This window comes from Cibotium barometz, chromosome 14 (genome assembly GCF_041138505.1).
Source record: "Cibotium barometz isolate CiBa-2024 chromosome 14, ASM4113850v1, whole genome shotgun sequence".
Taxonomy (NCBI): domain Eukaryota; kingdom Viridiplantae; phylum Streptophyta; class Polypodiopsida; order Cyatheales; family Cibotiaceae; genus Cibotium; species Cibotium barometz.
In genome coordinates, this window is record NC_141059.1 from 2,835,818 (window position 1) to 2,907,906 (window position 72,089).

The following is a 72,089-nucleotide window of genomic DNA, read 5'->3' on the forward strand; positions in this document are numbered from 1 at the left end:
CAATAACCTTTTTCCATCAGGAAATTTGTCAATCTGAATCTCCAAGCATGAAAGTTGTTCTTGTCAAGCTTCTCTACAACAATCTGGTTTATCCCATCATTCGACATCTTGTCTGCAACACAAATTTACCAAAAACAGCACTCTTGTTTGACCTGCACAAATTGTTGTATTCTCTACAATGATACTATACTGCACCCAAACTGTCACAACCAATGACCTCAATTTGCATACTATATTGTTAGGAATATAGGTTACATTGAGATTTAAAACAATTTCTCAGTGGAGTTAGAGACTGATACAAAGTTAGCTTCTTCTAACTCTTTGTTAGGACATTTGGAAGTGAGATGTCCTGTTTGTTTACACTTGTTACATTTCATTTTGTTGTTGGGATATTTGATCCAACAATTATTTGCCAAATGACCCACCTTTTTGCAATGGACGCATCTTACTTTGATCACTTGATGTGACAAAGCTTGTTTGATATTCGATGAAGTTGTTGCATTTGAAGATTCAGCTCCTTCCTTTGGCCTCTTTTCTTCATCACTCAAGACAAGATTGAATGACTCCTTCAAGGGTGGGATTAGGTATGTTGTTCACGGTGGTGACTAAGGTCGGGTACACCTTCTTGACTGCTTTTAGCAAAACAGCCCCACTGCATCATCTTCATCCATTCTCGCATTCACTGATGCAAGTTGAGCCATAAGGCCCTTCAAGTGAGAGATGAAGGCTCCAATGTCGTCTCCCTCTTTGAGTTCCAAGCTAAAAAATTCAATTTTAAGTGAGATCTTGGAATTCTTACCACCACGAGCTCCATAAAGCTTGTCAAGCTCATCCCATTTCTCCTTTGCAGTCGGAAGCTGGTCCACATGGTGAATGAGAGCCTCATCAAGATGAAGCATGATGATGGCTTGTGCCCTCTCATCATCTTCAATATCTTCAGCCTTAGTTCGATCAATAACCTTAGTGCCGGAGATGAATGGCCAAAAACCTTTGGACATCATCTTGTACTTGACAAGGACTTGCCAAGTGTGGAAGCCCTCTCTTGAGAACTTCTTAATTTGGGTGTTGTCCTTTGACATTGGGTATTGAAGGAGATTACTAGAGAGTAATGGGCTGATTTATGAAGAGGAAAAAACTAAAAAATTTTGATGTTTTGGCTTAAGTAGAAAGAGAAAGGCTTATGAGAGTGCAACAACCCTTAATCAAGCCAAGGATGTTGCATAAAAAAAGGAGATTAAGATGGTGAAGCTTATGGTTTAGCATTTAGGGTTTGCCCAACCACTAATTTTGATGGAGATTAGCTTCATTAATGTCAAAGAACACTTTGTTTGGTGATTAAGATCACAATTAGTGTTTAGCAACACTATTAGTGCTTAAGAGCACATTTCTAGCATCTAATGACACTTGCATTAGTGATTAGATTCACCATTAGTATTTAAGAATACTCTTAGTGTTTAGAAACACTTTGGAATGGCTCCCCTTTGCTGGATTAGTAGCCTCATTAGTGTTAATCAACACTATTAGTGCTTATATAAGCACACTTTGAGAAGCTTTGTCTCGGGGGGTGCACCTCAAAAAATATAAGTCTACCACGTGCGATCATTAGGTGGGGTTTTTTTAATCCAAAATATTGGGTAAATTTACAGAAATACAATTACAAGAGGGGTATTTTAATTGTACTTTGGAAAAAAACCCGTAAGTCTATAAAGAAAAAGGGATAGTTTTATTAGCTCAAAATTCACAGCTAAGGGGTTTTTTAAATACCCCTTGAACGCACGTCGTAGGAGGGGCTTCCATATAGTGCACCCCCCGAGAGCTTTGTGCACTTGAAGATGTTGATGAAGCTTGATGACAATGAAGCTTATGAACACCTCATGGTGTATGCCCACAACATTAGAGGATCTAGAGCAAAGCCCTTTCAAGAGGCACTTAAGAGATTTAGAGCTAAGAAGAGGAGATTAGTGAAAAAAAACATTATTGTGAAGCTTTTATTGAAGCTTCCATCGCTTCCTCACAGGGGGACCCTGGTCTTTTGCTAATTACGAGCGCATCTGACAGGCATTGAACCTCATCGCTCGGCTACAGAGCCTTGAGACTATGGGCTTCAAAAGCCCTAAGCCCAGTAAGCCTGCAATCGCCTACACACGGCGAATGGTCGTACGAAAAACAGCTGTTCAAAAAACAGCGGTTCAAAAAATGGACGCCAGCCTGCTCAGAGTGCAATGGCGCGGCTGAGGGAGGAGTAATCGACTAATAAGCTGTACAATCCTGAGCGCCCAGACCTCTACATTTTCCCAGATAGAAGCACGTCGAGTTCTTACCTCCACAAGTTGCTAGAGCTCCTCCATTGGCAGGAGGTTCAGCTCCACAAAAGAAAAGGGAATAAAATTGACCTATTCTACACCACAAAAATGACCTAATCTTTCCAAGCTCTAGATACCATGTTAGAATTTCGTGGTGCTCATGCTAGATCAAATATGTGGAGGAGAGAGACTCACAAAATACAAGAAAAGATCTTACTTATTAAGTTGCTCAAAATACAACTAAGCTTCTTACTCATAAATTGCCTTCTAGCTCCACCTTTAAATAGGTGAGCTAGTGGACCATAAGTCCATTCACACACACACCCTTCTTCTTCCCTTTTACATAACCTTAGTCTCTTAATAGGTACCTCATGAGTGTCAGCTCATGATGAGCTTGACATCTCAACACCCCCCCCCCTTTTGATGGTCCTAGAGAAATTAAAGACTCCCAAGCTTCATGTAAAGGAAAAGCACACACTATGCATAGTAAAAGGGATGACTAAGAAAGGTTAAGTATAAATACTTAAAGCCACAATTTAGTACTACATACGAGATCATTGTAACTTATCACAAATGTGAAGCTAGTGGATAGATACAATAGCTACAATAATGCAATACAAGGTGCACACAAATGTCCAATCTTTGTAACCAAGCTTATTACTTCGACATAGAGATCCAATTTGACAACAAAAACAAAAGTGTTGGGTCCATAACTAGCACCAATCCTTAGGTTGTTTTACGATGCCTCCTATCGGAGAGGATTATAAGTCAAAGAGACCATAGTTCATTAGAAGGCCTCGGCTTGGTATGAGTAATAAGTAAGTTCTCTTAACACGACATGCTCATTCTTGTTTTGCCAGATGGTGTGGGTAGGAGAGGACCGTTGACCTAACCATGGGCAAAAAACAAATGTAATAAACATGTATGTTTATGTGCCTTAAGGGCACATGTATGCTCTCTAGCTCACCATAATGTGTGAAGAGTATGTATAGCTTTGCCTTCCTGTGCCCATTTTCTTTCGCTTGAAGTGTAAAGATGCCTCATTATAAGTTTAGATGATTCAATATGGAGGCAACTCATCTAGACTACTCAAACCAAAGAGTTTGAAGTACAGGAGCGGACATGTGTGAAGTGCTAGGGAACTCCATCATTAAGGGGGAATGTGATAATGGACATTGTGTGTTTGAGGAGGAGAATGGTCCTCCTAATTGGTTGTACATGTGTAAGGTCTAAAAGGCATTACATCAAAGGTCATTTGTTGAGATTTGGTAAATGTAAGAGGACGAGGAAAACTTCAGCTACTTCAACTTATTCTAACTTATCGTCCATCTTGTTCTCGACACCACCTAATTAATTAATCAATCATCTAAGTTCCACTAACAATTGTTTACAAACTAAGTGTAAGTTCCACTTACCCTCGATTACAAACCTTTACTTTCTAGTCAATGCTTATTATAAGATCCAATAACTTAAAAGTTAGTCTTTGAGTGCACAAAACTAAAACAATGTGCTAGTAGAATTTTTAAGCATTCTTGGTGTATGACATACAATCCATATGCACTATGTTTGTTTTAAACTTGACATATTCACACACTAGACATATTCATTAATTAGTGCCCCTAAAGGGACACTAGTTAATGAAGATTGCAAAGGTTTGAACCTATTAAGATTTCAACCTTAATTGATATCAAATAAATTGAAATACAAGACTTGATATTTTTTAATTTACAAGACCAAAAATTGAGGTTATTTGATACTTAGTACTCGCTCTCACGCTCTGTGTCGCACTATTTGTGCACCATATTTTTTTAACCAAAATACACAGCGTATCCGAATCGTCTCTCTTTCGTCATCTCCCTAGTCTACTAGCAACGAGGCAAACAACGTATCTGAATCGTCTCTCTCTTGTTATACACCCACCTCTCTAGTCTACCACAACAGCGAGGCGACATTATCCTTTTTTGTAGACCTTTAAGGTAATGAGATTGAGGCAGTGAGAAGAATCCTTTTTGAGCCTAATGTTTTTTTATTCTACCCTAAAATTCAATTGCATAAAGTTCAGGCCCTTCATTAATCAAGCGCGCGCCAAACTGATTAATGTTAAAAAACGTTTGGCACCCATATTATGATGGGTCAATGAGAAAGGATTAAAATGTAGGGATCATTTGTGAATTTTATAGATTTTTGGAGAAACTATGCTACTTCCACCTTGATGTAGCCAAATAAGTGTGGTCAATGCCTATCACGTTTCTCTATATGCACTATTTCAAAGATAAATGATTTATTATGGTCAATCTTTGAAGTAAAGTGTTCTAACTCATGACAAACAACAATATGGTTGACACAAAACACAAGCATGGTTTTCTATAAACTTTAAAGTCATAACTTTTGATCACTTATGTGTACGCTCAACTTGAAGGCATTAAAAGTAGTATCTTTCTTGGCATGATTTTCAAAAAGGAGAGTATCATTGAGACTTATGAAAGAAGAATACTTCATTAGAGCTTAAGAGATCTATTACCAGTATGTTTGCCCCAGGCTATGGGTCATGTGAATGTGGCTTAGTCTCTATGTGAATTTGGCTTAGTTAGACCTAACCCTCCTCCGTATTTTTGAATTGATAAACTAATATGCATAAGAAATACACATCAATGTAAAATGACTTTATTTAGCATATAAACAACATGATAAGTTTTTATTAATAAAATCTTTATTTTCCAATCAAGTGCTTGTTCAACTCTCCCAAGAACACTCTAGTTGAGAACTCTTGTGAATAAGATAGTTCTTGTACACTTCATCTATAAACATAAACAGGCAATAAGTTTGCTAGTGGTGGTAACTAGAACCTCATCAAGTCCTTTAAAAAAATAGTGGACAACCCGTGTTTCGCACGTCTTTTGAGACTCCAAATTCAAATTCTACCCAAACCTCCTCCTCCCCTTCCTGAACCTCCAAATCCTTGCCAAGTGGCAACTTTGTGAAACTCTTCCTTAAGATAATATAGAGAAGATGACATGGTGATATCTGTTGGATAAATGTAATCCCAACTCCTTAGTCCAATTTAATGTGTGGTGGCTAGGCTAGTTTGGTCAGTGGTTGGTGTAAAGCCTACAAATGGTTGGTGCATATGGTTCATGCAACTCATGCAACTAAAAATAGGGTAGAGGGGTCTCTAAATAAGGTACAAGTCATGATCAAGTGATTATGTAAGTTTGGTTCATGCCTAATCATAATTAGTATTTTTTTGTGTTAATCTCAAAGCAATTTCTGCATATACTAGTTTTTGTCCCTCATGTTCATGATGTTTTGTACAAGCTTTGATCCACCTTGAGTATCATATCCAACATTTGGTATCAGAGCATGATCTAATTAGGTTTAGTTTATTAGCAAAAATCCTAATCTCTCTCTTAATCACCATAACCTGTTTTTTCCTGTTTGAACATGCTGTAGATTGCCTCCATGCTTGCATCTGAGGAGATTATACCTCAATATTTTGATATAGGCCTCTTGCTTTGCTCCCACGCAAGCCCTAAAACGCAGCTCAAAGGTGGATTTGGTCGCTTCTTCACGAATTCGTCGCGTCGCCATCAAAACGGGCAGCTTTCTACTAATCGCGTTCATTTGGTGCCGTCTCTATGAATCAGTCTAATTCCTCTTAGGTGCTTCAAGTCTTATTCATTATATTGATAATGTTGAGTCAACTATGGAAGCTTGGGAATTACTAGAGCATATTTTTGGTGCAAAGGCAAAGCATTCCAAGATCAGTTTAAAGATGCAACTCTTTGATCTAACCATGGAGAGTAATGAAAATTTAACAGCTTTGATTAACAGGTTGAAGAGCTTAATGACACAATTGGTTTATGTTAAGTCTCATGTTCCTAAAGAGGATGCTATTGCTATCTTGCTTAAAAGCTTACCTTCAAGCTTTAGGCAAATTGTGACGGTACTTAAAGAGAAGGAGCCAGTCCCTTCCTTGGAAAGTATCATAAATTCTTTGCAGGAAGAAGACGAGAAGATTACAAAGGATGTGATAGATCCTTATGCATATACTACTACTTTGACATCGGCAAAGAAGAAGTGTACTATTTGTGATCGTACAAATCATCTTACTAAGGATTGTTTCTCCAAACATCCTTGTGAGTATTGTGGAAAGACGAATCATCCATGCGCAAAGTGCTACCAAAGAGATCAAAAGCTAGCAAAGGCACATGTGGTTGAAGAAGTCAACCAAGAGGAAGAAACAAATCTTTGTTCTAGTCTTAGTATAAAAGATGTAGATGATGATTATGCTTTTTAAATTATGTCATGTATGTGATTGAGTCAAGACTTATGTTGTTCCAACTTGACGAGTTGTAGAGGAGAGTACACCACCCTATGTTGTTAAGGGGAGACTCTTACTCATTGTGTCAAGGAGGTATGTTAGACTTGTTCATGTTCTTGTAAGAAGTTGGTCTGAAGGGGGGATTGTTGGATAAATGTAATCCCAACTCCTTAATCCAATTTAATGTGTGGTGGCTAGGCTAGTGGTCAGTGGTTGGTGTAAAGCCTACAAATGTTTGGTGCATATGGTTCATGCAACTCATGCAACTAAAAATAGGGTAGAGGGGTCTCTAAATAAGGTACAAGTCGTGATCAAGTGATTATGTAAGTTTGGTTCATGCCTAATCATAATTAGTGTCTTTTTGTGTTAATCTCAAAGCAATTTCTGCATATACTAGTTTTTGTCCCTCATGTTCATGATGTTTTGTACAAGCTTTGATCCACCTTGAGTATCTCTTGATCAATATTCATAGTTAAATTATCATATCCAACAATATCTAAACAATTCAAGAGAAATAAGGAGGGCATTATGAACATACACCCAAATGTGTGGGGACTATAGTGGTTAAATGGGAGGGGTTGGGTGGTCAGCTTTCAAGTATTTTGGAGTCTTGGACAGTGTGGCTGGATGTGATGCAAATATATTACCACTTGGTGGTGGGGGGGTGTGTGTGTGTGTTTTGTTGAAAATACGTGATGTAAGCCACTTGTCAAAGCGCATCCGATATCCTGCTGATCGGGCTGGGATTTACGACGACTAATGAGGATTAAGGGAGCTAATTCCTCCAGATCCCCCCCTCGCCCCTCCCCCCCCGCCCCTCCAATTCTCTCTTATCTGGTTGGTGGTCGGCACCATCTTGGAAGGGCATTTTTGGGTGCGCGATTGCGCAGCTGCGTGGATCTGGATGCCTACGTTCCTATCACCACAGCTGCGTCGTGCCCTTGTTGCTAAATCGAGGAGATTTTGGGATTATGCATCAGAAAGCTGCACATAGGAGGAGAAGAGGGTCATCATCATGCTGCAGGGAAGACAAGGTGGGGAGTTTTGCCCTTCAGTCACAGGAAGCTTGAGCTTAGGTTTATGGCCAGAGCAGACCGCCATGGCCTCGCCGCAGGCAATGGCCATGGCCACTACCTCAGAGATGGAGCATCCCCAGGATATGGCAAGACAGGCATTGGCTGCTACAGGGGGCAAGTCCAATCTCATGGCCACGAAATGGTTGCTGGAGAGACGAGCAGAGGTCGTGGAACAGCACCACCTGGAAGCAGACATGGCGAGCGAGCTAGGGCAAGGGCAGCAGAGAAAAGCCAGCATTGGCGATGGTGCTGGAGGTGGCCACATGATAGGCCATGGTGAAGTCGAAGAGCTCGCTTCTCTGCACCCAAGCTCTGCCCCCCTCTGGAGCAACAACAACATGAGTCTTCACGCGGGAGATGCTGGGATTCCTCCGGTCTCTGCTTTTGGCGGAGTTATTGGCGCCACGGCTATGGTGGTGAAGCGAGTCAACTCCTTTCCAAGCTCCACGGACTGGCTCGCATATTCTAGCCCATTGGAAAGGCATCCCTCAGTCGAGTCTTCCTCTCCTTTCTGCAGAGAGGATCTGGCCGAAGCTCAACTTCAGCTGAAGCTTCAGCCTGCCCTTGAACAGCAAGAGCCTGCTAAAACGTTGAAGGTCTCACGCTCTCCTGAGCCAGAGGAGATTGGAAAAATGAGTATCTCCAGGTCTGCTGCTGCACGCCCCGTGGCAGTTGTAGCAGCCTCTCTGCAAGATGCTGGCAACCTTAAGAGAAAATGGCAGGATGAGGCTGAGCCAGCAATGCCAAAACCCTCGCCTGTCACACCAGCCACTGCATCCTCCATGGCAGTGGGGCTCAAACAGCAAGCACAGCCTTCGGGAAGAACCCTTGCATCTTTGGCGGAAAGAATGCGGCCAAACTCCATTGCTGAGATACTTGGCCAGGACCACTTGCTCGGGCCAAATTGTGTTCTTCGCTCCTTGCTGGATGGGGAGAGCTTGCCCTGCATAATCTTTGGAGGGCCACCTGGAACAGGAAAGACCTCTCTTGCTAGATTGATTGCCCGGAGTGCATCCTGCAGATTTGTGGCACTGTCCTCTGCAAAGGGTGGGAATTTTGAAGTCCAGGAGATTTTAGATGAGGCCAAGCAGGCAAGAAAGTTTGGGCAATGCACTGTCTTGTTTGTGGAAACACTGAGCAGATTTGGCAAATCCCAGCAAGAATGTCTTCTTCCAGCAATTGAAGCAGGCCACGTTGTGTTCATTGGGGCCACAACTGAAAATCCTTCTGCTGAATTAATTTCTAGTTTGTTTCTGCGATGCCGAACTTTCACTCTGAGGAAGCTACAGCACGGACATCTCTGCGCTGCACTGAAGCGGGCAATATCTGATCATGAGAGGGGTGTCCAGGTGTCACTGGGGGATGTTACTGGAATAGAGGCTTTGGCAATTGAGGATGAGGTTATTCAGTTCCTTGCAACTGCTGCAGATGGGGATGCCCGGGTAGCCTTGAATGCATTGGAAGCTACGGTGTACATAGCTCTTGGCAAAATGAAGCACAGACAAAAAGTGGAGCTTGATGGGAAAGTCACACCTGCTGCAGAAGTTGATGATTTCTCTCACAAAGAGAGGGAGAGACCTATTGGAAACAGTAGCATTGCAAAGAGGGACACCCCACACAACGTACTGGAACACCTAAAGGGATATTTTCAGTTTAGTCAAGAAGAGTATTCCAAGCCTTTCAAGAAAATTGTGGGTGGAAAGGAGCTGACTTATGGCATTAGCAGGGACAAGGAACCTCAGATGTTGAGCGCTAATGTGGACAAGGAAGGAGGATGTGCTGGAAGCGCAGCTGTAAGGGAAAGTGTAGACAGGGATTTTGTGGGCAGAAAAGTTGGAACTGTTGAGTTTGCTGCAAAAAACACTCCTCAGGAAGACATTGAGACTGCACTAATAGTGACTGTGCTGGATGCCAGGGAAGCCTGCCAGTGGCCTCAACTGTTTATTGAAAAAACTCAGGAAGAAAGTGATGGAAATCTTATGTCGGTTATGTTGAAGGCCATAAGAGGGGGAGATGGCAATGCTGCTGTCTACTGGCTTGCAAGGGTGTTAGAAAAGAGCGAGGAGCCACTGTTAATTGCTAGAGCTCTTACTAAATTTGCCAGTGAAGAAATAGGTATGGCGGATCCTCAAGCGGTCGTGCAGGCAGTTGCCTGCCACCAAGCTTGCCAGTTACTGGGTGGGAAAGAATGCAGCTCCCACTTGACTCAGTGTGTAGTATATCTGTCGATGGCCCCCAAATCAGATGCATTGCCCCAGGCTTTCCAATCAGCACTGAAAGTGATTCAAGTGGGGCAAAATGAACCTGATCTTACATCTGCATCTGGAGGGTCCGCGAAACAAGTGTGCTACCTTCCAGCATCCCTAAGGAATTTCACCTTTCTTAGATGGCCAGAGTCTTAATATAATCTACCTCAGAAGCATGATCATGCAAATGTATAAACAGGATTGTGTGTGATTGACGAATCGAGCTTGGTTTGTGCCCTAAACGGATCTGGATTGGTTCTTAAAGTAGCAATTCCATTTCAACAAATCAGTGGGAGCAACCAAACATTGTCACCATACGCTCATGGCTAATTTCAAGCTCCAAGTTTGGCTGCTTCAGCTCGCAGACACATGGGCATTTTGTCTGTGTCTTTGATGGCATATGGAAATGGTTTGCTGGCCCAGGGGAGCTCAAACCCTTTCCTGAGCCTCGTAATCTTCTGCTGTTTTTATTGTGTTGATGTGTGAGCATTTTCAGAGTCTCGTGGTTTCATGTCATGCTTTCATGTCCTGTTGGGATTATGCCTGCTGCCAGAAGATAATGCAGCTGCACCTAATGCAAGAATTCGAACTTCTGTGATGATTGTGGGCGATCTTGATGTGTGAGCTGTTCAAATTACTCGGTAATTTGAGAGATATATGCCCTGCTTTGCCTCTTTTTACCCTTTCCCAAACCCCCTCTCTTCTTCCATGAGATTCACAGGCCCCTTATTACTTGTTTTATCACACACTCGCAAGCAGTTGTGTACTCAGCGTTAGCCCTCTTTTCTCATCATGAACTCAGACGTTTACAGGTAACATATTGGTTTGGAACATTATCTTCAATCTTCCTTTTTCTCTATATCACGACTTGGTCTCTCTACATATATGGTCTCTCTATGTATATGTATTTATGTATCCATGCGTGCATGTAATCTGTATATATGTGCATGGGTGTGTGTACATAAATAAATGCATATGCATACATAGATTCAGCACAGATATTTATATATTAATGCGCTTGCATACACACACACACACATATATTAACCTGTATATATGTGCATGGGTGTGTGTACATAAATAAATGCATATGCATACATAGATTCAGCACATATATTTATATATTAATGCGCGTGCATGTGTGTGTGTGTGTGTGTGTGTGTGTGTGTGTGCGCGCGCGCGCGCGCATGTGCACGTGCATTAATATATAAATATACATATATATATGTATGTATGTATGGCATACATACATACATACATACATACATACATACATGCATGCATGCATACATACACACACACACACACACACACACTCCCACACACACACATATATATATATATATATGCATATATATATATATATATATATATATATGCATACATACTGTGAGTCCCCTACCTTTTAATAACTCTATAAATCTAGAGTGGAAGGCTACTTTAAGGATAGAGCATCTCATTCGATGCCTCATGTATCTATATTTTGACGTTCGGCAATCTAGTAACTTTCACGTAATTGAACTAGAATAATCTTTACGAAAGGAATTGAACGTGCTTCCTCTAAGTAAGTATTCCCTTCATAATTTTCACAAGTAGGACCCATTGATAGTTTCTTGAGGCTCAACACCTTGATTATATATATATAATATACATACATACTGTGAGAACCCTACCTTTTAATAACTCTATAAATCTACAGTGGAAGACTACTTTAAGGATAGAGCATCTCATTCAATGCCTCATGTATCAATATTTTGATGTTCAGCTATCTAGTAACTTTCACGTAAATGAACTAGAATAATCTTTACGAAAAGAATTGAACGTGCTTCCTCTAATAAAAAGATCTTGGCTTGAGTATATACAATACTAAGGTCACACACACACACACACACACACACACACACACACACAGAGCTTTTAAATTTATTTTTTTAATACAAAGCTCTAGTAAGGTTTTTAAAAGATTAATGAATTTATATATACACAAGGCTTTTAAAGCCCAAGACTATATATATATAATCTCTAAGGTCTAAACTATATGTATGTGACACTAAGGTCTAAAAATATATGTATGTATCACCAAGGTTTAGATATTATTTTGTCCAAGTTTTGTAAAAGAAACAAGACCTTTAAAGACCATACATACATAAAGACATACACACACACACACACACATATATATATATATAACTTCTAAGGTTTACTTACATATTTATATACAATCTTTTTATCCTTAATATATTGGGGTCTTTCCTTCTTCTTCTTCTTCTTTATTTCATCCCATATAAGAGGTTCACAAAACAAGTCTTTAATATATATATATATGAAAGAGCAAGGTCATCTCCTTATCCCTTTTGTAGGGATTGGGGTTGAAGGGGGACTCACCTTTGCTCTTTCCCGTGTTTGGTGTAGGTGGTCACTATTGGTGGAAAGAGCAAAGGTGAGTCTTTAATTTATATATGAAAAGAGTCATCTCCTTATCCCTTTTATAGGGATTAGGGTTGAAGGGGGACTCACCTTTGCTCTTTCCCACATTTGGTGGAGGTGGTCACTATTGTTGGCATCATGGCGGCTCATAGATGATGAGAAATCTCATGGTTTAGACAAAATGAACATGCTAATCTAGATGGTTAGTCTAATCACAATAATATGATTAAGATAATGATGAGCATAATGACACCAAGATGGGAGAGTGAGAGTTGAATTTCCATTAGATGTGTGCCTCTTAAATAGGCTGAGTACAAGATGGATTAACAAATGCTAATCATGCGTAGTAGCTTAACAAAGTCAATGATGCTCTCCACAGATCTCTCCATGATGCTTAACAAAGTCAATGATGCTCTCCACAGATCTCTCCATGATTCTCTCCCTAGAATCTCTCTATGATTGTAGCCTCCACATGCTCTAGATTCTAGCTTCCAAAGTCAATGTTAACCCTCATTGGACATCTCTTCACGTCGACGCCATCCATTGGCAACCGTCACTTCATTTGGTTGTTGACATTAAAAATGCTAACATTATATATTCTACACATGTGAGATTTTTGCTTGTTTATGAAAGGCACGCCATGAGATTAATTATGGAGATTGCATTCTTAGATTAAGTGTTTGCACAAGCCCTGGACCTATATTTTAAGTATGGACGCCCAAGGTGTGAAGGATGGGGGGAGCAAGATAAGGCTCGTTTTGTATTCTCACAATTCATTCTCTTATGCAACTAATAGAGTGCTCTTCTTCTCTACTCTCTTGCTCTCTTGTGTGTCTTGCTTGCTTGCCTAATTCAATTAGAGCAACTATATGCTCCTTGTGTATGTGTGAGTGCATGTGAGAGAGGGAGATTGAGTGAAAGAAGAGTCGAGCTTTCATTACAGTGCGATGGTGGTGTTGGAGTGTGGTTGCGCGGCAACATCGTCTCCTACCAGAATCCGAGCACAAGCATTGACGAGGTGAGTGACACACCTTGCCCATGCAATTGTGAGCTAGATTATGGAAGTTTAGCTTCTCGGTTTGAGCTGTTTTATGCTCCCAAGTGCGGTTGAGCGAAGCCCCACGACCTTGGTTAGTTCTTGCACTCTTTCTATGGTGCAAGGACTTCCCATGGCATTGTTACATCGGGGAATAGTCCTACCACATAGTCACATTGCATTTTTTTTGTGTGCGTGTGTGAATGAAATCTGTTATAATTCTATTTTCTATTTTTTCAAGAAGGATAGAAATGTATCCATTTTGTGGCATTTGGCGCACAGAGAAATTTTATGTTTTTTGCATTTTTGCATTAGTGTAATTAACACGAGTTAATTATGCTTAATCCTTTCTCTAATTTGGGGCATTTTGATTGGTTGGCCACATTTAATATGTGCAGGCTTTTAGGCCACTAGCCCAAAAATTCCAAAAGTCTATTTGAGTGGCTGGACGCATTTAATGCATGCACACCCCAAGTCAAAGATTTTAGGAAAACCTCTGTTCTAAAACCGAAAAATTGAAACAATAAACAGAAAACGTAAAAACCAAAGAATAAAAAAGTTAAAAAATAAAAAGAAGTAAAAAGTAAAAAGTAAAAAATAAAAAGTGAAAAGTGAAAAGTGAAAAGGGAAAGTAAAAATAAAAAATAAAAAGTGAAAAGTGAAAAGTGAAAAGGGAAAGGTAAAAGGTCAACGGGCCAAAAAGAAAAATATAGAAATTTTTCAAAAAGTGCTCACACAAACTTACCTAATATATGTTTTAGGATGTTGTGATCGTGTTGACGCAACTTGTGTGTCACCCGAAAAATTTACATTTTTACATAGTTAAGTTGAGGAGCTTCCTTAATTATGGGAGCTAACGCCTTTAGTGCTTGATTTAACCCATAAAAAATACACTATTTTTGGTGCCAAACGGGTTAAGAAACACAAGACTTGTTTCAGAAAAACTTTAGACATTCCAAAAGATTTTTAACAAAAATAAATAAATTTAAAAAAATAAAAAAATAAAAAATTTTCAAACTTGTTTGGGACATCTGTAGGACCTTCTTGCACCCTATAATCACATGCACCTATGATTGGGACATGTATTAGAAGCCGATATAGACGATAGTGCATCTATTGAGCTAGGTGCGTACCAGGCTACACTAAGCTCATCACAGGACCTTCGGTCGAAACCTAGTTTAGCATTGTACAAGGGCGTGTACAGTGATACATCATCATATTTTGAATCAATGGAAGGATCCCCAATCCCAAAGAGTCAGAACCCTAACCAGGTCTCACCAGTCAAGCCAGCTACCGGTCTTTTTGATCGCGTAGCTAGCTACCTCTCAGAGGTTCAGCCTCAACCGCTACCTCTCAACCAAATCTTACGTCTTACATACCATAGGATGAAGAAGTTGAGGTAAACTCCAGAGAGACACCTAGTTTACTCTCATTATTGCAAGTAGGGAGCGTTCACATTGACATCCCTGTCATCTTGGGACGCCTTAAGAGCTAGTTTTCATTAGGGACCTAGATGAGAAATCGGACTCCTTGGACATAAGGGATGATTCTGGAACAAGGTAGGGAAACACCCTCCAAAACCAAGAGCATGGGGAAGGAGACCCCAACATGCGATTCCTAAACCTAGATCACACATGACAAAACTTGGCTCTTATCCTGACCCTCACAACAAGGAGATTGAGCAACTCCAAGAATTTGGTGATTTAGTTATGAAATACAAGAGGACCTTGAACCAAGACCCAAGAAACTGAGAGTCTCAATAGATACTATACACCCTATTACCTTAATGTTTACTATTGAGATTTGCAAGCCTCTAGATGTGCCAAGGGTCATCATGGAAGAGATTGAGGCCTCCACCTCTCATACTTTGATCCCTGATTGGTTCAAGGCACAACTACCATACAGAAACCCTGAGCCCTTCTCGGAGATGGATTTTCCAGTCTCACCAACACCTATTTATGGAAAGGTCATGAAAGCACCACTAAATATCCCCAAATTGTTAGCCTTTATGGCCTTACAATCCAGTACAACTATAACCACCCGATTGAGTGGAGATCCTTAATTGTTTGAAGAGATGAGATCCCTTCTTAATGGGGAACTCAATGTCAGATTACCACTATTTGCTGACGTACATAAGGCACGTCCCCAATATACAATGGAGACACTTGGAGTTGTGCCCAAATCAATAATAGTCCCAATGGAAGAAGAAAATACCAAATCTCTCATAGTTTGATCCCTGATTGGTTCAAGGGACAACTACCATCATACAAAAACCCTGAGCCCTTCTCAAAGATGGATTTTCCAATCTTACCCAACACTATTTATGGAAAGGAGGTCATGAATGCACCACTAAATATCCCCAAATTGTTAGACTTTATGGCCTCACAAACCAGTACAACTATAACTACCCGATTGAGTGGAGATCCTGAATTGTTTGAAGAGATGAGAGCTCTCCTTAATGGGGAACTCAATGTTAGATTACCACTATTTGCCGACGTACATAAGGCACGTCCCCAATATACAATGGAGACACCTCGAGTTGTTCCCAAATCAATAGTCTTAGTGGAAGAAGAAAATACCAAATCTATGGTTAAAATTTCACTTTAACAAATTGGGACAATGCTTTGAAGGTGATGAGTCTAACAACGCACTACTACCAATCAACGTCCAAAGGCATCACAATAATGGAAGTCCTTAATAGTGGTGCGGGAGTCATTATAATCACCAAGAAATGCTAAGAGAAGATAGCCAAGCCATGTTTGGGAGTCTTAGACATCATTGTCAAGATGGCTGATGGGAATATCATCAAACCTATTTTAGGATGCTACGAGATTTAAAGATCAAGGTTCTCAAACATCGGGTTAAACATACCTTCATTGTTATAGACTTTTCCAAACAACAAGAAACATATGAAATGATCTTCAGATGCCCGTTCATGAGAGAAGCAAAGATGGTACATGACTGGGTCTAAGAACCATGTCTACCTCCAATTCGATGAATCCATCATCAGGGTCAATGGCTTCAGTACATGGGTGCAGTTAACTTACATCGAAAGTTTATAGATAATTTGGGAGAGGAGTTATAAAAGGTCAATTATTGTAGACCACCCCCAATTGATATAGCTAAGGCGAAAGTCTCTTATGAAACAAAACCAAGTTGCTCAGTTAGAAGGAAATAAAATCGTGAACTCGCACAAAAGGACTGAGAGGCTAAGGCTGTAGCTAAAGCAGTTGACAAAGGTACGAAAAATGAGCATGATTTACACCCAGCACATGAGCATTACAAGTCATACACCATAGGGGAACACAAGCTAGTGTTTGATAATGCCAAACGTAACCCCAAAAGTGGGACTGGAGGAGTCTATGAAGGGCCTGTGGAGGTCAAGGACGTAGACTTTGCTAAACTAGGAGAAGATCCTAATCCTATCTACATAACTAAGGACTTAAATAAGGCCGAGGATTTTGAATTTGTAGCTCTTCTCAAAGAGCATAGGGATTTCTTTGCATGGATTGCTTTACCATGATATGATGAGAGTTCCTGCAAAGGTGGTACAACACACCATCCCCATGGTGTGCCCGAAGCTAAACCAATCCAACAGTGACCCTATCCAATGAAACCCAAATATGCAAACATTGTTAAGCAAGAGATTGATAAACTCATTGAGTGTGGATTCATCTATGAGATTGAACACTCAGAATGGGTCTCACCCATTTTGGTTGTGCCCAAGAAGAACGGAAAACTTAGAGTGTGCATTGATCTCAAGAAAGTGAATGTTGCCACGCGCAGGGATCACCATTTTCAGAACATGTGTTGTGCATAGGGAGGCTTATAGCTTTTTGGATGGATACCTAGGCTATAATTAAATTTCAATAGCACTTGAGGACCATGCCAAAACAGCCTTTATCAATGGATAATATGCTTAAAGAGTTATGCTATTCGTTCTAACACACCAGCCACATTCCAAATACTTATGAAGACTGCTTTTAAGGACTTCTTAAGAAATTTTCTCGAAGCTTTCTTGGATGATTTGTGTATTTATTCATCTTGGGGTGCCTAAAAGGGTGTTTTAAAGGTATCGATTTTATCGCATATCCTTAAACCCTTACAAATGCTAGTTTTGGGTGAAATATGAAGCCATTCTTGGGCATATAGTGTCCACAAATGGGATTTCCATAAACCAAGTCAATCTCACCACATACCACTTTCTCCCTAATGAAGTGGTAATACACTTCTATGTGCTTCGTCCATGCATGACAGACTGGATTACTGGCTAGCATGATGTTACTCATGTTGTCACAGTATATGACAACGCTCTCATGTACCTAGACTCCCAAATCTCCAAGTAGAGTCCTCAACCATGACTCCTCACATGTGGCAATGGGGTGCTGCTCCACGATACTCAGCCTCTGTGCTTGACAAGGCAACAGTAGGTTACTTCTTACTACTCCAACTCACCATAGCACTCCCCAATGTAGAGGCATAACCACTAGTAGAACATCTATCCATAGCACTGCCAACCCAATCTTCATCCGTGTATCCGTAAAGCTCAATTGTCTTTCCTTTCTCATAGAATAGGTTGTAGGCTGTATGCACATGTGGCCTTCACATATCTCATAATCTGTCTTACCACATCTACATGGATCTTACATGGCTTGTGAATGAATTGGCTAATCATATCCACTGCATAGCTCAAGTTCGATCTTGTAATCGTTAAGTATAGCAGATTTCTAACCATCTTCCTATACATAGTGATGCCCTGTAAGTATTTCTTGTTATCTATGAACTTGACACCCTGAAATGGATCTAGACTAAATATCAAAGAAATCAACATATAAAGTCAACATCTAGCATCCATTTGATGAGCATCAAACACATATGAGAAATCCATGTGATTATGATGAAAAGAGAAGAAATCCACATGCACATGTAGCATACAAGGTATGTGCATAAGGCCTAAGTGGTTTAACCTCTCACCATGAGGATGGCTATCAAGCTTGTCATCATGAGCCCTAGACCATGAAATGCCATCTCCATGAAAGGAGCCAAGAGTACATGTAAGTGTCCAAGATATGAATGATGAAAAGATCTGTACAATGAAAAGATCTGTACAATGAACCCAATGCCCTATTTATAGTAGCCTTGCCCATGGCCCATTATTTACATATTTTGGACCTTAGTTTTGCTACATTACAAACCATCCCTTCCCAAATATTTTATCCTCAAAATCATACAAGATATCTACAATTCATCATAGCCTCAAATGAAATAAATGGGAAGTGGTGAAGGCCCCAAATATGCTCTCCAAATGTAAGGAAGTGCATAAGTCTTCATCTCCAAATGCATATGTGTGGGACTGTTATGGCAGCCCTTGTTGTAGATCAAATCCCTTAAAAGATTCTTCATGAAAACTCCATGGAATAGGTAGAAAATGATGCATACACTTAGCCAATCATGCCCCGCATCATATTCTTCCATTATGATGACCAATGAAGCTTTTTAGAGTAGAGCATCCTCCCCAACAATGGACCTTACCAAAACTATCCAGAAATTACAGCATGTATATAATCCCAAGTATTGTGCATTATCTCTATACAAATCATGCTACTTGGTCAAGCAACTTCTTCCTCAAGTAAACCATGTTGTTGCACATACTCCAAATATTTCCAAGTAGCCTCATCCATGGGCAATTGCTTCCACTTTTAACAAGGAATTCTTCAATGTTCCTATTCCTCAACTCCCTTATCCTGTTGTCCACAATCCTTTCTGGATCATATATGATCTCCCCTTCTTTGTCCATGGGTGGTGGTAGCTCTTCAATATCTTGTGGAAGAGTGCCCACAGACCTCTTAAGGTTGGACACATGAAACACATCATGAATTATTGTAGAAGAAGGCAAATCAAGCTTGTAAGCCAAGTCACCCACCTTCTTGACTACCATGTATGGACCATAATATCTATGAGCAAATTTTGGATTGGAAGATCCCTTGAGGATGTTATGTGACAGCTCTTAGGAAGCTTTAATAGCACATATTCACCTTCTTCAAACTCCATCTTATGCCTATGCTCATCCGCTTTGCTTCATGACATCTTGAGCCTTCTTCATATTGTCCTTGCAAAGTTGAAGAAGTTGTCTCATCCTTTCCAACTCTTCCTTGGCCAAAGGATTAACCATTTTTTCCTCTCATGAAAGGCAATAGATGGCACATGTACTTGATACCCATAGAGATCCTTGAAAGGTGACATCCCGATACTGAAGTGCTTGCTTGAATTGTGACAAAATTCAGCAAAATAGATCCACTCATCCCAAGATGTTTGCATATCGTGACAATAATGGCTAAAATACACTTCAAGCCATTTGTTTATACACTCCATTTACCTATTCGTTTGAGGTGATAGGACTGTAGATAGACTGATTTGGGTTCCCAAGCCCTCATAATTTCCTCCAAAAAGTACCCATGAACTTGGTATCCCTATCACAAACTATGTTGAGTGGCAAACCATGTATCTTGAATTCATGTTCCATGAATTTATTGACAATGTGAGAGGCCCCATAATTAATCTTTGAAGCAATGGAATGGGTTGATTTTGTGAGTTTATCTACCACCACAAATATTGATACCATCCATGCTTTGTCCTTGGTAGACCCGTAATGAAGTCCATAGAAATTTGAGTCCATTTCCCATCCATAATTGGCAAAGGATGAAGCAATCCACTTGGAAGTTGATGGCTATCCTTATTCTTTTGGCAAGACACACATTTCAACACAACTTCTTGACATCTCTCCACATGCCTTTCCAATAGAAGCTCTTGCTCAGTTTGTCAAAAGTTTTAAGCACACCAAGATGGCCCGAAAGTGGTGAAGAATGCATCTCATAAATCACCTTGGGAATGTAGGATGAGATAGGAACCAAGTACACGTTATCCTTGTGCCATAAGAGACCATTACGAAGCTTGTAATGAAACACGTGTGTGTCCCTCGCAACACCAACTCACAAGTTAGAACTAGAAAAGCACAGCTTAATCAAGCGTACCACAAAACCGGCCTCAATGGCGTCTAGGCTTTCATTATCGATAGGCAAGAGACTCTATGCCTTCACTCAATGAGGCCACATGGTAGCCGAAACTATAAAACCTGATTCGACATATATAACATAGCACTTCCTATGAATTATACATACACATATACCCGAGAATAAGTAAAAACTTGAAACCCAAAATAAAACTAAAAAACGATCAAAAATTAAGAACACTCACATGCACCTACGAGCACATAGTATATACACACACCCACACTCACCCCGATGTGCACCCACACATACACACATGCACACTCAACCCTTTCCCTATAAACTACCCTTTCTTACCACCCACACATACACACATGCACACTCAACCCTTTCCCTATAAACTACACTTCCTTACACCCACACATACACACATGTATACTTAACCCTCCCCTTATGCCTTCCTTAGGCCATTTTAATTTGTATATCCCTTAGAGATTCCTTCAAATTCTCATCTTGAAGTTTTAAAACACCCCCCTCCCTAGGAGAAAATTTCCACACACCAAACACCCATACGAAAACCCCAACAAAGGCTCACATCACCACATTATGACATTGGCTCACATCACCACAACATCATGTAGGCTCATGTTGCCATATCATCACTCAAAAAAAATGGCTTGCATCACACGTCATCTCACGAAGGCTCACGTTGCCATATCATCACCCAAAATTTTAAAAAGTTGGCTCATGTCACCACATTATCACCCAAAAAAAAGGTTCAAAAAAAAAGGTTGACTCACGGCAACATGTCATCTTGTTGGTTCGCGTCGCCACATCTTCACTTAGGCTCACGTTTCCATATCATCACTCGAAAAAAATTCATGAAAAAAAGAAGGCTCATGCCGCCATATCATCACATACACATAGGCTCACAGTGTGATGTCATCACACAAAAAAAATATTCAAAAACATCACCCATATACATACATACATACATACATTTATATATATATATATATATATATATATATATATATATATATAGAGAGAGAGAGAGAGAGAGAGAGAAAGTGGCTCATGTCACCACCTCATCATATAGACTCGTGTTGCCACATCATCACTCAACAAAAAAACTTAAAAAGAAAACTCTTTAAAATACATTTTTATTATTATAATAATCCTAATAATAAGAGAGAGCAAGTGAAAAGAAGAGAAGAAGAGAGAAAGAGAGAAATAGAGCAAGAAAAGAAGAGAGAAAGCGCGTAATAGAACAAAAGAGTATGAGAGAGAGAGAGAGAGAGAGAGAGAGAGCACGTAATAGAACAAAATTTAATGAGAGAGAGAGAGAGAGGGAGGGAGGGAGGGAGAGAGGGCACATGAAAACCTCCCTTGAGAAGAGAACCTAGAAGAGCACCTAACCCGAGTGAAGAGCCAGCAATGTAACTAAAGCCGGAAAAAGTGTTGATTCACTCAAACCACGCTCTACATCTCCCTCCTTGTCAACACTTGTCTCCATCTGTGCTACACTTGAAGTAAGGTAGAGATGCTCTAAAGGTCACAGCAATGCCGCATGCCCAAGGTCAGCATTGTATGGAACTCTAAATTTCACCCCCTCTCCAAGGAAGCTCGGTAATGCTTCTCTTCTATTTGCCGACATCACCTAGCTTCAAGCAAGTAGACTAAATAGTCAAACTGAGGCTTTTGTCCATGTCCGGCAAACCACCCATAGTTCACGGTTTACCCATGTACCTACCACATGGATGTCCTAACGTCTTCCATTTTCACAAACAACCCAATCTCATTCCCACCCGTCATGTATCGGCCAACCTCAATACACAACCACCACCAATTCCCTATCGCAAACCATGTGTAAAAGTCGAAGAAAGCAGACAAAGAAATGTTAAAGAAAGTAGTGTGTTGGAGATATCACCGGATGAAGCTTCTACAGGGGCCCACCAATGCCCATGCACTTCATTGCTTGCAATGTCCACAGGCTCTCCATGTAATAAACACACTAGATAATGCTCATACACGAACCTACAGGGAGCCTCATCGTCGACAACCCTCCAGGTATATCTTTGGATGGGGGGACCGTGGTAGGTGCAAGTTTGGCCCATAGTACGGCCCATTTCCTGGACCTTCCCCAAATCAGCACCAACCTTCCGTGTCCTCATTTTTTACTACACCTCCCATTCAACCCACCCTGCCTCTATCCCAAGTGCTCAACATCGCCAAATCCCTCAAGCCACAAAGGCCACCTAGCTCCCTTGCAACTGTGGGCACAACCATGCGCAAGTCCGTTGCCATGTTCATGTTCCTAACATAGTAATGATCTTGACTCCCCAAGAAAAGGGATGTCAACAAACAAAGTCAAAGAAAGCAGTTGAGTTAGAGAAAGTTTCATAATGGAGAAGTGTACACACACGGGTACACACCTTTTTCCCATTGCCCATGCATGTCACCTACATATTTCACGACAGACATCACAATTTTTTTTCACTTCTCGTATCTCACGCCACACACAAACATATGCACCTGAAACTAAACTCGTCAACATTAGCCTTCTTCCAGTTACATCTCTGGATAGGGGAGCCATGGCCTGACCCATGGTACGACCCATCGCATGGAGAATCCTCGACCTTGCAGGAATCTCCAAAGTTCTTTAATGCAATAACATCTACATCGCCTCCAACCCAACACCAACAACACCTCGCACTAGCCAACATATTCGTCCTAAAGAAACCCAATGTCTAAGCATCACATTATCAAACCTAGGCATAATATCTTGTCGCGTCACAACATCCATTCACTCATTCCCATCATTTCCATGGAGTCCTGGCACTCATTCTGCCAGACACAGGGTGCAAAGACCACTTCTACCGAATACCTCATGTTGAAGGGTCCACAGCACTTCCACAACCCAACATGAAGCACCTCTACATCATCTTTCACATCCCATGTTGCCTCGACAAGTTGCCTACCAACAGGGTCGCCCATCACTTTGCCCAATCTTTGGCTACGGATCGGTACAATTGTAACTTCTCGATGTGGGTGTGCTAGCTCGTCCATCATGTCCTCATTCCGTTGTCACACTGAAATGCTCCTTAAGGGGGTGAAGATAAAGCTCTCTATCCCTAGATGCAGGCAAAAAGAGAATGCCCTTCGTGGTGGTTCTCTCTCACAAAAGGAGGGGGAAGAAGTAGCCAATACAAGAGGGAAACACACAAACAAACGTATCTAGCAAGCATCAAGCATGCAAGATTCAATTGAGCACAATAGCAAGTAAGAGTAGAAAAGAAGGGGAGCTCGCATATATTCTATTGCATGGGAATGATTGTGTACTGCTTAGTGTCAAAAATGACTTATATACAGGTGATCAATTTTTACACTAGGCTAGCTAAACTTAAGAATGGTGCATCCTCTATCTCTAGTCTCAAGCAAATATGTACATGAAGCCCTTAGACTTTCCCAATTTGACATTAAGCTCAAGGTAAGGCCACTTTATATGTTTATGCACCATCTTACAAAAGATTAGTGCCCATCCGAGTGGGTAAGATGATTACGATAGGTCGGGCGGGTGAAATAATGTTAACCTACGAAGTGGTTGATAAAAGTCTTTGAGAAAAATAATGTAGTTAATGCAATTCAAGTGTATTGGTAGCATATCATTGCAAATAATCCGTTCATGACTGAGGTTTAGAGATTATTAGAAGTAGGAGGAAAGGGAGAAAGGAAAAAGTAATTCGTCATCGGATCAACATTGTACATCTTGAAGATACTAAAATCATAGTTTATGGATTCACTATAGAAGTCTCAAGCCAAGCATGAATAGAAAATTCTAGTGCTTTCTACTTGTGATTGTATACTCTAGTAATATTCTGAGCTGTGATAAGATGACAACGATATTTTACTTGAGCTTGTAGGCTGTCGTGTGTAGGAATTATGGTCTAATGTGCAAAATATGAAGAAGAAAAAAGTCTCCACATAAAAAGTGAAGTGTTTTAAAAAAAGATCGTTGGATTGCAACGAGATACAAGCTAGGTGGAGCAAAGAAACTAAATAGGTACTTAATTGCCAACGTAAAAGACCTGGCACCATTGGTCTACACTACTAACAATCTAGTTGAGCCTTGCTATCAAGCTTGTTCAACATTCTTGGAAAGCTTGTTGAACAAGGTAATGTCTCCATGTGTTGCATGTTGTACATCAAGGAACTTTGCTCAATTTGTGCATTTCGTGATAGTGCATTATGCATAGTTCCTTTTGTACATCAAGGAACTTTTCTCAATTTGTGTATTTGGTGATAGTGCATTATTCATAGTTTCTTCAGAAGACTTGTCTAGCATCTTCTTGATTTTGACACCTTTGGCATTTTCCCCAATCCACTAGTTTAGCACCTTCCCTACCTTGTTGCTTGGCCAACCAAAGACCATCACTAGTTAACCTAAGTGCTTGTAAAAAGGAGTGTCATGCTATTTAGTCAAGCATTTGGATGCTAAGATGATTGCCTACAAATATTGTGGTGTTGACTATTCAACATGTGCATATATAGTGCAGCTCAACATGGCCTCGTAGGTTAGGCCTTGTACACTACATTGCATACAGTTGAGAAGCTCAACACTTCGGACGTGTATTAACAAGTCTCCTCTCCTTTGGTGCAGCAACCTTCCCTAAGATCATGTTGAACACTTCTCCCAAATGTGCAATAACAATTAAATGGGTCTTCAATTAAATCTTAGATGTGTATTTTAATCATATATTTTGATGTTTCCATTCCAAAGTTAACAGGAAAGGTGCTTTCTTTTAGGTTATGTATTCTAGACTTACAAGACCTCGCTATGTCCAAGTTTTTGAGCCATTTTCTTAACAATTTGCAGCATGGCATTATCTGATTAGCTCAAGATACACACAATTCTTGTCCAAGTTTTTGAGCCATTTTCTTAACAATTTGCAGCATGGCATTATCAAGATACACACAATTCTTGTCCAAGTTTTTGAGCCATTTTCTTAACAATTTGCAGCATGGCATTATCTGATTAGCTCAAGATACACACAATTCTTGCTGGAAATTTCAGAAGCTTGATTTTGCATAACAAATAAGGTGTGGTGTAGTACTACAAAATTGTAGCTTAAGGATACAGGCAAGATATTATACACAAGATTTCTCAATTTCCTCATTAGCATATGGGTATTATTAGTCGATTAGACAGTCCTTAAAACAAAATGGAGTGTACCTTGTAGAACAAGGACCTGCTTGCCTTTTGTGCTCTCTTCTTCTATGAGACAAAGATCACAAGCTTTGCAACCAAAGGCCAACTCTAGATCTGAACATTGTCAGCATTATTGTCGAGTTAGTCGAATTCGAGATGATTCTTTCAGTATCTCTATATCACTTCAAGCAAAGAAGATCACACTATAGATGATTCTTTCAGTATCTCTATCACTTCAAGCAAAGAAGATCACACTATAGATCGAGATGATTCTTTCAGTATCTCTACATCACTTCAAGCAAAGAAGATCAGACTATATTGTAAACATGAAAGGTCCACCACCATCAATGCAAACAAAGAGGAAAAGCATCACATGGGCTCAGTAATAGAGATCTTCTGCAAGGTTCAGTGGTTTAGAGATGCTCAAAATGTCCAGCACCTGTACACTAAATTCATTTGACATACAAAAATAGCTACTTGTTAAGGCAAGTTTGACAAGAACCTTTTTACTGCATTGAACATAAGGTAGCCGTCCATGATTTTCTGTACCGTAAGTATCTCAAATTGTCTTAAAAACATCCATCGCAACAATTAAGTCAACCCAAAAAAAAAAAAGCTGGTTTAGGCTTTACACACACCCAGTCTAAACTTCCAATTGTTGTACTCCCGGGACTTCTGCTGAGCTCGTCAAATTGTCCGGATCAGGAACACTAGACTCCGTCTTCTTCACTGTTTTCTTCTTGATACCAAAAAGAAACTCCTTTGCCCCTTGACCACTTTTTTGCTGCCTGCCTTTATTGGGTCCGCCTTTTTGTTGGGCACCTTTTTTATGGCCAGCTGACTGTTTCAAGTGATTACATGAAATCTGCACTCGGTCTCTCTCAACTAACCAGTGCAGCATCGTTTTCATGTGTGTTTTGCTCTTAATCCCAGCTGGCTAATCATTGCCAAAAAAAAAAAAACAATTAGCCTTTGCATCTGTACGACTAAAGGCTGGTTCCTAGCAAGACTGATGTATTTTCACTATGGGAGCATGCGCACAAGAAATGATAACAATGAACCAAAGATAAAAATACAACAGCCCCACCTTTCTCTCGAAAGGGTAGTTCAGGTAAAAGGAAAGCCTTAAAAAGAAGTAGAGCAAATTAACAAGACAAGCATCTTACTTCTGAAACAATGTTTAGACTCCCATCAATAATAGGCTGTCACATGCAAAAGCCTTATTTCTATATACGTAACTAGATTGTGCATACTGTGATGCATTAATTGAAGAGGAGAGGAGAGAGACAACAGATTGTGCATACTATGATGTGTTAACTAGATTGAGCATACTGTGATGCATAACTGAAGAGGGAGGCGAAATGTGCACAGCACAGATCTTAATCCATGAAGTGAAGATATCTCCTTCCTTACTGAGCACGAACTCTCATCTAGGTAGCCATACTGAACAGTAGCCAGCCCTGCTGCTCCAAACAATTCTTTGCCGAAACAACCTACCTCCTTAGCAGCTCTTTGGAAATACCCTGTTTCACAATGGTCTGTAGCAAAACGCTTGCCTTTGTTCCTCTGCTCAAGTAGAGTGCTGACCTGTCTTGGATTGAATACCTTCCTCGAAACTACCTTGTGATGCTTCACTTGGCCTAATCTGTCAGAGATCAGACAAAGAATGAGGGGAGGGACAAGGCTTTATTTCAAGGTGAAATCCCCATAGAACCACAAAATGGCCATTTCCAATCCAAAAATGCGAAAATGTTGTTTCTCTTGAGTAGCAGTTTCCGTTTTACATTCCATTTAATCTCCTCTCAAGGTGTCCCCCTCGATTACTTCCTTGTAAGCCCATATATCCTCACCATCCCAACCAGATTATGATCCGCCACACATTTCTCTAGTGCTCATCTTTTTCGCTCATGTCTATTTACTTTTGACGATTTTACCTTTCACGTATACCATATGCTCATAAAGACTTGCCATTTCCTAGCCGTTTCCATTTCCATTTTGTTTTATGCAACTACGCAAATCCCCTTGTGTTGAAATATCGAGCTTAACTAGTGAGGCAGACATTGATGACCCGCCTAAGTGATACCTTCTGCACTTACGCCACTAGCTAGGTTGGTGAGATTATGGGCGCCAGTGGTTTACACGCTGTGTGACAGCCACTTTGGTGTATAGAGTTTATGACATAGTTATAGCGCCAACTCATGTAGTCGGATTCACATTGTGGACCGACCTTTGTATGTCATATAGGAGGGTACTTTCCTTTATAGTATGTACTCTTATCTCTTTGTGTTATGGTTGTAGAGAATAAAAGAAAATTCAGCCACCCATCCTCTCCACCGCATTCTTCTCATGGTATCAGCGTGCCGGTTTGTGTGAAGAGCTCAAGAGGCAAGCAAAGGAAGCAAAGTAAGCCGTGCACGGGTAACAGTAACTTCATCTCCTTTCCTTTAATTTGAAAGAAAATCTCTACAAGTAGCTACTAGGCAAGTGCAGCAAGTAAGAACAACAGTAAGGTACACTATCACATCTCGAGGCACCCTTCGCATGAAGCAAAGGAATATTTTATTGTGCAGGTATGATCTATAGGACCTCAATGATTTCAAAATTTGGATATAAGGCCATTTCGGACCCATTTTTGCTGATTACTCTCCTCATGCGCAAGGAGATGACTATTGGGGGAGGTTCATCCTCCCGAAATTCACAGGGGACTCCAATAAATGAAGCGCTTCAGCCGCCTTTGTCTTGATTCAGCCGACAGCTCCTCATATCTCAGCCGACAGCTTCTTGCTTAGTTCTGGTATAGCCGACAACGACTTCCATGCCTTGCAATGCCAATCCAAGCCCCTGCTCCGAGTCCAAACTACGCCTTGTGCTCCAAATCCTAGCTCTAATGGTCTTTTTCTTGGCTGTCCCTTCTGGATTAGCCCTGAGAATGTACATGGCATTTTCATGCACATGACAATCATAGTTTGAACCACTGAGCTTGTCCTCCTTGTTCGTGCAGGGGGGGACCCATGTCTGCCTCAAAGAAGCTATGTCTCAAACAACCTCTGCAGCTAAGCAATTCCACACGATCCAACTAGGGACTAATAGCCCCCTTTGAAGATGCAGGCTGGACAGCAACAAAAGAAACCCAAAAAACACACCACCGGGAACCTCATTGTGGTGCTCATTGCTACTTATAACTTTGATAGGGTCCAAGACATCAGAGAGGTTTGGAACCTTAGATGGCGTTTGCCTATATACTGCACTGGCCGAAGATGTGTAGGGATGTATACAACCATGTTTCCACGTCCCATATGTCAAAAAGTGAAAGCACCTCACACCAAAAAGGTAAGGTTGCTACAGCCATTGCCCATTCTTAAGGATCCTTTTCAGAACATTTCGATGGATTTCGTTAAACCACTTCCCGTATCTACTCAGTGCATAACAATAGTTGACAGATTCAGTAAATTTTGTACACTTATACCATGCAAACAAACGGCCACAGTAGAATATATAGCCCGGCTCTTTCTGGTAGGAAGAAGAGGACACAGTATTGGGTCCCGAATACCCTCTGTAGGCCCCCCACCACGAATGGTGTATTTACTTTAATTAGAATGATGCAAAATCTGAAATAAAAGACTGAACCTGAACATTCTTGGCTGAGACAGATCTCTGCCCTTGACCTTCAATCCTTCACCCTTGCGTTAGCTTCTCCCTTGGTTGTCCTGGCCCTTGAGTTAGCTTCAGCACCTTGTGAATTATGAGATAAATGAACTGATTATATGTCTTGGGTATTTATACCCCCTAAAGATGCTGGTTGGCTGGCTGCTTTTTCTCTCCACGACTTGCAAAATAGCACTTAATGCTGAATAATACCACGTGTTCACACCAACCCCGCTGCTAGCTTTACCATCGCATCTGTCCAGGCTGTTTGGGCAGCCCTATGCTCTAGCCACCTACAGTCCTGGCTGCCCTATAGGCTAGCCAACTGGCTGGGCTGGCCCAAAGGCTAGTCGGCTGCCTGGCCAAGCCCTCTTGGGCTGGCCGACAGCCTGCCCAGCCCCTCCTTGGGCTGGTGGGCAAGTCCTGGGCAAACCAGAAAGGGTATGAAGGGTGGAAAGGAAACGATTTGCATCGTGGGTCATTTTCGTGGGTCTCTGTGCGCCGCCTAGAAAAACGAGCTGCAGCCTATCATATACATAATACAGGTAACAGGTGAACCGCCTTGATAGCATTGAACTCGTTTCCTCTCTCTCTCTCTCTCTCTCTCTCTCTCTCTCTCTCTCTCTCTCTTCGCTGGCTGCAGCCTATCATATACATAATACAGGTAACAGGTGAACCGCCTTGATAGCATTGAACTCGTTTCCTCTCTCTCTCTCTCTCTCTCTCTCTCTCTCTCTCTCTCTCTTCGCTGGCTTAATACATTTACAACTGAACTTTTTTTTTTTAAGCCCCAAATTTAATGAAAATCTGCAACATTGAACTCGTTTCCTCTCTCTCTCTCTCTCTCCCTGTTCGCTGTTTCGCCCCTGCTCGCCGCCCTCTCCTCTGTTCGCCGCCCTCTACTCTATTCGCCGCCCTCTGCTCTATTCGCTGCTGTCGCCGCCGCCTTCTCCCTGGGCCGCCCCTGCTCACCGCCGCCTTCATTGTTCCTTGTTCGCCGCCGCCTTCTCCCTGGACCGCCCCTGCTCACCGCCGCCTTCGCTGTTCCCTATTCGCTTCCGCCCTCTCTGTTCGCCCCACTGACGGCCAGTACTGCTGGCAATATGCTGGGTCGCCTCCCTCTCCGCTAGGCCCCCTTCTCCTTGGGCCGCCCCTGCTCACCGCTGCCTTCGCTATTCCTTGTTCGCCGCCGCCTTCTCCTTGGGCCGCCCCTGCTCACCGCCGCCTTCGTTGTTCCCTGTTCACTTCCGCCCTCAATGTTCGCCACTGACGGCCAGTACTGCTGGCAATATGCTGGGTCGCCTCCCTCTCCGCTAGGCCCCCTTCTCCCTGGGCCGCCCCTGCTCACTGTCGCCTTCGCTGTTCCTTGTTCGCCGCCGCCTTCTCCATGGGCCACCCCTGCTCACCGCCCCCTTCGCTGTTCCCTGTTCGCTTCCGCCCTCTCTGTTCGCCACCGACGGCCAGTACTGCTGGCAATATGCTGGGTCGCCTCCCTCTCCGCTAGGCCCCCTTCTCCCTAGGCCGCCCCTGCTCACCGCCGCCTTCGATGTTCCTTGTTCGCCGCCGCCTTCTCCCTAGGCCGCCCCTACTCACCGCCGCCTTCGCTGTTCCCTGTTCGCTTCCGCCCTCTCTGTTCGCCACTGACGGCCAGTACTGCTGGCACTATGCTGGGTCGCCTCCCTCTCCGCTAGACCCCCTTTCCCCACCCACCCGCCGCCTTCACTGTTCCATGTTCGCTTCCGCCCTCTCTGTTCGCCACTGATGGCCAGTACTGCTGGCAATATGCTGGGTCGCCTCCCTCTCCACTAGGCCCCCTTCTCCCTAGGCCGCCCCTGCTCACCGCCGCCTTCGTTGTTCCTTGTTCACCGCCGCCTTCTCCCTGGGCCGCTCCTCCTCACCGCCGCCTTCGTTGTTCCCTGTTCGCTTCCGCCCTCTCTGTTCGCCACTGACCGCCAGTACAGCTAGTAATATGCTGGCTCGCCTCCCTCTCTGCCACGCTGTTATATGTACATTATGTGTGCTATGTTATATACACATTATGTGTGCATATACTAGGAGGCTAACCCACTGTTAAAACCCTAAGATCTCTCTAGATAATTGTTATGCATAAACATGCATAAATCAAGCATAAACTCAACCACCCAACCACCCCCGAGCCCAAGGGATGCACACATGAATCATAAATGAAATACATCATACCTCTACCTTGATGTCCCGTACCATCAAGAGATATAACTCCAATCCAATAGCATGTAGCTATAGTGTGAAATGGTAGATGAGTAGATATGGATCTCTACACAAGAGACCATAGCATAAGCCTCAAGCTTCCTAGCCTCCAAGCCGCCTTGAGTATGCCCCATGCCCCTATTATATAGGAGGACCCTCAAGTGACTCTTGACTTTCCATTTCTCATGTGTGACCCTTGGATGCCTGACCCTAACCTTAAACCTTAAGGTTAGTCCTAACCCATGCTCCACTAGAGCTTGTTCCCATGCTCCCATGCTCACAAGCCTAATGTGGGTTAGCCTCCTAGTATATGCACACATAATGTGTATATAACATAGCACACATAATATACATATCACACACGCCCCCTTTCCCTGTTGAAATTAGAGCAATGTGATGAGCTATGGTGGATCAAATACTAGAATCAACATCATTAACAAAGTGATTAGCAAATAATTAAGACGTGATTAGTTAGTAATTAGTAAATAGCTTAATGTAGACATGGATAATCAAAAACCAGCAAGTTCTCATTAAGGCAATGCCTCAATTTATAGAGTTTACATCCAAGCATCTAATCCCACTGATTTCTCCTTGATTCACTCCACCTCTCTCATGCTACCCTTTATTCTCTCCCAGTAGATTCTTCTCACCTTTTCACAAGTTCTTTCACATTTACACATCCTCTTTTACAGCCTCTAACCAAGGGCTTGTTCCCGCACACACCCTATTCACTTGTATATTTCAACACCTCCCCTCAAGTGAATACTCCTAACAATTCTGGACCCTATACCAAGTTTACCTCTTACTTGATAGCCCGCGACCAGTGCCTCAAGTCCCTAAACTCCATAGTCCTTGACACTCTCTCTCTCTATGTGTCCAAGGCTACTATAAGTGCCCACGACCTTGACTAAAGTGCTCACACATACATCTACCTACCACGTGGCCTGCTCAGAGGTGGTTTTACTTTGTTGGGGCAGGTTACAATGGGTTGTGGGGTCTCTCTCTCCTCGCTGTTCCGCCTGCCCTTCGCTGCCTATCTACTTGCGCCCCCCCCCCCCCTTCCGCTGCCTGCTCCCTGCCTCTCTCTCTCTCTCTCTCTCTCTCTCTCTCTCTCTCTCTCTCTCTCTCTCTGTGCCCAGTTCGCCTCTGTCCGCCAGTTCGCTTTCGCCTCTCTGTCCAGTTCGCCCCTTTCGCCAGTTCGCCATTTCGCCTTTGTCTCAGTTCGCCATTTCGTCTCTCTGCCCAGTTCGCCATTTCGCCTTTGTCTCAGTTCGCCATTTCGTCTCTCTGCCCAGTTCGCCATTTCGCCTCTGTCCGCCAGTTCGCCTTAGGCGTGGCCCCCCTTTCCCCACCCACCCTTGCTCCCTCTGTCCGCCAGTTCGCCATTTCGCCTCTGTCCGCCAGTTCGCCTTAGGCGTGGCCCCCCTTTCCGCCTAAGGTTCGCCAGTTCCCCACCCACCCTTGCTCAGGCCCCCAAGGCAACAACATAACTCTCTCTCTCTCTCCTCCCTGCCTGTGGGAAGGACTGCAGAGTGATTTGGAGGAATGGCCCCGAGTCTCCAAGAGAAACTCGAGGCCCTCGAGATGGCAATGAAGGCACTAATCAAGGAGAACAAGAAGACATCCGATTCCAACCTCAATGAGGTGGAAAACAAACTACACAAGCACATCATAGCTCTCGAAGCACGGGTCACGAACCTCGAACAAGAGAACACGGCACTCAAGAAGGAGGTGAGTGCATTGAAAGTGGAAATGGTAGCCATCAAGAATGCTGAGAAGAAAGAAGGGGAGATCAATGACAACACTCTCACGGCCATCAAAGAAGAGATCTCCAAGGAGATCACAAAGGACATGGAGAGAAAGCTTGAAGCCAAGCAGTCAGGATGGGTCGAGGTGGTGAAGAAGAACATCCATAAAGAAGTGAGGGAGGAGACTCAAAGGAAAGAAAACCAAATCATTCACACCACCATTGAGGAGGAGAAGATGAGGCATGCCCGCTGCCTCAAAATTCGGGTCACAGGTATAGTCGAGACACCCGACTCCACTCCCGAGAAAGATGGACAGCTTCTATGCATGAAGCTCGGCTACAAGGAAGAGCACCCTCTCCCCTTCACCAAAGCATGGAGAGCCGGGAAAGACTCAACACGCAAGCGAGCCCTCATCCTACAGTTTGCAGGAGAGACGGAGAGAGTCACCTTCATGAGGAAGAGGGTCATACTACGGGGTTTAGAGGGAGCTCCTATTTTCTTGGATGATGATCTCACGAGGATGCAGCTTGAGCATAGGAGAACTTGCATGCCACGAGTCTTACACGCGAGGAGAGAAGGCAAGAAGGCCTTCTATAGAGATGGTCGGGTCATCATTGATGGCCGGCCCATGGATTAGCGGTTTGGGGCCTATGGGACACAGACCAGGCCACTGACAGAGGTACACATAGCAGTATGGAACTATAATGGTTCACTATGGGTGCAGCCTGGACGACTGGAGCATGTTATGGTGGGAAGAGACATCATACTTCTGACAGAGACACATCAGAGCCCAGAGAGAGGGCTACCTCGAGTAGAGGGATTCCAGTGGGAGTCAGCATACAGGAGGACCACACGCCAGGGTACCTCGAGAGGGTCGGGGGGAGTAGCAGTCCTATTCAGACGGGAGCTACAGGGGAGACTGAGAGTGGTAGCACAGGATCCAGAGGCCAGATACATGTGGATCAGCTTACAGCTCTCACAGGACAGGGTTATATACATAGCTCTATGTTACTTTTCTCCGTCACGATCCTCCTATGTCATTACAGAGGACATGCCACAGGAGGAGGAGACAGGAGCCTCGCCATACACTTGTCTGTCAGAGGAGATTATGCATTATTCTACACTAGGGGAAGTATTTCTTACGCGCGACTTCAATGCCCACACACACAGCAGACAGTGTGAGGTGTATAACTATGATGACATGGAGATCCTCCACCCTGTGGATCCAGAGGAGATAGGGGCTAGTCGGGCATCAGAGGACACTGGACCAGACAGAGAACATTATGGGGACCACTTACTAGAGTTGGGAGCCAGGCATCGTCTCGTTATTTATAACGGGATGCTACAGTGGCCGGGATCAAGAGGGCTGACATGCTTCCCACATGGGGGTCATACACGGACCGGAGGCACGGTGGTAGACTACATTATGGGGTCTTTGGAGGCATCACAGCTTGTCACCTCATTCTCCATTCCACCTCGTCCTATTGGGGCAGATCATACATACTTGGCATTTTCACTAGCCGGATCACCAGTATCACCAGCCCCCCACATACCGACGCCACACACTACCATCTACTTCACACATGACATGGCAGACATACACTTGCAGAGTAGAGGATGGGCTCCTACTCATGGATCCCCTGGCATCTATGGATACCATTACAACCCAACTCGCATCACTCCTACACACGGCTGCATTACAAAGCTTCCCACATCGTGTACACTCGGGAGAGCCTGCGAGACCTAGGACTATGCCCCAGAACAGATGGTATGATGACGAGTGCAGAGCCCTATACTCACGGGTCCGCATACAGAGAGCCTTGGGAGCCATCACAGAGCAGGGGTCGAGGAGAGAGATGAGGAGACTTACTCGCCGCAAAAGGCGGGCCTTCGCAGAGATACAGGAGCTAGAGATCTTTCATTTCTTCATGAGTAGAGATAACCCTGTCTCATGGCGGCACTTCAGAGAGCCCCGGACCCCGACACCTATTGCAGACCCACAGACATGGCACACATATGCAGAGGGTCTATACCATGCCCCACAACAGCCACCTATACCTCAGCCACAGGAGCCTCGACCTACCACAGCTAGCTTCTTTACCCACTCGATGGTACAGGAAGCTATCCGCCGCCTACAGCATGGACGGGCCGCCGACCATATGGGCCTGCAAGGTGAGCATCTCATATATGCAGTAGATTCTTTAGCTCCTTTTCTTGCACACCTGTTTAACAGGGCACTAGCAGAGGGTTTGCCTGCGGAGTGGACGATGCACACCATTGTGCCGATTCACAAAACAGGGGATATGCTCGATCCGAGCAACTACAGGACGGTTATGGTTGGCCACGTGCTGGCCAAACTCTATGGTGCAGTGCTGGAGCAAGAGCTTAGCTTATATGCTGAGCGAGCAGGTTTACGCTCATCAGGGCAGGCAGGCTTCAGGAGAGCTTTCTCTACCACTGACCATGTATTCACTCTGAGATGTATGATTGATCAGGCCAGAGTGAGGAAGAGAAAGCTCTATTGCTGCTTTGTGGATTTCCGCAAGGCATTTGACACAGTACCCCGAGAGAGGCTCTTTCAGCGCCTGCAGTTTCTTGGCATACTAGCAGATATGACATGGGACATCTATGCATTATATGAGCAGGTTTTTGGGCGAGTTAGATGTCCAGGAGGTATGTCCGAGACTATTGCTAGCACCATTGGTGTGAAGCAAGGATGCCCACTTTCCCCCACGCTATTTGGGTTATACATTGATGAGGTGGCTGACTTCATTACACGGGGAGGCGGAGATGGAGTTGATTTAGCAGGTACCTCAGTACATATTATGCTCTATGCTGATGATATTGTATTAGTGTCTGAGTCCCCAGGTAGTCTACAGCAGCATCTACATGCACTCGATGATTTCTGCACACAGAGGGGTCTTACTGTGAACCTTGGGAAAACCAAGGTTATGGTCTTTCATACATCGAGACAGGGCAGGAGTCAGCTGACATTCACTCTCGCAGGATGCCAGGTGGAGGTGGTGACATCATACGTGTACCTAGGGGTTACCTTCTCTGCAGCAACCACACGCTTTACCATGGGTTCAGCAACCAGAGCTAGATTGACACGGGGATATGCAGCATTGGCTATGCTAGAGAGACAGTGCCACCAGGCGCATTTTCAGGAGCCCCGGACGAAGGGGTGGCTATTTGACACATTAGTCACACCGGCATTGATGTATGGAGCAGCAGTATGGGCGCCAGACCTTGCTACCCATTGGTGGACACAGATAGAGAGACCACAGGCCCTCATGATGGCACGCATGATACGCAGCAAACCGTCAGTACCTCATGACATTATCCGAGCAGAGTTTGCTGCGCCTCCTATGATGGTAGAGGCCATATTCCAGACTATATGCCTGCTAGACAGATTCAGAGAGATGCCACAGGACAGATTATCATACAAAGCTTTTCAGGCATCTAGACAGTTGGCTGAGGCAGGAGACAGAGGATCATGGTATGCACAGGTCACACATTGGTTCTCACAGCATGGCCTAGACATGGATCATCTACCACCATTCCAGTATGACAGGGATGCACCACATATCCGTCTCTCTCATAGTGAGAGGAACAGAGTATTGAGACACGATCTATGGCAGCTCTATACACGAGAGACATGGATATCGCCTACATAGCCTCTTCCACCGAAGATGCTTACAAAGATCACTTCATGAGTATCACTGATGATGGATTTATAGAGAGGCCTAGATACATGGAGGGCTTTTTACCACACGGCTCCCGAGTGGCTATTGGTCAGCTCAGAGTTTCATCACACCGATTGGAGATTGAGACTGGCAAAGCAGCACGGATCCCCCGAGAGGAGAGGGTATGCAGATTGTGCAGAGAGGAGGTGGAGAGTGAGGAGCATTATGTATGCAGATGCAGAGCATATACAGCCATCAGAGAGAGATATCCCATTTTGTTCAAAGAGCCACATTCCCTACGCCAGATCTTTGAGACAGCAGACCAGCGCATACTGGGGAGATACATTCTAGACATACAGCGCCACAGAGAGACATTATTACAAGCTCAGACAGCTCCAGAGGGGAGGCGACAGACACAGATAACTACATTTTTTCAAAGATCCATACCCCTCCCAGCCCCTACACGGCAGGGAATTACTCTCCAGAGAGCAGAGACACTTAGAGCCGCAGGAGACAGAGGACACCTGGCTTTCGGACACCACGCCTATACCAGAGAGAGATGACAGAGATCAGAGCTCAGTTTCACAGAGAGGGTGCGGAGCGACTGGCTCGCTTCAGAGCACACCCAGGCATGTTCTTCAGGGAGCTGTGGACACCCCCTTCACTGATGTATACCATTTTATACCCCCAGTATGGTACAGGATGAAGCTAGCTAGGTTGCATATCATGATTGTATACTCCATGCATATAGCTTTGCATTCTCCTAGTAGTAGAGCTCCATCCCCTGCACACCCAGATTCAGCTTTTTTATTCAGTACTTTTTCATTTTGTTGGGATGACAGAGGATACCCCATACATGTACACCGATTTGTCTCATAGGCCGAGTTCCGTCTTTTGGAAGACATTAATAAAATCTTTCTTTCTTTCTTTCTTTCTCTCTCAGAGGGTTGGGAACAGGTGGAGGTATTGGAGGACGAGGAGACTTATGTCCCGGAACGCGAGATTCTACAAAGAAAGCTGTGCAAAGCTATCCCTTTCATCGACATTGGAGATCCCTCAGTGGCAATCAAAGGAAAACATGTGGTTTTGAGGTACGCAAATATGAAAGACAAAATTAAAGTCATGAAGCAAACAAGGTCACTTAAGGGAACGAAGGTGTGGATGGCGGATGAACTCACAGCCACTCAACTAAAAAACAAGAAACAAGAACTCAATAAAGTATACGAAGCAAGGAAACAAGGAAAATGGGCAATCTACCATAGAGGCAGAGCTGTTATTGCAGATTTCAGGACAACCAAACATGGTAGTAATGAAGAGTAGCTGCTAGAGAAATTCTTCATGTTATCTAGGATTCTCCTACAGTCATGTAGGGAATTTGAACTATTTTTAGTTTTATCTCTATTTTCATTTTGTTGCGCCCGAAGTGGAATGTAATCACATGGATGTATCTGATTAGAGTCCTATAGGTCAGATGTGGCCTCTAAAGGACGTTAATATAGTTTTCTTTTTTTTCTTTCTTTCTTTCTTTCTCTCAGAAAAGATGATCCGACTCCACTTCCTTTGGAGCCTCCATGAAGTTTGCCGATGTCGTTCCTTCTCCACTGGGTTTGCTGTAGCAGTCTCTTGCCATGTGTCCTGGCTTTCCACATTTGTGGCAAGTGAAGGTCCTTCCTCCTACTCTGCCTCTTCCTCGTTCTCGTCCTCGACAATCCTCCTCGGGTGAAGAATGCTTTTTCTTCTCTTGCTGTTGAGTCGAGCCATTTCTTCTCTTTGCCTCTGCTCTCTTGCTCTAGTAGAGCCGCTTCTATCTCGTGTAGCTTCAATTCAGGTACATTCTTTAGTATTGCTACAATATTTTCATATTCACCTTTGTCCATACTCTTCAGAAGCACTGCTAGTGCCTCATCATCTTCTACCTTTTTGCCAATAGCTGCCAGTTGTTGCTTAATGCTTTTATATCTGTTCAAGTGTGTGATTAAAGGTTCACTTTCCTTCATGTCCAACTTGTAGAATTACATTAACAGATTTATCTTTGAATTTTTTGCTTGTGTGCCAAATAATTTATTGAGTTCATCCCATGCATCTTTTGCCCTTTGTATCCCTGTGATGTGATGAATCATTTCATCATTTAAACTGAGTACAATAAGTCCCAATGCTTTTTCATTCCTGCTCTTCCACTCATTTTTCCCTCTCTCTGGACATTCATCTCTTCCCTCAACTAACCCCCACAGATTTTTTCTCATGAGCAAATACATGGTTTTTGTCTGCCATGTGTAAAATTGCTCCCCATTAAATTTGGCTATTTCTTGTGCTGTACTCATGGTGATGTAAAGGGGGTCTTACCTCTTGATCCAATTTCAAGATTCAAGAGTAGTGTCTACCCTTTTACAACTCAATCTGGTGTTTAAGAGATGATTACAACAAATTTATCAGCATAAAATCACCGGAAATTACATTAAATCAAGGGTAACCAATTTGTACGGGATGGTTGGAATATCAAACCAACTCCGAATTACAATCTCAAGTTATAGGGATCTGTATTAGATACCTAATGGTTAATTTGAACCCTCAATTGCACCAAAATATAGTGATTAGCACTGATTAATCACTGATTAGCAAATTAATCCACTGTTTTGTGTGCAGAAAACAGAGTATGCGAGGAGTCCAGATCTGGTGCCTTAGACTTCAAATAAGCTCAAAGGCTTTCAAAGCCATCAATAGCAATGAGTCTAGTAGAGGATTAAGCCAATAAACACAAGATTTGACCAAATATTGAAAGCTTAATCTTTGTTTTACCAAAGTCACCTACAGATTTAATAAAGAGCTTGGATCTCACTGTAGACTTGATGAAATTGAATTCTATCTTCACCAGCTTGTAGAGCATGCTTGAAAACACCTTGGGCTAAGAGGAATTAGAGCCATTGTAACTGAGCTGGAAGAAATCTCAAATCCCCTTCTGAAAAACGACGCCTGCAAAACGTGCTGCCGCCGACGATTTGCGCTGATTCGCTTCAATTGCTTTGAGGTGCTTGTAACCCCTTGAGTCTAGTTTGAGTACCTAAAAGAGCTTGGCCTAATTTAATGTGTGCAAGGAGAGGGAGCTACTCCACTGGCTGGGGATACAGAAGCTAGTTAAAAACTAACTAAAATTTTGATTAATTTCTAATTATCTACTAATCCTAATTAATTTGATAATGGACTCATAAACCTGATGGATTCTAGGCATGGCTCTGATACCATGTTGAAATTAGAGCAATGTGATGAGCTATGGTGGATCAAATACTAGAATCAACATCATTAACAAAGTGATTAGCAAATAATTAAGACGTGATTAGTGAGTAATTAGCAAATAGCTTAATGTAGGCATGGATAATCAAAAACCAGCAAGTTCTCATTAGGATAATGCCTCAATTTATAGAGTTTACATCCAAGCATCTAATCCCACTGATTTCTCCTTGATTCACTCCACTTGTCCCAGAATATCTCCACCTCTTTTGCTTGATTCTCTCCACCTCTTCACTTTTCCCAGAATATCTCCACACTTCCTAAATCTTCTCATGCTACCCTTTATTCTCTCCCAGTAGATTCTTCTCACCTTTTCACAGGTTCTTTCACATTTACACATCCTCTTTTACAGCCTCTAACCAAGGGCTTGTTCCCGCACACACCCTATTCACTTGTAACCCACCCTTGCTCAGGGCCTGGCAATATGCTGGGTCGCCTCCCTCTCCGCCACGCCCTCTTTCCGAACCCACCCTTGCTCAGGCCCCCAAGGCAGCAACATAACTCTCTCTCTCTCCTCAATCTCGAGGAATGGCCCCGAGTCTCCAAGAGAAACTCGAGACAGCAATGAAGGCACTAATCAAGGAGAATAAGAAGACATCCGATTCCAACCTCAATGAGGTGGAGAACAAACTACATCGGCACATCATGGCCCTTGAAGCACGGGTCACGGGCCTTGAACAAGAGAACACAGCACTCAAGGAGGAGGTGAGTGCATTGAAAGTGGAACTGGTAGCCGTCAAGAACACCGAGAAGGAAGAAGGGGAGATCAATGAGAACACTCTCACGACCATCAAAGAAGAGATCTCCAAGGAGATCACAAAGGACATGGAGGAAAAACTCGAAGTCAAGCAGTCAAGATGGGTTGAGGTGGTGAAGAAGAACATCCGCAAAGAAGTGAGGGAGGAGACTCAAAGGGAAGAACATCAAATCATTCACACCACCATTGAGGAGGAGAAGATGAGACATGCCCGCCGCCTCAACATTCGAGTCAGTATGGACGGGAGCAAGACTAGTGCCATCCGTGTATGACCTGGACTGTGTTCGACCCATGGGATTGTCACGCCATGCAAGAGCCAGTATTCGTGCCGTGTCTTGCCTATGGGACTGTCACTCCATAGAGAGGCTCGTGCCTGGAACTGTCTTACCTATGGGACTGTCACTCCATAGGAAGACCAAGATTTATGTTTTACGTCGTGCCATTTTTGTGCCAACAGATATTTTGTACTTGTTCCATGAACGGGAGATATGTCCATGATACTATTTGCACATGCACTCATGTTCTGCATGTTTGAAACTGTTTTCGCATGACTTGTATTTTTGTGTTTGCCTATTTGACGTGTCACTTACTGAGCGGGGACGCCTACCAGTGAGTCGTGAAGTCTGCTCTGTCTTCTGACGAGTTTTGTTGCATGTGAACAGGTGGTAAGTGTATTGCACATGTTGGTTTAATAGTTTATTCTCTAACCTTTCATTTTATAACGCTATATGTTCACACTCACTTAAAAGTGGGCACCCACTTAGGGACCAAGGTAGGGAGCCACACTTCACTTGTGTGTGTGTGTGGGGGTGCATGGTCACCTACCCACACCACCATGGAACTGGCCGCCCACATGCAAACGTGGGGAGCCAGCCAACACTATGGTTTTACTCCACAAAAGGAAGCCACCACCTCCATCGTAGGAAATCAGCGATCGTTTCCACCATCTATCCCGGCGTTCATCTCTTTTGATTCTTCAGGCTGCGCCAACCTCATCCCCACAGCGGACGGTGGCGCCCTTGGTCCAGCAGGCTGACGGCAGCCTGTGTGCTTCATCTATAACAGCTGTGTGACCAACTTCAAAGGACTGTTTCTCTACTCTACAGGCGGCCACACAGGCTGCGCCTGTCCACTGCAGGCATCCTCTCCTTTCAACAGCCAGGCGGCTGTGGCTGTGCGCCTCCAGACAGGCAGCCAAATTGGCTACGCTGCCCACCACAGCAGGCAGCTGTGTGTGTGCACCTCCAGACGGGCAGCCAAATAGGCTGTGCTGCCCACCACAGCAAGCGGCCGTGTGCTCATCTCCAACATTGGTGTTCCTACAGCTAAGCGGCCGGCGGCTGTACTCTGTAAACAAGCGGCCACATCTCCATCTTCTGCAGGCTGCTCATCCACTCCTCAGGCGGCTGTACCTTCCATGCATAGCTGCTGTTCCTCCTGTTGGTAGTTGTGCTCCTGCAGCCAGGAGGCTATACCTTTCTCCAGGCAGCTACTCCTCTCGACATGCTGCTGCATCTTGGTGTCTCTCGCAAGTAACTGCGTACTGACACCATGAATTTTGGTCTTCCATCTACCATCCACAAGGAAGTGAATTTCAGATTTTAGTAAAGAACTTTATGTGATAAATCTAATAAGGGATTCTCTCCATGGCAACACCCGTTCGGTGCCGGGTAGTCCAAGCTCTTGGAGAACCACGGTCCAAAGGTGCTGAGATCGGGAGAGCCAGGCGTTAGTACAGGAGCGCTTGTTTGTGCGTGGTCCTGGAACACCAGTGGGGCATTCTCCGCGGAATCCAGTGAAGGCACAGTACCGTAGAGACTAGACCACGCTAGTGGTCGTTCTACTTCGAACATCTACTTCGAGCCTTTTGTTTGGTACTGTATTTATTTGTACATGGACATCATCTGGTTCTTGGAACCCATGGAGCATTGTATTTTTTAAACTCCCAATAAATATATCATATATTGAGGGGGGGGTCGGCCGGTTCCAGCCCCAGTGCTGGTGTCCATTTATTTCATTTCATTTCAATTTCAAGTTGTTATTAAGTTGTCCATTTCAAATTGTGGTATTAAGTTGTGCTATTACGTGTGTGGGTGTCCAACGGAGTCTATTCCCACTTGACGGGGTCGGTTTCATTGGTATCAGAGCACAGTGGGGAAACGAACCTGTGTATTGTACACCCCGCTTCTCGCACACTTAACACAATGGACAGCCAAGGCAACCCTTTGGAAGTGCCTAATTCAAGGGGTCCATCTAGTGCCTCTCGTGGTTCTGATGCTCTGCGAGGAAGGCACAAGCCCCTTGAAAGGGTTAATGATAGTGAATCAAATGGTCAACTGTCTCGAGGAAAGACAGTCATGCTAGAAGAAGAGCCTGATGCAATGAGGGCTGAATTGGAACATTTGAGAAAGCTTTTGCAGGCACAAGAGCAAGAGTTAAAATTTCTGCATGAAGATCCCCATGTGCAAAGTGCCATTGAAGCTAGGAAAGCTGACGCAATGGTAGATGTGACTTTTGAGTCCATGGCACGGGAAGTGGCCAAGAAGCCAAGGGAGTTGGCACTTGCCTACCTCCTCCGCAAAGGTGACATCAAAGAGGGGGACGATGGAGAGCTGAAATTCAAAAATCCACCTCGCTTGAAGCATGGAGATCCCGCATCTCAAAGGTTGAGGTCTTTTATGCAAAAGGAAGAGGTGACAGTCACCTCTCATCATGCATCTTCTCCACAAGACACAAAGCCTGACAGGTATATGTATGCTGGAAGTAGCCTTTGCTCAGGTGCGGACAGCCATTGCAAGATCTCAAGATAAGCATAAAATGGCTGCTGACAAGCATAGAAGGGACATGCAAGTCAAAGAAGGTGGTTGGATTTTGCTGAAATTTGCGAACGCTAGGCTTCGAAAGAGACCAGGACGAGAAGGATCATATCCTAAGCTTTCTCCTCGCTATTATGGACCCTTCAGGGTGATTCAGAAGATCAATGAAGTGTCCTACAGGCTTGCTTTACCTAGTCACTGGAAGATTCACAATGCTTTTCATGTGAGTCTATTTCGGAAATATGTGGGGCCAGATCCTGACGAGCCTGTCACAGAAGATCCGCCAGAGATTGATGAGCTTGAGGAGATCCTCCAGCCAGAACAGATTGTTTTTCACAAGGAGAGAAAGCTACCTGCAGGACCTTGTGAAGTTTAAATTTGCCTATTGATGCAAAGTGGGTAAATGAGGATTATTTTGTTGATTACCCACAGTTGTTGCAGGCATATCTTGAGGCTTTTCAGTTGAGGACAACTCTTTAGAAGCCCGAGGGGATGTCACCAATTGGCCGACCATTTGGTCCATCTCCAGTTTTGTGTCTCGTTCACTTGAGGCCAGGCCAGTGTCTCATGTGAAGAGGCTAGTATTTTGCTCACATGGACGGAAGCCAGACTGGTGCCACCCGTGTTAGCAGGATGGTGTCGTATGGACGGGAGCCAGACTAGTGCCACCCGTGTATGACCTGGACTGTGTTCGACCCATGGGATTGTCACGCCATGGAAGAGCCAGTATTCGTGCCGTCTCTTGCCTATAGGATTGTCACTCCATAGAGAGGCGCGTGCCTGGAAATGTGTCTTATCTATGGAACTGTCACTCCATAGGAAGACCAAGATTTATGTTTTACGTCGTGCCATTTTTGTGCCGACGGATATTTTGTACTTGTTCCATGAACGGGAGATATGTCCATGATACTATTTGCACATGCACTCATGTTCTGCATGTTTGAAACTGTTTTCGCATGACTTGTATTTTTGTGTTTGCATGTTTGACGTGTCACTTACTGTGCAGGGACGCCTGCCAGTGAGTCGTGAAGTCTGCTCTGTCTTCTGACGAGTTTTGTTGCATGTGAACAGGTGGTAAGTGTATTGCACATATTGGTTTAATAGTTTATTCTCTAACCTTTCATTTTATAAGGCTATATGTTCACACTCACTTAAAAGTGGGCACCCACTTAGGGGCCAAGGTTTTGGAGCCACACTTCACTTGTGTGTGTGTGGGTGGGTGCATGATCACCTACCCACACCACCATGGAACTGGCCGCCCACATGCAAACGTGGGTAGCCAACCAACACTATGGTTTTACTCCACTCCAACCCTTACAAAAGGAAGCCACCACCTCCATCGTAGGAAATCAGCGATCGTTTCCACCATCTATCCTGGCGTTCATCTCTTTTGATTCTTCAAGCTGCGCCAACCTCATCCCCACAGCTGACGGTGGCACCCTTGGTCCAGCAGGGTGACGGTAGCCTGTGTGCTTCATCTATAACAGCTGTGTGACCAACTTCAAAGGACCGTTTCTCTACTCTACAGGCGGCCACACAGGCTGCACCTGTCCACTGCAGGCATCCTCTCCTTTCAACAGCCAGGCGGCTGTGGCTGTGCGCCTCCAGACAGGCAGCCAAACTGGCTGCGCTGCCCACCACAGCAGGCGGCTGTGTGTGTGTGTGCACCTCCAGACGGGCAGCCAAATAGGCTGCGCTGCCCACCACAACAGGCAGCTGTGTGCTCATCTCCAACATTGGTGTTCCTACAGCTAAGCGGCCGGCGGCTGTACTCTGTAAACAAGCGGCCACATCTCCATCTTCTGCAGGCTGCTCATCCTCTCCTCAGGCGGCTGTACCTTCCATGCGTAGCTGCTGTTCCTCCTGTCGGTAGTTGTGCTCCTGCAGCCAAGAGGCTATACCTTTCTCCAGGCAGCTACTCCTCTCGACATGCTGCTGCATCTTGGTGTCTCTCGCAACACCATGAATTTTGGTCTTCCATCTACCATCCACAAGGAAGTGAATTTCAGATTTTAGTAAAGACCTTTATGTGATAAATCTGATAAGGGATTCTCTCCACGGCAACACCCGTTCGGTGCCGGGTAGTCCAAGCTCTTGGAGAACCACCGTCCAAAGGTGCTGAGATCGGGAGAGCCATGCGTTAGTACAGGAGCGCTTGGAACACCAGTGGGGCGTTCTCCGCAGAATCTAGTGAAGGCACAGGACCGTAGAGACTGGACCACGCTAGTGGTCGTTCTACTTCGAACATCTACTTCGAGCCTTTTGTTTGGTACTGTATTCATTTGTACATGGACATCATCTGGTTCTTGGAACCCATGGAGCATTGTATTTGTTAAATACTCCCAATAAATATATCATATATTGAGGGGGGGTCAGCCCGTTCCGGCCCTAGTGCTGGTGTCCATTTATTTCATTTCATTTCAATTTCAAGTTGTTATTAGTCTACAGCAACATTTACATGCACTCCATGATTTTTGCACACAGAGGGGTCTTACTGTGATCCTTGGGAAAACCAAGGTTATGGTCTTTCATACATCGAGACAGGACAGGAGATAGCTAACATTCACTCTCGCAAGACGCCAGATGGAGGTGGTGACATCATACGTGTACCTAGGGGTTACCTTCTCTGCAGCAGCCCAAGCTTCACCATGGGTTCAGCAGCCAGAGCCAGATTGACACGGGGATATGCAGCATTGGCTATGCTAGAGAGACAGTGCCACCAGGCGCATTTTCAGGAACCCCGGACGAAAGGGTGGCTATTTGACACATTAGTCACACCGGCACTGATGTATGGAGCAGCGGTATGGGTGCCAGGACTTGCTACCCATTGGTGGACACAGATAGAGAGACCACACGCCCTCATGATGGCACGCATGATACGCAGCAAACCATCAGTACCTCATGACATTATCCGAGCAGAGTTTGCTGCGCCTCCTATGATGGTAGAGGCCATATTCCAGACTATATGCCTGCTAGACAGATTCAGAGAGATGCCACAGGACAGATTGTCATACAGAGCTTTTGAGGCATCTAGACAACTGGCTGAGGCAGGAGACAGAGAATCATGGTATGCACAGGTCACACATTGGTTCTCTTAGCATGGCCTAGACATGGATCATCTACCACCATCCCAGTATGACACGGATGCACCACATATCCGTCTCTCTCATAGTGAGAGGAACAGAGTATTGAGACAGGACCTATGGCAGCTCTATACACGAGAGACATGGATATCACCTACACAGCCTCTTCCACCGAAGATGCTATACTACATAGATCACTTCATGAGTATCACTGATGATGGATTTATAGAGAGGCCTAGATACATGGAGAGCTTTTTATCACACGGCTCCCGAGTAGCTATTGGTCAGCTTAGAGTCTCATCACATCGATTGGAGATCGAGACTGGAAGAGCAGCACGGATCCCCCGAGAGGAGAGGGTCTGCAGATTGTGCAGAGAGGAGGTGGAGAGTGAGGAGCATTATGTATGCAGATGCAGAGCATATACAGCCATCAGAGAGAGATATCCCATTTTATTCAGAGAGCCACATTCCCTACGCCAGATCTTTGAGGCAGCAGACCAGCGCATACGGGGAGATACATTCTAGACGTACGTCACAAAGAGACATCATTACAGGCTCAGACAACTCCAGAGGAGGAATGACACGCATTACTACATTTTTTCAGAGATCCACCCCACTCCCAGCCCCTACACAGCAGGCAATTGCTCTCCAGAGAGCAAAGACACTCAGAGCCCGCAGGAGACAGAGGACACCTGGCTTTCGGACACCACACCTATACTAGAGAGAGATGACAGAGATCAGAGCTCAGTTTCACAGAGAGGGTGCGGAGCGACTAGCTCGCTTCAGAGCAAACCCAGGCATGTTCTTCAGGGAGCTCTGGACACCCCCTTCATTGATGTATACCATTCTATACCTTCCGTATGGTACAGGATGGAGCTAGCTAGGTTGCATATCATGATTGTATACTCCATGCATATAGCTTTGCATTCTCCTAGTAGTAGAGCTCCATCACCTCCCCCACTCATTGTACTTATTGCACACCCAGATTCAGCTTTTTTAGTTAGTACTTTTTCATTTTGTTGGGATGACAAAGGATACCCCACACACAGGTACACTGATTTGTCTCATAGGCCGAGTTCGGTCTTTTGGAAGACGTTAATAAAAACCCCTCTCTCTCTCTCTCTCTCTCTCTCTCTCTCTCTCTCTCTCTCTCTCTCTGTCTGCGCCCCCCTTCGCTCTCCTCTCCCGCTGTGCCCCCCCTCCGCGCCCCCCTCCCTTCGCCCCTCCCTCCTGCTACCTGCCTGCGCCCCCTTCGCTCTCCCTCCCGCTGCCTGCCCTTCGCCCCTCCCTCCTGCTGCCTGCCTAGCCCCCCCCCCCCCTCACGTTGCCTGCCCTTCGCTCTCTCTCTGCCCTCCCCCTCGTTTCTCTCTCCTGCACATCTCTCCCTCCCCTCCTCCCTGCCTGTGCGCCCTCTTGCCTGCCTGCACCTCACCTTTTGTCTCTCTCTCTCTCTCTCTCTCTCTCTCTCTCTCTCTCTCTCCCCCTTCATCCTCCCCCTTTCCCTGCCTGTGAACCCCAATCACCATCCCTGGGCCCTAATGGGGACTTGAACCCCCCACCCTATTTCATCCATTTCTTCTCTCTCTCTCCCACATATTTACCTGCTCCTTTCAAACATTCCCTCCCTCTACAATGGGAGGGTCTGTAGATGACAAAATCAGCCAGCTTGATCATATCCTTAGGGATCTTATCAAGGACCAGAAGAAGACATTGGATAGCACCATCACCGCCATCAAGAAGGACTTATTGACGCGCATGGGAAAGCTGGAGGCCGAAGCGAAAATATAGAAGGAAGAGAAGCTTACCATGCAAGAGGAGTGGGAGAAGGAAAAGCTCGCCATGCAAGAGGAAATCAATCTTTTGAAGGGCGAAGTGGCATCCTTACGCGATCGTCCACGAGAGGAAGCAGAGACTCTTGAGGTGGACAAAGAGGCAATCAAAGAAGAGATCACCAAAACCCTCACCCACACAATCGAGGGAAAAATGGAGGCGGTCCGCGAAGGATGGGTAGAAGTGATGAAGAAAAACATCAAAAAAGAGGTGCAAGAAGATGTACAAGTGATGAAGAAGATCATCAATAGGCGTTTTTTTAAATCTAGGAGGCTACTGATGAGGACATTGAGGATGTTGAGGATTGAGTGCCCACACTCCAAATTGAGGACTCTGGTCTTTAGGACTATCACACTCCTCTAATTTGTCATGCATTTCTCAGCATGCTTTACTTTGTGTATTTCAAACTTCACTTTTCTTTTTTTTTTGTATCATCTCAGAATTTAAACTTTCTGTAATCATTTTGAGTGCTCAATGGACTACGTCACTCTTGCCTACTTTATATATTGTTTCTTGAGTTTTGAGCAATTTTCATTATTGATGATGGAATCTGTATGACAATTGGTCGGTTGGGTGCCCACTGTAACTAGGTCACCCTGAATCTTTAGTTTTAACTCGTAAACATGTTTTAATGTGTAAATGATGCATGTTTAATATTGTTTTGCAAGCAAGGCAACATATTTTTTGCATATTATAAACTTATTTATAATTTTTGGGGCCTGTAAGCTCCCCTCGTGTATGAAACGTTTTTGAAACGTCTTGGATTGAAAGAAACGTTTTTGATACGCGTTTCAAAAAACCCTGGCAACTATGGCTAGTGAAATCTTGAACTGCATGTGAGAGCCGATGCATGATCCTGTCTTCTGCAAACAAAACTTTGTTTATACATACATGCATGCATAAATACACACGTACGCACACACATAATCGTCATCATGCAAGCCCTTTGTTTTGAGTTTGACAGACTTCATGCTTCTGACCTTTAGAAGTTCTTAAATATCAAAAAACCTGCAAATCTATTCATAATGGAAAAACCTAATTATTTAAAAGTAACTAATAATGAAGAACATTTTTTTACAGCTTTGAAAAATACAAAAAAGCTATGGCCAAGGCGTACCTCCGCCAGTTTCCAACAGTCGTTGACAGTCTGGGGTCCATGCTGTTTCAGAAGGCTTTCGATGACTTTCGTTGGGCGTTGGGTAGCCTTGGATGAGAAGAATCTCGCCCCTGCAGCAAACATGGCCGCGCTGCCTCTCTTCTCTTTGCGCGCCCCGCGCGCGCGCGCACACTCACAAACCCTAGAAAACAAAAGCGTGCTTCTCTCTCAACTCACACACTCGGACCTGTCTATGAGACGAGGGCATGGACGGAGACAGATTTGCCCATCCAAAAATAAATGGCACCAAAATGTTTTTTGCATTTCCATTAAATATGCTCTGTCAGGTTTGCAAGAATAAGAGTGTTTTTCTAAGGTTTCATTTTAGTATGTAATGATTGATGCTTGAAAAACTCAATGACATGATGACCCCATATCCTTTTTATTTAAGGCAATAAAATGATGCATATCGTTTCTATTTGCATACATTCACCCATATGCTTTCTATTTGCATGCATTCACCCATCTATATTCTATCTAATATATAGCAGGGCTTTGCTCCTCCAATGCCACATGGTGAGCTTTTTAGCTCACCCTGCTCTCGCTTCGTCGACTGCCATGTGCTTGCCTGGACCACAAGCCACCGTCCCCCTACCATGCAGAGTGCCAGAGCCGCCTACTGCATGAATGTGGCTTGGAGGCTGGAGCCTTGGAGAAGATCGCCTAGTCCAGTGGTCCTCACTTCGTTGACTGCCACTTGGACTTCATCAACTAAGTAACCTTAAACTCCACGACCCCATCTCGCCACCCTACCATGTAGAGTCACAGAGTGCCAGAGCCGCCCTTCATGAATGTGGCTTGGAGCCTTCTCTCTCTCTCTCTCTCTCTCTCTCTCTCTCTCTCTCTCTCTCTCTCATGTCCTCTCTGTGTTTGTGCAGGTTATTTGCAATAAAACAGTCTCTAACACTTGCAAGCACAGTCGTCAATGGGAGTTTGCCCCTCGCGATCTCTAAAGTATCACCAATGGGAGTTCATCCCCTCGCGATCTTCGAAGTAAGAATGTGTTGTGGCATTTATGACTTAACTTCAAAACTACATGCATGCTTTTTAACATTTGTAGGCAACATTGTGTTGAATCACGAATTCACAATGTAAATGATATGAATATGGTGGTGCGTGTGCATCTCCTAGTTATGTATGTGTTTGAGAGAGAGAGAATCTCTCCTAATTGGAATGATATGAATATGGTGGTGCGTGTGCATCTCCTAATTATGTATGTGTGTTTGAGAGAGAGAGAATCTCTCCTATTATCCGCAACAATTGTGGAATTTCAGAGGAACATACATAGAAAAGAAACACACAAATCTACATATTCTTACATACATGTACCGACATACATACATACATACATAAGTACATATACATATCTATAGACCTACATATATTTGTGTTGATGAGTCAACTTTGGAAGAGTTTGAAGAGAGTATATTAAAAGTATGTGTTATAAGGTTATATGAGGTTCTGTTTTGAATGGCATGTATATTTTACATTTGTAATGTGCAATAACTTTAGCATGGAAAGGACTATATATACAATGGGTTTACAAGAATCTATCAAAGGCAGAATATGGTGATACACACGCGTACGTACACGCACACATGTAGATACACGTATCACATAGATCACACATGGACAATCACATGCTAATTTGTAAAAAAAAGGAGAAAATGTTACCATATAGCAATTTGTGGCATTACTCTATTCCTTAATTATTAGCCCATGAGTAGCAACATGCTAACATGTCAAGAGAAGGAGGGCGATTGATTCTTTGAGTTAAGTTACAATTAATATTTACATGTTTGTTTTCTTTTAATGAGTGTGGAGCAAATTTGCAAGAGTTTGAAAAGAGTATATTGTAAAGTATGTGTTATAAGGTTATGTGGTATTGTGATTTGAATCGCATGTATATTTGAATCGCATGTATATTTGAAAAGAGTATATTGTAAAGTATGTGTTATAAGGTTATGTGGTTATTGTGATTTGAATCGCATGTATATTTTACATTTGTATGTGTAATAACTTTGGTAGTATATATACAATGGGTTCACAAGAATCTATCAAAGGCAGAATATGATCACACATACACACACACACACACACACACACACATGTAGATACATGTATCACATAGATCACACATGGATACACATGCACAATCACGTACTTATTGTAAGAAAAGGAGAAAATGTTAGCATATAGCAATTTGTGGCATGACTCTATTTCTGAATTATTAGCCCATGAGTAACAACATGCTAACATGTCAACAGAAGAAGGGTGATATTGATTCTTTTAGTGAAGTTGCAATTAACATTTGTAAGAGTTTGAAGAAAAATATTGTAAAGTATGTGTTATAAGGTTATGTGGTGTTGTGATTTGTCTCGATACCCTTTTTATAAGAACGGTCCCTAGTAGCCGAGATGGAACTTGCTACCGTTAGCAAAAACAAGTTTTTTGGGTGGTTGGTTGCACCTCTCATCCCTTTTAGGCCAGTAGGCAAATCAAACCCAAGTCTTCCTCAATACCCTTTTTATAAGAACGATCCGTAGTAGCCAAGATGGAACTTGCTGCCATTGGCAACAAGTTTTTTGGGTGGTTGGCTACACCTAGTGTTGTGATTTGAATCACATGTATATTTTACATTTGTATGTGCAATAACTTTGGCATGGAAAGGAGTATATATACAATGGGTTTACAAGAAGGCAAAATATGGTGACACATGCACACACACACACACACACACACACACACACATGTAGATAAGTGTGCCACATAGATCACACATGGATGCACATGCACAATCACATGCTAATTTGTAAAAAAGGAGAAAATGTTACCATATAGCAATTTCTGGCATGACTCTATTTCTTAATTATAGCCCATGAGTAGCAACATGCTAACATGTCAAGGGGAGGGTGATTGATTATTTGAGTGAAGTTGTAATTAACATTTGCATGAGTTTGAAGAGAGTATATTGTAAAGTATGTTTCATAAGGCTATAAGGGGTTGTGATTTGAATCGCATGTATATTTTAATTTGTATATGCAATAATGGGTTTACCAGAATTTAGTAAAGGCGGAATATGGTCTCACATACATACACGTGTAGATATATGTAACACATAGATCACACATGGATGCACAATCACATGTTAAATTGAAATGTAATATATATTCTGCAATACATATTTGTAGTTATAAAGTATGATCCACAAGTTGAGTTTTAATTAGTTTGAAGTAAAGTATATAGTATATATTAAATATACTCAATCGTGAAAATGTAAAGTATCATTACATAGTAAAAATAGGTTTATCAATATACCTACCTTTAGGTTAATTGACAAGAAAATATTTAAAATTTTATTATAGACAAAAATTTATCCTTTTCAAGTTACACCCTTCATTGTTAGAGGAGGACCCTTCTTTTGAATATACATGTTTTTTATGTATACATTGCTTCTTAATTTTCATGTTTAATTACACATGTTTATTTACATATCACATCTACATATATGTCATACATCTACTTACCTATGTTAACATCTTATTGTATATGTATGTATGACTAACTGACACATATGGAACTCGCATTTTTTTAACACATGAGGAGCACTCTTTCCTTTGAGAAAAGGGTAAATTTGGCTACAAAGTTTGAGCATCACTTTTTTTATAGGGATGGGTTGAGCCATGGTGGGTTGAAGCTACTGTATGGGATGATATTTGTAGAATTATTATATGTTTACATCCAAAAAAATTAAATAAAAATATAGCCCTCGTGTATATTAAAGAAAATCTAGGCTTGATAGATTTTTATGAAATAGACTCTAGGGTCTTTAGTGACAAAGATCAAGTACGATGGGTATTTGATAAAGTTATTAAATGTATTCCGAAGAAGCATAAATTCATTAGAAATTAAATATGGGTGTGTTTCTTTTGTGACCATTGGTGCTATATAAGGTTTCTTAAGTATTTGAATAGTTTGTAATTTTAATGTTTTTTTATATATACTATCTTTGTCTCTCTCACTCCTTTTCCTCTACTCTCTCTCTCTCTCTCTCTCTCTCTCTCTCTCTCTCTCTCTCTCTCACTAAAGAAAGATCATAATTGTTATTTAATGTAAAGTTTGTTTATGTTTTATGCAGAGATATGTCATTAGACATTTTAAAGTTAATCTATGAAAATAATAAATTGTATGATACATTCTTTTTTGACGAGATGCCACAATTGGGTGTTTTTGGATACCATGGATACTAACCCAGCCCAAAATGGGAAGTTCATGGATTTGATGGATGGCATGATGCTAATCCACAGTATATTTATTTATATAATGTTAGATCCCTATAGGCTAGCTCCTCTTAATCAAAGAGGCATTAGGATTACTAGATGGATTTTATATTGTGGGTAATAGATGTAGGAGTTTTGAGGAAAAGCGCTTCATTTTTGGGAAAATACTGAAGCACATTCCAACAAGGAAATCGATAAAGATAATGATGTAATAATCTTTGAGATTATTAATGGATGTTTTTCTTTCTCTCTCTCTCTATATATATTCTCTCTCTAGATTCTCCCTCCCTCTCTCTCTCTCTCTCTCTCTCTCTCTCTCTCTCTCACACACACACACACACACACACACACACACACACACACACACGCAAAACAGAGAGAGAGAGAGAGAGAGAGAGAGAGAGAGAGAGAGAGAGAGAGAGAGAGAGAGACCATAAGTTTTTCTTTGTTTTAATTTGTGTGTGTGATTGTGTAGAGGCAAGGCACAAGGTTAATAGCCAGCCAAGTTGGTATTGTTATCCTTTCTCTCTCTATCTATCTATTTATGTGTTTGCAGTTAATATGTGATGCATAGATAAAGAGATTTATTTATGTTGATATGTTTGGTTAGCTCTGTGTGTGTGTGTGTGTGTGTGTGTGTGAGAGAGAGAGAGAGAGAGAGAAGAGACCGCACATTAAAATACTTTCTATATCTCTTTCTGTCTCATTGAATGTTTTATAATTGATAATTGGTATGGCAAATGTGAATGTGATAATGATTTTTGCATGTTTAATACTTTAGTGTGTGCACATAAATAGAGTTTATTATAGTGATATGCAAGCTGGCTAAGCTAGAAACTTTTCATTTATTTGATTGTATAGAGAGTTCTAGAGAGAGAATATATGGGCCTAAGAGAATATACATATGTTAAATTATTTCATTAATTTTACTTAAACTATATTAGCCTTAAAACACTAGAGAAATGACATGCTTAAAAAGTAAAGAACTTTCTTTATGGTTGCTAATACTAGACTTTTAGAGAGACAATTATATGGCTCGCTAAGAGTATACATTGTTTCCTTATGCAACTACGAGGTGTCTACATGTATATAGTGTTGGTATATAGTTGGGTTATTAGGGTTATGTTATATATTGACTAAGATATAAAGAGATGTTTGGAGACCCTTAAGATGTTCATTTTGGATTTCAACAAAATGAAGATTCAGAATGATAACAACAGCTCAAATGTCATAGTGGCTGTGTATGGAGCTTCTAATTCTAATCTAGCTTTGTCTACCACGCCTGAGCTGATGAATGTTCAAGCTACAAAACATGTTACTTGGTCAAGGTCTCCATTTGGACAGCCAAGCTCTAAACGTCTAGACTATTACAGACATATGTGAGCACACTAAGAAAAATCAGGTTGCTTGCAAGGAGTACTTAAATGCCCTTTTGGGATGAGATCCGTGGAAGTGGCACCCAAAGGGGAGATATGCTAAGAGATGAGTTGACACATCATCTTCATCACGTACTTGATAGTAGTGGTCGCATGGAGAATAACCAACTAGACATGATTTCCTTTAAGGTTGAAATTGGGAAATGTCTCGGGGGGTGCACCTCAAAAAATGTAAGTCTACCACGTGCGATCATCAGGTGGGGTTTTTTTAATCCAAAATATTGGGTAAATTTACAAAAATACAATTACAAGAGGGGTATTTTAATTGTACTTTGGAAAAAAACCCGTAAGTCTATAAAGAAAAAGGGGTAGTTTTATTAGCTCAAAATTCACAGATAAGGGGTTTTTTAAATACCCCTTGAACGCACGTCGTAGGAGGGGCTTCCATATAGTGCACCCCCCAAGGGAAATGTCTAGGGAGATGTACTAGGGAATGTAAATAACAAGCTGATTCTTTAAAAGAGAAAGTGCGTACATTAGACTTGGAGGTATTGAGTCCAAAGATATCTGTTAATTGACTCAATACTATTATGAAAAAAATGAGCCGTATGTTGTAAACCAGGGTAGTTGCCTAAAGATTTTGTGAGAGTAATGATGTTTTTGTTCAAGGGAAAAATTGTATTGCAACTTTTCAACTTTGGCTCTTCGTGGTGATATATATGAATTCTCTATTTTCTCAAAGTCTTTATATCTCTCTTTCTATTTTATTCTCTCGCTCTTTCTTTTTCTGTCTTTCAACATGTTTTATAGGTCTATGTTTTTTTCTTGCTCTCTCTCTCTCTCTCTCTCTCTCTTTGGAGTATTGCCTTTGGAGTAATGCCTTTGTTAGCAAAGAAAGGTGAGAGATAGAGAGAGGTTATCACTTATTAGTATCATACATAGAAATTAGAGATGTAAATGGATTGTATTTGTTAGACACACTTTTCTATTATAAATTTCTTTAATAATTACATCATGTTTGCTAATGTGGAGAGTCTATCCTTGAGAGTAGGGTCACATGTGTGATATACACGTCTAAGATTATACGTGAGAATAATGGTACTTGAAGTAGAATAAATGTAATAAGATAATATTTTGTTGTCTATTTGAAGTTAAGTATGTTTGTAAAATACATTTATTAGTATTTGATTTTTTGTTTTTCTTTGAAGGAGGTCGAAGATGGTTAGGATTTGTATATACCTAAGTTTGAACCAAGTTTGTCGGCTTCAAATTTTGGATGCAACACGCGTATCTCATCGTAATTGTTCGCCAACAAGGGTTTGTATTCGAAAATAAGTTGATGGTAATTTGAAGGAGTACTTTAATGTAAATAAAATCGAAACATTTGGAAGGGTTGAAGATGAGGAGGAGCATACATAATTCTATGCTAGAATCCACTTAGATTTGGGAAACATAGCAACTCCTACTACAACAACGGTCCTTTAGGAACCTATCAATGAACACCAGAATGTTTAGGCACATAGAGATATGGTAGGAGGCCCTATTTCTTTTGATTTAAATGAGCTACATTGGTCGTATTGATAATTTTCAACCTATTTCCTATGATGGTGGGGCGATGTGAAAGATATTAAACCTGAATGTCATTCTATAAGGCGTGTGTTTTCATTTCCACAAAATGTTAAGCACCTAACAACCATGGTGTTATGTTCCAGAGATTGTACTCTTCACTCTTTAGGGACCCTTGCTTACAAAAGCCATTTTTATGGTGCACTAATTTGGAAATGTGAGGCATCAAGAAAGCTTTGACAATATGGGGGCAAACATTGTTGTGCAAGTGGGAACATCTCTTTATCCTTTGGATATTCTTCCTCCTACATTGGTTGATCTGTTACTTGGTAATGATAATGCAAGTAAAGAATATAGGAAGAATATACGCTCTTAACAATGCCTTAGCATTCGTTTCATTGGGTGCTCACTTGGATAATCAGTTCAGTAGGGGGAGGTGTATTTAATTTTTGAATCCATGGTACTACCTGTCATCATGTTGGTTCTATAATACCTGATGAAACACGAGATGTGGCTCCTCAATTTGCCCAATTATATGTGTATAATATTGTTATGACTCGCTCTAACCCCCCTTGAAACACATCCAATAAGAGATTACTCGGTGAACCGCAACTGTCGTGTGAGGATCTTTCCAACGGTGGTCGAGCTCGTAACCCTTGAGGTCTCCAAGCTCTACAAATCCTGAAGAAGCAATTCCATCGCACCTCCTGCGAGCGTTGTCACATTGTCGCGTTGCACTATGGGTGGGTACTTATCCCTCCTCTCACGTCATATCACTCACACACACTCATTAGCATGCATTAGAGAGAGAGATATTAGCAAGAGGGTTAGCAAGAGCAAGACTCAATTTGCACAATGGGAGAGTATATTGTATTATGAGAGAAATTCACTTATATACATGGCCATAAGCGTTCACACTCACTTAAATTATGGCCGACCAGACACTTTAGGCTTATAAGAGGCCTAATGATATTATAATGACTACTCTTATAATATATCCATGAAGTACATCACTTGGAAATTCATCCTAACTTGCTACCACATGCTTGTGAAGTAGGAATTGCCTTAAGTATTCCATCGGACCATTACGGGCACCCATCCAAGTTGTAGCTTTGGACACCATTGCTTTATATCTTGAATGTGTGACCCTTTGGTGTATCCACCTTGACTCCTTGATTGTAAGATAATGGTGGTAGATCTTGTGAACCCTAGGAATGGGTTAACATTCCCCCCTTCCTAATGGAGATCACGTCCTTCTGATCGCGTTGAAGACCTTTGTGTGGGAAGAATGGACAAGCTTTGTCAATGGCTTTGATGTTGAGTGACATTCAATAGTCTTTGTTCCTCTGGAAGGAATGAGAAAAGCTGGTTAGTGAATGAAAAGGTTAGTGGTTTATTGGGAATTCCTAACAGGGTGGGGGGGTGGTGGGGTTTTTTTGCGAATGATTTCATTTTTATATTTGTGTGATTAATTTTTTTTGGGGTTTTTTGCTCACTTTATTTTTGGCAATCATAAGAAAGGTTACATGTGATTTATGTTAGTGGGGATGTTAAGAGATGTTAATAATGGGAGAGAAGAGGGAAGGATCCGAAAGAATGTAGACATTATCATCAGAACGAGATGGTGATTCTTAGTTCCTTATTTGATTCATTGAAGCGATATTCATCATTTGAAGAAATTGGTCTTCGATGATGTCCCTTTATGTGGCAAGATTCTTGTCAAATGTTTTTGAGTAGGACCTGTTCTTGCATGCTTCTTCCCATGTGCGTTTTATGTTTTTATGTATATTTAATTGCTCTTATGAAGTAGATATACATGAAGTACAAGAAGTAAGTTATATAGACTCTTATTGAACTGCTCTGTGTTGAAGTAGCCACTTGTTGGTGAGGATTGAAAGAATTACGTCGACTTGCGAGGCTAATATAGTTACCTTCACTGAGGGATGGAGATCATTGATTTGTGAAGATGGTAGTGTCGTTTGGAGGGGTTTCTAATTTGAAGGAAAATTCTAGGCGATAGGTTGTACCATTGACCAGGCTTTCGCCCACCATGGCCCCCCTATCGCGAGAGATGTACCTAGAAGTTATCGATGTGGTGAGGCTTTGGTGCAAATGTTCTCCAGTGCATAAGTATGGATATGTACTCATGGAGCAGCTGCTACATTAACATAGCCAAAAGAATAGTAGCATTCTGGCGTAAGACAGTCCTTTAAGAAAACAGGGTTTCTATGCAAGTTTTCAATTTTTTGAATTCAATAATCTTGATCCTCAGATGTACCTAGAAGTTATCGATGTGGTGAGGCTTTGGTGCAAATGTTCTCCAGTGTATAAGTATGGATATGTACTCATGGAGCAGCTGCTACATTAACATAGCCAAAAGAATAGTAGCATTCTGGCGTAAGACAGTCCTTTAAGAAAACAGGGTTTCTATGCAAGTTTTCAATTTTTTGAATTCAATAATCTTGATCCTCAGATCAAAATCAAAGGTCTCAACTTAGTTTCAGATTCGGTGGGTGATTTGAGTATAGATTACTGAACTGGTCACATCGTCATTTCTTGAAACTGACGAAGGAGATACGTCTTGGTCATAGTCTAATTCAGGGTTTGAGTCTGGAAAGGTTCTCCCTGAACTATCTTTCTCGAAGGTAATATTTCAATTACTACTTTACTGAATTCAAAACTAAACACGAATTCCTATGAGGAATAAATTAGTCATTTATCTAAAATTCTGACTTCGATAGTTTTTCTAAATTTTCTCATTACCATCCTAGAGAATATAAAACGGTATAATTTTCCTTCACTGAGTATTTACTTATTCAAATTTCCAATATTCATGGGATTTAAACATAGGATTAAAGTGAACTCTTATTTTGATTAAAAAATCTTTTATGCATCATTTTATGCATAAAAATCAATATTGGTGAAAGCCTCTTATCTCTTTTTGTGAGGTTTGTCGATGAAGAGGCATAGGCTTTGGGGCTTTTCCTTTGAGTTCCTTGTTAGAGATAGATGGTTACGCGGAGGGAACTTCTTTAGGAATAGTTGTTGATTGCAAGGTTTTGGCATCGAACTTCGTTGATGAAGATGGGGTTGAAGGAGTAGATGCTTTATTGGAGTTGGTTGTTGACCGCAGATGGTAGGGCATTGTGTAGAGGGCTTTCGTGTGGAAGAGGCTTGCAACTTTTTGCGTTCAGCATCATAGAAATCCATTAGAGTTAGATCCTCTTCCTTAGAGTATGGTATTGTTAACTTTGTCCCCATCATGATGACCCTATCGTCGCTGGCAAAGCACAACGGTGCTTGGGTAGCAATAGTCCATTTACGCCCAAAGATCAAATCTGCTTCCAACACATACTCAACCACAAAAAACTTGCAAGTAAGGGGGTTAGTTTCAATATATATTTTATGTTCAAAGTACCCCAAACATGGCATGTTCAAGTCTTGTATGAATGGAATTCTTTTAGGATGAGCCATGAGTGTTGGTTGACCTAACAAATCCCATAACTTGAGGGTCATGAGATTTGTTGTCGTGTTGGATAAAGCTGTACTTGAGCTATGGTGATTTTATTGGAAAGTTCCAATCCAACTAGAATCCTAGGAATCTTATCAGTAAGATATGTTGGAAGTTCCAGCTCCTCCAAGGTCTCTTCCTCCCATAATAGCAATTGTAAAATGCTTGCATGAGTGTTCAAGGTGAGTGTTTGCATGGATTCATCAATTGAATACAACAAGTCACATATCCAAGCTCCACCAAAGAACGACATCATACTTAAAGGAATATAGGGTAACATGGAATGTAAATTCCACATCTCCACCGATTGTTTGAGTAGCATAGCTAAGGTAACCGGGAATGTTTTGTCCATTAGCTCCTCTTGTAGCTCCTCTTGCAAGACCATTGTCTGTAGGGATGAGTTAAGGCTGTCCCAATGACACCCAAGTGTCTATTGTCATGATGTTATGACTAGCTCGAGGGCTAATCAACAAGCATTTGTGCTTAACATCATTTCCTGTAGGGAAATCTAACCATACCATGATAGAATCTTCAAGAGAAACCATGGATGTTTCAGTTTGTATTTTAGCTTCAGATCCCGTTTCTGTTTCATATTCTCATTCACTTTCGTCCTCTTTTTGGCACTAAGCTTTTTCAAGAGTACCTAATGTGTACAATGGCACACTTGGTCCTCTGACAATTCTAACTGAGTTCTGTTCGGAAACTTGTGAATCCTCACAGTCTCGTTCTATGGAGCTCTTTATGTCTTTGTATAACTCATGTTTAGTCTTTAAAGGTGCAAGTGCTGATACTATGCTAGCTTCACCATGAGAGAAAAGCATTCCTTCAAATGACGCTTTGAAGAGACTACTTTAATTTCGTAAGGGATTCATTGAATTTCTCATGTGCTTCCTCAACCGCATAATTCGTGCAATCTGTCTCTAATGACTCTTCTGTCGAGTATGTCTTCCTCTTGAAAGGGGAAGCGGTACTCCTCCCAGTTTTGTATTTTGGTTGATTTTTTAAAATTAGCATTATGAGGCTCAATCCCAGCCGGTGATCTTGTAAGACACTCAACCATGCTAAGCATGCTCTCCTGAGCTTGCTTTTTGTGTTCCGCATATGTCATGTGATCATGATTTTCAATTTGGGGTGGTTGGGCGGGTTTTAGTTTCTTGATTGGTTTGTGAGGTGCACCTAGTGCCGAATCAAAACTTGTTTCATCCTCACTAAATGACGTACTAGAACTTGTTTCATTTTTTGACTTTCTTTGGATCGTTAGATTTTCATTATGTTTGCCCATGCGATGACAACGAACTTTCTTTTGGGCTTTTGTATCCTGTGTCGCACATATGGGTTTGTGGCTTGTGTGGTGGCCTTTGGTGTGGATGCTTCTGCATCATGTGTAGCTTTTGGCTCTTTTGGGTTTATGTCCTCCATAGGCTCCTTTTCCTTGTCCTTTAATTCAACCTTGGTTTCGATAGTTTGTTGTCCCTTAGGCTCATGTGGTAGCGTGCGTGCTAGGTTGACACTCACTCCCTACTAGGTCTTGTGCTCCATGGCACCATATTTCTCAATAGACAAGGAGGAATCTCGTGTGTGTATACTGCATGAGGCTAGGAAACCATGACGCTGCCCATTGCTACAAGAATTAACCCCCATAGGCCGTACTGCTAGTCACACTAGCTCCATCCGTTCATCACCTTTTGCCTAGACCATCAGTAAGGCCAATGCTTGTTGCTGATGCACCTCACCTGGGGCAGTATGTGTCTTAAAGAGGAGTACTAAGAATTCCAAAGTTACCCCTACATCCTCATGGTCCAATCTATGCATTCGTGTTTTGCAATCCATCCCCTTCTAAGGATGATCTCTTTTAGCATTGTGCCTATAGTCATAACATAGAAACTACCTTCCACAAGGTAAGAATTGATATGAAACTAAAGCTTTAACACCCCTTTACATTCATTATAGAGGATCGATACTATTTATATAAGAGCTTGAGTTGGATCAAGTGTAATTTTTTCTAATGAGACCCAAGTCTCGTATGAAGTTAAGTTTCTTCATGCTCCTATATTCAATAAAGCAAGTTTGGATATGGTTTGTATGTACATAGGGAAGTCTAGGAAAAGCCTTGTGGGTTTAACGTCTTCTTCCTTGTTATATATTTCTGCCATGTGGACAAGTATAGTTCCTCTCTTTTTGCTTTTCTTTTTTTGTATGCGCTCTAGCTTCCCATTGGGCTCATTTCTTCATCTCAGCCTCATGTTTCTCCTTTCTTTAGCCTTATGAATGGCTTAAAGTTGTTCATAGGACATCGGCCCATAGTACTTTGTAAGTTTGCTCCCATTGAGGAATCTCTCCATCTAGACTCCATCAAGGGTCTCTTTGCATGCTTCCTGTTCAGTCGTGAGTTCATAAATCCTAAAAGGGCCCATCCCTCTCAACTTCAATTTCCTTTTGTTTTCCTTAAGGTTATAAAGTAGGACTAGGTCCCCTTCCTTGACCCTCTTGGTTTTGATGTTGGCATTGAACCACCTTTTGCTTCTCTTTTTCTTAGCATACCACCACAGAGTGTAGCCTTGCTTCATCAAGTTTCTTGATCTCTATAAGTCGTTTAGATAACTCCTTGGGTCCATCCATTCCATTTTCTTTGCTACCCTCAAAGTTAAGATCATGAATTCTATTGGGAGTATAGCATCAAGTCCAAAGATTAGGTTATATGGCATAGTCCTAGTTGAAGTATTATAGGGAGATCTACTAAGAGTATAGCATCAAATCCAAAGATTGGGCTATATGGCATAGTCACAGTCAAAGTTTTATAGGTGGTTTTATAAGCCCATAAAGTGGATGAGAGCTTTTTCTCCCAATATATCCTTAATTATTTGACTATCTTTATAAGCACAATGCATAGGACCTTAGTAGTACTCTCAGCCTATCCGTAGTACGAGGAAGACTTGCGGTGTACTACCATCAGTTCTTCTAAGAGAAACTCCACCATGTCACTAGAGAAACTGGTCCCTTGGTCACTAATTAGCTCCAAAGGACATTTGAATCTAGTGATGATGTGCTTATAAATGAACTTGGTAGTCGTTCCTGCATGGCCTTAGCCTTAGCTGAATTAGTCACATAATCGGTTACCACAATGATGTATCAAACTTGTGTGCTTCTAGTAGTAGGACTAATGGGTGTTACGAAGTCAATGCCCCATTAGGTGAAAGATCTTACAAACATGATTGGCTGTAAAGGTATTCTATCCTGGTGAAGCGCTGCTATCAACATTTGACATACTTCATTGCATCAGAAAAAAACTGTCTGCCACCATAGTCTTGCATACGTAAATTTTCTTAGGTGATTAGCTCTAACACATGTGACATTTTTTTACAAACTGACATCATGAAATCTAGCTCAAGTAGAAGAAGTAATATCCATTGAGTAATTCGCTGCTCATAAGGTAGAGCAAAGCTTGATGGTCTTAAAAAAATAAAAAATTGTTTGCCACCCAAAAATAATGGTAAAACTTCTTAACCACATAAATCGTTGCTAAGTCTTCTCTCTCTTTAGTGGTCTGACCGAACTGGTAAGTCCCATAGTCAAATCAAGGAAAAGATTGCACTTGGATCATAGAGACCAACACATTTTTCCTAGTGTAAGCTGATGCATCTATGTGTACATGAAGATGGTATCCCACCTTGGCCCTTTGAGAATCGAAGCTGTTATCAAGGCCTCTTAAGCTTATGGAATGAATCTTCACACTCTTCAATCCATACAAAAGATACCGATAGGGAATATAGTGGTCTAGTAATTTGAATCGTCTATAATACCCTATGTGACCCATGAATCTTTGAACTGCTTTTGGTGTTTCGAGTCTTTCGAGTTCTATGATCACTCGAATCTCTCTTTCATCTGTGGAGATTCCATTTTTTGACACCACATGTCTTATTTACACTTTGTCGTCTCAACATGCCCTAAGTCTTGCACTTTTCGGGTTCAAGCATAGTTTGTAGTGTCAGCACCTTTCTAACACTAGGCCCAGATAGGGTATGTACACTCGTCTCAACTTTGAGTTTAGTAGAGATTATCAATGAAGATCTCTAAGAACTTCCTTAGGAAATCCTTATACGTTATACATATAAGTCTTTGAATGTAGCTGGTGTGCTGGTTAAACCAAATGGCATTACTTTATATGTAAATGTTTTTCCCATTTTATAGCAAGTGCTATCTTGTGCTGGTACTTTGTGTCGATGGATACTTGGTTATACCTAAAAAATCCATCTATTAATAAGCTATAGGCTTCTTAGATAGATTTTGAAAATGCTATCTTGTGCTCGTACTTTGGGTCTATGGATACTTGGTGGTACCTAAAAAATCCATCTAAGAAGCTATAGGATTCTTTTTCTGATACTCTTTCAAGAACATGGGGGTATGGTAGTGGGTAATGATCTCTTATTGTGGTTGCATTTACTTTTTTCAAGTTAACACACATGCAAATCTTACCACTTTTCTTGGGCACAATCATGACTGGTAGTGACACCCAATCTGTGTGCTTAATTTTTATATGAAACTTGTATTGATAAGTCTATTGACTTCATCTTTGATTGGCTTAGTGTAGATTTCATTATACATGTATGGTCTTTGTTTGACCGGCAAAGCATTGTCCCCACAAAAGGAATTGTGTGCTAGCAAACTTGTGAATATATTTCTATATTCCTTAAGAACTACTTTAAGTTTTGTCTCCTTGTCTTGGGTTAAGTCAATGGCTATCCACAGCAATTTGGGTTCCTCCCTAGGTAATGCTAAATCCACTTGTTTTGTATCTTTTGGTCCATTATATGCCTAGTTCCTTAGGTTTTTCCCTTTTGTGTGGTGGTGCACACACCTTTCAGTTTTCCACTTTATATTTTTGAATCGTGAAGGGACTTGTTTAGAGTTCTCTTCCTGGTTGGGCTTGAAGGCTTAGCCTCTTTCTTGACTCTCCCTCTCTTTATGGCATTGTTTCATCTTCTTCATCTAGACTTGGAAGTCTTTTTGGAGTACATAAAAAGAGTAGTCATTGTTTAGCACTTCAACTATCTCAGGATCCGTTTTCATGGCATTTACATTGGATATTTTCATTAGATCCTTCCACAGCTAGAGCAAAATTCCCTTTCTTTATGGCCTTGTTTTGTCTTCTTCGGCTAGACTTGGAAGTATTTTTGGAGTCCATTAAAACCCCATCATAAGAGTAGTCATGGGCTAGCACTTCAGTTATCTCAAGATCTATTTTCATGATATTTACACTAGGTCTTTTCATTAGATCCTTCCACCTACAACAAAATTCCTCTCTTGCCTTCAAGGCTTCCATATATTACAAGTTCTATTCTTGCCCCTTGAGGCATGGTGGGTTTATGGCTCTAATTTTTGCTGGTTTCTTAGCTCTTTTGAGTAGAGCCTCTCTCTTTGTTAATCCCATTTTGGATTAACAAACATGATCCTCAATTGAGGATATTAATAAGTGTCATGAAATGGCACTATAAAAGTTGTACATTATGAGATATTGGCCACCTAAGGCCTAGTAAGTAAGTTTTGGGTGCCCAAATGTGAATAAGGGCCAAATGTATATAAGGCATTTTCTCATAACGAAAAGATACAATCCCCTTTATGCTATAGAGAGCTCTCCCTCGTGTCTTGAGAGAGATTGAAGGAGTGAGAGCATTCTAGCATTGTGTCTCCTTCATGCTTGTGTGATTCATGCTTGCGTGAGAGAGTGATTGCCTTATGCGACGGTGTGAGCGACTCTACGGTGACAGTGTGGAGGTGGAGCTTGGAGGTTGGAGCTTAACAAGTGAGCTTGGAGGCCTCAAGGGACTCAAGTTCGAAGCATTGGTAAAGTAACCTACGACAATTGTGATCTATTGCTTATCCTTTAGGTAAATGTGTAGAGTTCCCTCTTAGAGGTGTGGTAGCCCATAACATTTTTGGCGCCACTACCAGGGAAACACCTTTGTTTCTTCACCCTCTTGGAGTTTCAGCTCCTGATGCATAGGATTCATTATTGCCCTTTCATTTTTGTAGTGCATTGTGTGGAAAATGAATGGATAAGATGTGTGTGGTAGGAAGAAATTGTGGGTTGTGATGTGTATGTTTGTGGTGAAGTGGTTTTGGATAAAGCTTCACTGTTTGTTCTTGTTAATTTTGATATTCGCATCATTGAAAACACCAACATGAATGAGCAAGTTGATGTTTGGCTTTTCTTGTTTTTAAAAAATTCATAAAAATCAAAAACATAAGGGACCTTTGACTATGCCAAGAACTTGCATTCCATTCCTTAGGAGTGACGCAATCGATTTGGTGTCAATTGGCTAAGTATTAAGCATCGAAAATCATAATTTTTGACGCGAAAAGTTCCACGTGAAACTGCAGAAACACGTTCACGTCGTGAACCATTTTTTGCAATTTCATGTCGCGAATCGCTCACAAAATCAATGTCGCAATTAACACCAAAAATCACGGGGTTGCCTTGCCAAAAATAGGCAACCTTATCTTGACACCTCTGACACCGCGAAGTTTGCCAAAAATTTTAAGCACGTGAAAGTTCAGCAAAGCGTTCACGACATGAAACCGCATCTAACCCGAAAGGTAAAATTTTTGGAGCACGTGAAAGTGCAGGATAACGTTCACGCCGTGAACCATTTCCTGTAATTTCACGCTGTGAATCATTCTCTGCAGTTTCACGGTTTCTGAAATAGAGCGATAGAATCGGAAGCAAAATCAAATTGGGTTGACAAATAGCTTATCAAATCGAACATACATGCACTTAAGATCTAGAAAACTCATCGGAGACGATCTTACGCCTAACGATAGTGCATCGAATCACCCAGGATCTTCCTATCAAAGAAGTGTGGGATCAGGACATTCCACAAGCACACACTTGAGTGTTTTAAGAAACCTAACTACCGTTGAAACTAGTAGCGAAGATAGTAGCGAAGAGTCCATGGAAGAAGGGTTGAGATACGCTGGGTTTAGGGAAGAGGAGAAACTGCCCTCCTCCCCAACCAGGTCCAGTGGTATCATTGATATCACTCGGGGATTTTTCGATCTCCAAAAACCAATCACGATGAAGAAGCGCAATCTGCGGGCATGGGTCCATCAACCAGCGCTGGACTCGGTCCACGACAAGAAGTGCCATTCCAAACATTGAATTCTAGGCTGTCGAATACCGGCACCCCCCGAATAAGACGGGACATAGAAAGTGCGGCCGACGGGTCAAATATTCTTCCCCACCACCGAGGAAGTAGAGTTAGACCTCAAACGGATGGAGGTGGAACGACAACTATGAGAATTGAGCCTAAGGAAACAAGAGCTCGATACTCGAAGGACGAGAGCTGAGCAAAAGGAAACAAGAAGTTTTAACCCACTCTAGTCATGAGGGAAGGAACCAGAAATAGTTATGGGTAGAAGTGAGGGAGAAATTCCAAACTTGGAACCCATAAATAAGGAATCCAGAACGGAGGAAGGGTTTACAACCATAGAAGAGGAGGGTAACCTAGCAAGCCATCTCTACACCAAAAAGGATATTGAGCAGATGATCAATCACCCTACGTTCCTACAAGACATGGAACTCCTGATTCTAAAAAGACGTACGGAGGCGACTAATGGGGAGTCACTCCAAGGTACAACGGCTAGACCATCCCATGGACCAAAATTACCTAGAAGAGCCAATATAGGAAGGGGACGAGGTCTAGAAAGGGGGAGAGCAATTCCTCAAAGGCCTAGGATAGATCCAACCATGGACCTTAATGTAGCCACAAGGACAGACCTACTAAATATGGTGGTCAGAGAACTAGGCACTACTCTAGAATCCCGACCTTCCCAGATGAAACCACATATCATTTCAAAACTTGTCCAAAAGTTCTATGGGGATGGGGATCCTATCTAACATGTAGAGATTTTTTTTCATGAACACTGTGTCTGCACTTTCACGGCCAGAGCTTTTACGAAAACTATTACTGTACTTTCACGAAAGAGCTTTTCACAGCCTAAGCCTTTCACCCGAGCTTTCACGAAAACTGTTCCTACACTTTCACGAAAGAGCCTTTGAGACAGCCTAAGCCTTTCACGGCCAGAGCTTTCACGACAACTGTTCCTGCACTTTCATGAAGGAGATTTTCACGTCCTGAGCCTTTCACGGCCTGCACTTTCACGAAAACTGTGTCTGCATTTTCACGGCCTGAGCCTTTCATGGCCTGCACTTTCACGAAAACTGTGTCTGCACTTTCACGGATTGACCCTTTCATGGCCAGAGCCTTTCACGGCTAGAGCCTTTCACGGACTAACACTTTCACGACCAAACCCTTTCATGACCAAACCCTTTCATGGCCAAAGCTTTTCATGGATTGACCCCTTCTAGGCCTGAGCCTTTCACAACCAGAGCCTTTCAACGGCCAGAACATTTCACGTCCTGCACTTTCACAAATTGATCCTTTCACAAAAACTGTCTGCACTTTCACGAATTGACCCTTTCACGGCCTAAGCCTTCACGGCCAGCACCTTTCATGAAAACTGTGTCTGCACCTACGACAAGGGGACCAAAAGAGGGAGAATCACCAAGGCAAACGTGTTGAAATTTGAGCAAAATGATGAGCTATGGTGGATCAAACACTAGAATCAGCATAATTAACAAAGTGATTAGCAAGTGATTAAGACGTAATTAGTGAATAATTAGCACATAGATTAATGTAGGCATGGATACTCAAAAACCAGCAAATTCTCATTAGGGCTATGCCTCAATTTATAGAGTTTACATCAAGCATCAAATCCCCTTGATTTCTCCATGATTTACTCCCTGAATATCTCCACCTCTTGCCTGATTCTCTCCACCTCTTCTCTTTTCCCTGAATATCTCCCAGAATATCTCCACACTCCTAAATTCCCTCATGCTACCCATTATTCTCTCCCAGTAGATTCTTCTAACCTTTTCACAGGTTCTTTCACAATTACATCTCTTCTTTTACAACCTCTATCCAAGAGCTTGTTCCCACACACACCCTTTTCACTTGTATATTTCAACACCTCCCCTCAAGTGAATAATCCTAACACACCTGGACCCTGTATCAAGTTTCCCTCTTACTTGATAGCCCGCGACCAGTGCCTCAAGTCCCTAAACTCCATAGTCCTTGACACTCTCTCTCTCTATGTGTCCAAGGCTACTATAAGTGCCCGCGACCTTGACTAAAGTGCTCATACATACATCTACCACTTGGCCTACATCATCGGTGGCTCAGAGGTGGTTTTACTTTGTTGGGGCAGGTTACATTGGGTTGTGGGCTCTCTCTCTCTCTCTCTCTCTCTCTCTCTCAGAAAAGATGATCCGACTCCACTTCTCTTGGAGCCTCCATGAAGTTTGCCGATGTCGTTCCTTCTTCACTGGGTTTGCTGTAGCAGTCTCTCGCCATGTGTCCTGGCTTTCCACATTTGTGGCAAGTGAAGGTCCTCCCTCCTACTCTGCCTCTTCCTCGTCCTCGTCCTCGAGAGAATCCTCCTCGGGTGAAGAATGCTTTTTCCTCTCCTGCTGTTGAGTCGAGCTCTTTCTTCTCTTTGCCTCTGCTCTCTTGCTCCAGTAGAGCTGCTTCTATCTCATGTATCTTCAGTTCAGGTACATTCTTTAGTGTTGCTACAATGTTTTCATAATCTCCTTTATCCACACTCTTCAAAAGTACAGCTAATGCTTCATCATCTTCTACCTTTTTGCCAATAGCTGCCAGCTGTTGCTTAATGCTTTTATATTTGTTCAAGTGTGTGATTAAGGGTTCACTTTCCTTCATGTCCAATTTGTAAAATTGCATTAATAGATTTATCTTGGAATTTTTTGCTTGTGTACCAAATAATTTATTGAGTTCATCCCATGCATCTTTTGCCCACTGTATCCCTGTGATATGGTGAATGATCTCATCATTTAAACTGAGTGCAATAAGCCCCAATGCTTTTTCATTCCTACACTTCCACTCATTTTCCCCTCTCTCTGGGCATTCATCTCTCCCTTCAACTAATCCCCACAGATTTTTCCTCATCAGCAAATACATGGTTTTTGTTTGCCATGTATAAAACTGTTCTCCATTAAATTTGGCTATTTCCTGTGCTGAATTCATGGTGATGTGAAGGGGGTCTTACCTCTTGATCCAAATTCAAGATTCAAGGGCAGTGTCTACCCTTTTACAACTCAATCTGGTGTTTATTAGATGATTACAACAATTTTATCAGCATAAAATCACCAGAAATTACGTTAAATTGAGAGTAACCAATTTGTACGGGATGGTTGGAGTATCAAACCAACTCCGATTTGCAATCTGAAGCTTTAGGGATCTGTATCAGATACCTAATGGTTAATTTGAACCCTCAATTGCACCAAAGTACAGTGATTAGCACTGATTAATCACTGATTAGCAAATTAATGCTCTGGTTTGTGTGCAGAAAACAGAGTATGCGGGGAGTCCAGATCTGGTGCCTTCCACTTCAAATGAGCTCAAATGCTTTCAAAGGCATCAATAGCAATGAGTCTAGTAGAGGATTAAGCCAAGAAACACAAGATTTGACCAAATAATGAAAGCTTAATCTCTGTTTTACCAAAGTCACCTGCAGATTTGATGAAGAGCTTTGATCTCTCTGTAGACTTGATGAAATTGATTTCTGTCTTCACCAGCTTGTAGAGCATGCTTGGTTACCCTTTGTGCTAAAAGGAATTGAAGACATTTGAACTGAGCAAAGAGCAATCTTCATTCTTCTGCAGAAAAAAACGCGCCGGCGAAATTACTGATTTCTGCTTCGTTTTTGCGCCGTTTGCTTCGCCGTCTTGCTGAGCTTGAAGATGGAGATGTTAGCTACCTTGACCTAGAAGCTTGTGACCTAATTTGTAGTGTGCTAAGTGCTAGAGACCCTCCACTGGCTGGGGGTGAAGGGGAAGAGTGAAAACTCACTAAAACTGATTTTTTTTTGCTAATTATCTTACTAATCTTGATTAATTCACTAATGGGCTCATAAATCTAGTTGATTCTAGGCATGGCTCTTATACCATGTTGAAATTTGAGCAAAATGATGAGCTATGGTGGATCAAACACTAGAATCAGCATAATTAACAAAGTGATTAGCAAGTGATTAAGACGTAATTAGTGAATAATTAGCACATAGATTAATGTAGGCATGGATACTCAAAAACCAGCAAATTCTCATTAGGGCTATGCCTCAATTTATAGAGTTTACATCAAGCATCAAATCCCCTTGATTTCTCCATGATTTACTCCCTGAATATCTCCACCTCTTGCCTGATTCTCTCCACCTCTTCTCTTTTCCCTGAATATCTCCCAGAATATCTCCACACTCCTAAATTCCCTCATGCTACCCATTATTCTCTCCCAGTAGATTCTTCTAACCTTTTCACAGGTTCTTTCACAATTACATCTCTTCTTTTACAACCTCTATCCAAGAGCTTGTTCCCACACACACCCTTTTCACTTGTATATTTCAACAAAACGGCACTACAGAAGAACT

General features: G+C 42.4%; 2 protein-coding genes across 2 annotated transcripts; one reads left to right on the top strand and one right to left on the bottom strand.

The window, feature by feature from the left end:
- The first annotated feature begins 7,225 nt into the window (after nt 1-7,225).
- Nucleotides 7,226-10,791, top strand: LOC147631557 (uncharacterized). Its single transcript, XM_086808069.1, has one exon. The coding sequence runs from the start codon at nt 7,640-7,642 to the stop codon at nt 10,100-10,102; it is 2,463 nt and encodes an 820-aa protein (XP_086664195.1). The 5' UTR covers nt 7,226-7,639; the 3' UTR covers nt 10,103-10,791.
- Nucleotides 10,792-25,484: 14,693 nt separating this feature from the next.
- On the bottom strand, nt 25,485-50,134 carry LOC147631558 (uncharacterized). The gene is made up of 3 exons (XM_086808070.1): nt 49,819-50,134; nt 26,264-26,562; nt 25,485-25,739 (listed from the first exon to the last, which is right to left on the bottom strand). Exons 1-2 carry the CDS (start codon nt 49,939-49,941, stop codon nt 26,269-26,271), a joined length of 417 nt encoding a protein of 138 aa, XP_086664196.1. The 5' UTR covers nt 49,942-50,134; the 3' UTR covers nt 25,485-25,739; nt 26,264-26,268.
- Nucleotides 50,135-72,089: the final 21,955 nt, after the last annotated feature.

Excerpts from the sequence above, each read along its gene's own strand:
- LOC147631557 (XM_086808069.1), top strand. The coding sequence starts at position 7,640 with ATGCTGCAGGGAAGACAAGGTGGGGAGTTTTGCCCTTCAGTCACAGGA.
- LOC147631558 (XM_086808070.1), bottom strand. The coding sequence starts at position 49,941 with ATGTTTGCTGCAGGGGCGAGATTCTTCTCATCCAAGGCTACCCAACGC. Across the intron at positions 26,563-49,818 it reads ACTGTTGGAAACTGGCGGAG|CCAGCTGGGATTAAGAGCAA; the intron begins GTACGCCTTGGC and ends GGCAATGATTAG.